Below are 60,948 nucleotides of genomic sequence, written 5' to 3'. Positions count from 1 at the left end.
CATACAAAAATCACCATTCAAATGAATTTGTGTACATCATGAAAATGTACTTATCAAGTTAATTAACAATATCCCAAAACTCAGAGACCCTATCATGTCCATGGACGTCTCATAATACAAATATCTACGACACCTGCTGGGTTGAGGTCAGCGTACTGTGTCGGTTACCCTCCAAGGTAAAAATGTGTCTCAAGTAGTCAAAAAATAATTCTGTGAAAAACAAAAAATATTCTTCCTGTGATGGGAAGAAGTGGATGGTTTGTGTGTCTCTGACCTGGAGTCACTATGCTCCTCATCAGGAGGTGGGTCCTGGGCACCACAGGACCTGTTCACCCAGTCCAAAGGGACGTCTCCCCTTACCTTTGGATCAAAAACATCACTAGTGGAAATGGAAGTTGAGCGCAGCAGAAGAGCTCCCCCATGACAAGTTCATCATTCCAGGGAGGGAACCCTTTTGTTTTCTATGGTTCTTGTATATATACTATACAAGTCTGTTTGTCCCAAACCTACATGGCTATTGTTTGGTCAATATTGCCTTTGGCACATGGTTTTTTCTCTCTCCTTCAGACCAAAAGACAATAAGGAAGACTCAGGTCATGTAGTAGATGAGTTGGATTGTTTCGGAGGGGTGAGCTAATCGCTAATCCAGAGGCTCCTGTTTGATCCTGATCGTCGGGGTGCTGCTGATAGACTGACCCCTCCTGAGCTCCCGACACAGGACGTACTCGCTGAACTGGGAGGAGTCGACCCCGCCGCCGCACGACGCCGTCACACTGAAGCCCTTCTGGAAAAGCCTCTCCAGAACCTGCAGAGAGACAAGAACAGAGGGGCACATCACACACAGGCTTCCCACACCTTCTGAAACATCAAATTCAAGCACCTTTCAATGACTTTCAAGACTCAAATTCAAGGACCCAACACGGGTAGTTTGGGTAGTTGGGTAGTTTGGGTAGTTTGAGACAGATCTAGATGAGGATTTATATAATAGGAACTATCCGCTCACAGACAACAATTGAAAAGAGAGGCTTGAATGTGTGAACACTAGATGGTCTCTCGCCTTCTCTACCACAGCACAGCAAAACAATATATTGTGAAATATGTGTGAAGTTAAGCAATACAGAGACTTATTTACTAGTTGACGAGCTAAGTAAAACATTTTTAAATATATATATTTCTTTTTTTTTAGAGAGAGAGAGGGGAATTCAAGCACTTTCAATGACCCATGTCTATTTTCAAAAAATAAAAATAAAAATAAAAAATAAAATATCTCAAATTCACAAACTTTCAAGGATTTCAAGGACCCGTGGAAACCCTGCACACACGGATCCTATCAATACATTCCCCTCATAGACAGCATTCAGCACTGAGTTGATAACTAAGACGAACTGTGTTGAGTCTGCAAAAGTAGAAGTTGAGTCTGAATTTGCTGTGTTACTTAGTTGATTCTCCTGTTTCTGCATTTAGCCTGCCATGTTGCAAAGTTTATTCTACCATGTTACTGAGCTACTGTTGACTGTAGCCTGAATTTGCTTTGTTATGAAACTGAGTCAGTCTACAACGGAAGTACCATATCACCACACATAAGTACCATATCACCATACAGAAGTACCATATCACCACACAGAAGTACCATATCACCACACAGAACCCAGTGAACAAAGAGTCCAAAAGACGTCCTCAGGGAAGCCGGAATGTGGGTTCAGATGACGTCTTTCTAGGACGTCCAGATGACGTCTTTAGGACGTCTTATAGACTACAGAAGACGATTCTGTAGTCCATAAGACGTCCTAGAAAGACGCCATCTGAACCCACATTCCGGCTTCCCTGAGGACGTCTTTTGGACCCTTTGTTTACTGGGAAGTACCATATCACCACACAGAAGTACCATATCAATCACCACATAGAAGAATCATATCACCACACAGAAGAATCATATCACCACACAGAGGTACCATCCCAGTAAACAAAGAATGTGGGTTCAGATGACGTCTTTCTAGGACGTCCAGATGACGTCTTATGGGCTACAGAATCGTCACAATCGTCTTCTGTAGTCCATAAGACGTCCTAAAGACGTCATCTGGACGTCCTAGAAAGACGTCATCTGGACGTCCTAGAAAGACGTCATCTGAACCCACATTCCGGCTTCCCTGAGGACGTCTTTTGGACTCTTTGTTTACTGGGATATCACCACACAGAAGTATCACGTATCACCACCACACCTGCACGGAGTTGAGCCTGCAGTAGCCGTTGAGGGGGAAGCGTATGACGTGCGTGGGGTCCTGGTTCCAGCCGGCGTTCACAGAGTTGCACATGACGTCTCCCGTCTCGGGGAAGATCTCCTCGATCAGCACCTTCTCCCCGCTCAGGGCGATCCTCTCCCCCAGGTCCGGGCTGACCCGCACCACCAGACACTCAATGGCCGGGCTCCTCTGGGCCTCCCGCTCCGCCTGCCAGCGCTCCAGCTCCCGCAGCATCGGCGTCAGTTGGTAGTAGCGCGCCTCTTCACACAGCTGAGGGAAGTCCTGCGACACATTTTAAATGCTTTATTTATATGTATGTTACGGTACATGTGGGAATACGGTACATGTGGGAACACGGTACATGTGGGAATACGGTACATGTGGCACCTAACCCTAACCCTAGTTTTCCCACATGTACCGTATTCCCACATGTACCGTAACATATATATAAATACAAAGTGCATTAAGGACATAAACACTATCAGTGCAATCAGTTCATTGGGAGACATTCATTTTCGTTTGTGAGTGTACAGCAACCATCGTACACATATAATATTAACACAGAGGATGTTTCAAATGTGGGTTAACAGATACAATAGCATTACTGTAAAGCAGTATCTACTCTAAGGGTACAAAAAGCAACGCCGTCCCCATATTGAGCGGCTACCGATAATAGCAGATATAGAGCAATACCTTGCTAACTGTTTAGCCTTTCTCTTGGAGATGTGGGCCATCTGAAGGCCCATAACCACTAGCTTGTGAACATGACCCATTACACAAACTGGTGTACTTGCAGGGTTTGAATTTCAAGGGCAACTGAGATGCTAGACCCGATTATAATATAATATCATTAAAAATCAACATGGACTTCCTGATTGGAAGGCAGTGAAAATATTATGATGGTGGGCCTGGGCTTCTTTTCAGAGCACACCCAAGGGCCGATCTGTAATTTCAACACGAAAAAAACAAAACATACGGTACTGGATACAGTCTTTTTATGCTATCACTCTCTTTGACACGTTGTGTGATGTGTGTGCACTGTACACCCCCATTTCTCACCCACAAGACGACGACGACTCAGTACCCCCGTAAGCTATTCTCTCCCCTGCCTAGTAGAACATCTCCCTACATGTCTTGTATTGTGACGCTTTCACAGCCTTTACAAACACACTACAGCAGACTATCTCTGCGTAATTACAGCTCATGAAAGAGAAAGGGCAGCTTTTTTCTCTCCCTCTCTGCTCCATACTGCTTCTGACAACAAGAATTCTCAGAGCTTACAGAGCGGCTTCCCCCCCCAGGCGTCACTCTGTATCAAAGCTCTCCCTCCTTAGCTCCCCCCCCCCCCCTCGTAGGCTTGCAGCGAGGGATAGATGTGTTTTATAAAAAGGGGCTCTGTCTGCAGGGCACTTGAGTCATCCTGCCTGTGCAGAATAGCAGAAGCAACACTAACTACAGGGAGGTAGATGAGAGGGATGCAATATGCACACACACACACACACATGTCCACACACACACACACACACACACACACACATACACGCTGACACTCTCTCACACGTACACACACAGCCCCTCCTCACACATACATTTAACAAAACACACAGGGCCCCCCTGCTGCAAGCCATGCATGGAATGGATCTCTACTCTACAAGAGCCAGGCCGCAGGTGTAATGGTGCACTGATTTAAGTGTCGCACAGTGAGTGAGTGTCTTGGTACTGGTGTGTTAGGCATGGTGAGCATCGCAGGGTCATTTGATGATCATTTTTCATTTCGCAAAACCAATGCTGAGTTTGCCTTAAGAAAGAAAAGGAGTTGCTATGATTAACTCTGTTGGTTAATAACACATTTAGTCACCCAAATTGTCAATCACTCTAGGGCCAAGGGGTGACTTTATTCACCAGAAATTAATAAATGATGATGCTTCATTTTGTAGCCAATCAAAGTATTGTTGCTAGGTAGATACCATATGAAACATTTGGCACCCTAGGTGGTGAGTGTTCCGGAATAAATAAAACATAGGTGATGTTCCAACAAAGGCACGAGTTAACAAGTTGGCTGAGGCAGAAAAAGACTGGCACCCAGTATGTATACAGTATGTCATTTTTAGGGGCATTTCTGCTGTTTTGAAAGAGTGTCTTCCAATACGTATAAGGTAAAAGGCTACCTTGAAGTCTTCCGGGAGCAGTAGTTTGCAGGTCCTGAGGAAACTGAGGATGAAGCGGAATATGTCTCCATCCCTATCGATGAAGTAGTGCTGCTTCAAGCTGTCCAACACAATCGGCTCTGTCCCGTTAAACAGCCGGCTGATTCTGAAAACAGACAACGGTTTGGAGCTCCTTTAAGTACAGATGAATGAAAAACATAACAAAAATATGTCCAAAGAGCCCTTAAACTGCAGTAATGGACTTCACAGTATGTGTAATATACAACTATTTCAGGCCGAAACATGTGGGAATACTGGACAGATATTACAAAGACTAGATATGTATCCATCTAGTCACTTACGTTTATGTGAAATCGCATCCACTAAAAGCGACAAGGAATTTCATCGCACACATCATCAGTCATAGTCAAGTTATCCTAGTGAGGCATGAGAACTGGCCAACTATTCGTCAACCAAGACAATCCTAGAACCTCTTCATCACATTATGTGATATAATATCGAGTTTATATAATATCCTCTGACTTTCAAGCAAACACACTAAACAATAAAGCTACCCCTCACTCTAGGCAAAATGGAATACAGGTTACATGAATCTCTACTACTACTACTACTCTCTCTCTCTCTCTCTCTCTCTCTCTCTCTCTCTCTCTCGACATCGATGCCAAATGTTCTCTAAAACCCAGTGCTCATCTTTCCTTCTCTGCCCGGGGCGCTCCTTCAGTCTTCCAGCAGGACTCTCACCTCACAGCCCAGGGCCAGCTCAGGCTTCCTCAGATCCACTCTCTTTGTCCTCCAAACAGCAATTAAAATCTACCCTTTTCTCCACTCTTCCCTGCCCTCTCTCTCTCTCTCTCTATTTACTTGCTCTCTTACAAATTGGATATGACGAATGAAAAGGAACCATGTAAAATATATGGGGGGGGACCGATGGCTTCTGTAAGCTTATACGATCGCTGATATTTTCATATTTCGTTCCGTTGTGACTCTCATGACTCAAAATCATGTACGTCATTGAATAATTGTCTACATTTCACTACAAACGTAGTGTGCTGGGTGGAAGTGTGCTATCTACTGAAAGCTCACAGGCTTATGTTAGAAGACCAGTGTATACGGTGTGGACTGACGTCGTGGTATAATGTAGAATTCAACACTAACTTCATCTGTATGAAAGTGAGTGAATAGGCTAGGTGCACGATCTCCACTACTTCCTGAAAGGCACCTTGCATGAACATATCCTGTCTCATCTATTGGTTTAATTGATTAATCAGCTGTGCAATAAACTGTTGGAACACACAGTGCACAGCTGATTAATCAATTAAACCAATAGAGTGAGACAGGATATGTTCATACCAGTTGCCTTTCAGGAAGTAGTGGAGATCGTGCACCTGGCCTATTCAGTTCAAGTTGACCCCTGGTGTCACATCATGAGTCTTCCCCCTTACCTGGACTCTGGGTATTTGGTGAGAGTTGCCAGGCTGCTAGTGTACATGTGCCCCCCTACGTCAATGTGGACCGGGGCGTTGGCTTTGGTGAGCTGGGCCGCTGCAGGGATGCCCTGCGACGCTATGGGAGAGACTGGGGACCGGCTCAGAGACATCCTGGACATGCTCCGTCCCTCCTACAAGGAACCAATGGGAAACAGGAAACAGAACACCATGAAGGACAAGTGAAGTGTGTATGTGTGTGGGCACTGTGCTGTATCTGTCTCCAGTCAGTGGCCAGATAGTGAGACTGACTTGAGATCAGTTCAATACCTGCATGCCGGATAGTGAGGGGATCTTGGTGGATGTCTTGGTGTAAATGTCTACTTTTAATCAAAGGGAGCAGTGTATTGTAATGACTGGTAGATCATGAGATATGGTTCAGACTCTAGTTGGCTATAGCCACTTAATCGAAAAAGATTAAAGAGAAACTGTCTAACAGTGTCAATAAATCCCCATCCCACCACATTTCAGAGATAAGGAGAACGAAGCTTGAATATTTCCAACTTAACATGTAATATTCATGAGCTACAGTAGTTTAGGTTGGCCACGCTGAGGAACAGAGGGCGTCCGGCACCCCAGGCCAACAGGCAAGGGCAGCTTCTGGACTAATTGAACCCTCCCCTCCCCCACCAAGTCTCTCAATTGTAAAGAAGTTCTTTGAAGCATAAAAGGTGAACAGAAGGTGAACTTCATTCAGTTGTTTGGCCGGGGGCGGGTTCCCGGGGGCGGGTGGCCCTGGGCTGAACAAGCAGAGCAGAGCAGACCTCCGAATAATTCTAGGGTGTTGTCTGTCTTCCTTACAAAAACCTAATAAATCGACTTCATATTTTCCCAAAACATATCTCTTCTTTAGATTCTAAAGCTAAGATACTTAAAAAAAAAAAAAAAAAAGAAAGATGATGCTATATGATATTCTAGGTCTACCTTCTACCCATGTATCCTTATTTGAGTAAATTATTTTTAATCAATTAACCATATTGTGAGACTCGCTATAATTGCCCTATTATTACTAACATGTGTCTAGTTACGGATACTGTAGGCTAATCTACAGTATGCACAAAGAATAACAATTTCCCCCAGAGCTTCCAGTTGTTGAAGGAATAAAGCATAGAGATCCATACAAATTCGGGTAGCCCTCCAAATATGCCTATACTGACAACGCCTAAATAAACCAGGGACACCACATTGAAACACTGTTAATAAATAGCCTAAACTACACACCAATACAATTAAATCAAATTGAACCTATACCCACCGTACCGTTTCAAACATTTTAGCAGGTCAGATGCGGTCCGGGGGACGATTCTATCAGTCACTGTTCTTGTTCCCGTTTCAGTATTATATTCGGTCAATGCGCGCAGCAACAATCCGAGTATGATTTCCAAATTCCCAATAATGCCTTTAGGAGGGAGTGCGAAGTCCAAATATTTGAAAACTTTGGGTGGGTTACAAATTCCGGGAATCTACCCCGATGCTAGGATGTTGAATGTGTTGCTGTGTCTTTAAGACTCTGTGCCAGACAGACTTACAGTCGCGCCACACACAGAAAAGCACCAAACGGAGCAAAGCGCGTCCTTACCTGGGACGACAGGGACACAGAGGACATAGGCTATATAACTGTCTTCTCCCCCTTCCAATTTTGATCTGTGAGATATGTCAGCTTTCCGTCGTTTTGCTTATATCCGTCGTTGTCCTCGTCTGATATGCCGTGGAGTCTTTCTAGGAAGAAAGCCAGTCCGTCTCCAAATAAGAGGAGGGCGCTGGAAGAATTCCTGCCCCGGGCTCTCCAAACGGCCCCCGGGCGCAGATTAGGTTACAATAGCGCAGCCTTATTCTCCCGCATCAACTCGCTTCAAGAAGACAATTGTGACTCTTATTCCAAACGTCAATCTGGTTTTACCAACAACATTTCTAAATTCTTATTTCTAACGATCGAGGTCTGTTTCGTAGGTTTTTAAAACGTGTTTAAAATCTGTTTCCGTCGCAGATTAGTGTCATACTTGGAGGAACTGGATTTAGCAATGTGATTGTGAATGAGGCATTTATGAGTAAACTTAAATCGTACTTGTTGATAAAAATGTCTATTTATGGAGTCTACTGTCTATCAATAGTATCAATAGTAGAGTCTAACTGTCCAGATGTAATAAAAACGAGTCGTTAATACAGAGAGCGCGTATAGCCTATCCTGTCTGTCCGATAGTATCCTTGTCTCTCTTCCCCAATAGCTCATATTTTAACATCAAACAAACCCTCTGGCATTGAAGCCAAATGACGTCTATCGTCATGCATTATGCCATTGCAAAAAGCGCCCTTTCAACATGCCCCGGGCCAAATGCGCCATTTCAATTATTGCGCACTGGTAGATGGAGATGTTCCCCGGCCGCAAGGGTTTGCAGGCAAATTCATTTTATTCTTCAAATACTAGCTTGGTTTGTTAAGCTACCGTCACGAGTACCAAAATATGTTTGAGTTCTCTTCCAATTGAACAAAATTGGTCACTGCATGACCATTCATACGATAACCACTTTACGTTCCAGTGCGCACAGCAGTATGCAGTAGGATTCAAAAGCTGTGGTGTCGCTTTTACACGACACCAATCGCCCATATGCTTATATTTACTGTGACAACTGGTGTTTTCATTTATGTTGCGTTCAGTTATGTGTGCTAAACAGTTAGTGAAAGCATACAGTTAGGCAAATGGACGCGAAGCATCTTTACAATAGCTTATTACTGCATTACTGCTTCAATGTATTCCCTATCTTGCGAAGAAATAGATTTGGATTAAAAAAAATACTGCTCCATAATATTCTTCCATTTATTGGACATGAAAGTAAGCATTCTTTCATCAGTTAAGTCAAGCAAAGAAATAGAGCGGTACACACGTCTGTTAGACAGCAAGACTCCAGTGTTACATTCTCATCTTCCATTTGTTTCCTGCCTCAGGGTGAGACTGTGCATGTGTAGAAAGGCTTGATCCTTTTTTCTAATTAAAGAAACCCTGCAGTTAGTTCAATTAGATGAAGTATAGGAAATATGTTGTGAATTTAAAGATTTAAATAGCTTGCAAAGTCACCCCAGGCCCTAGCAGTTCATTTTCTTTAATTTAAAAATGTTACGTGTGTGTGTGTGTGTGTGTGTGTGTGTGTGTGTGTGTGTGTGTGTGTGTGTGATGTGTGTGTGTGTGTGTGTGTGTGTGTGTGTGTGTGTGTGTGTGTGTGTGCGTGTGTGTGTGTGTGTGTGTGTGTGTGTGATGTGAAGGAGGGATGGAGGAGAAGCAGCTCTGTAGTTGTCTGTCCAAAGATGAGCAGGTGAAATAAAAAATAAAGAATATGAACTGAGTCTGCTTAAACACATTTATCTGGGCATATTGATGATTCGAAAGAGCTCAATCTTTCTTACATTTCCTAAGAGGCAGACTTCAGAAATATAGAAAACATAGTTTTCCAATGAAACCAAATCATAACCCAGAATTATTTCTCATTCTGAAAAGTTAACACTGACTGAATTGTCAGTTTTGTTGGTGTATGGAAATAGCTGAAAAATGTTACATTACAATTGAATTGATGTACCAATCAGTGGTAATGGAACAATTTATCAATAACCTTTAATACAGCATAAAACATTGTCAAGAATAATCATAAAAAATATTCAATCTTGTTAAATTGTATACAATAAATTGTAATCTCAACTGCCGCCCGCCCGCAAAATGGTGCCAACTATTGCAAGATCTTCACATTTTTGGGTGTTTCAAAACATTTGCTTTTAACTGTGTAGGACTTGATACTGCAGTCCATACGAGGGAAAACAGAGAGCAGCTCCCGTGCATCCAAGGCCCCCCCCTCCCTCCTGACATTGTGCCTGGGGGGCCACGGCCTCATGGGAGACAAAGGGGAGAGGGGGAGGGCAGAGAGTGCCCTCCAGGAAAGGGGAGTGCGACACTACAACTGTACACATGAAAAGGTGACAGACATTATAATATGTGGACTGGAAGAGTAATGAGAAATCCTGCAGTTGTAGCCTCAGAGGGAACGGTGGATAATGACCATTTTAAAGGCACAATCTGTAATTTGTTCTGTTGTCCAATGGTCACTTAAATGTGGTATACCCATTGAATCTAAAAGAATATGACTTATAAATGCCGATTGAGCTTAGTACAACTGTTGTGTATTATAAATATAAGGTTGTTTTTTTACTTAATTGTGTGTAAACGATGTCATTGTAAACAAACAGTTTTGAAATATGTTTAAAACTAGAATGTCATGGACTGTTAGCCCGTGCATACAGAGCTCTGGCTATGAATTTGACAGTGGTCACTGGTCACATTCCATATCCTCAATCTCCTAAAGGTGCATTTTGCAACTACTTTACACAGAAAAAGCATTTCCATAATCAATATGTGACACGGTCTAGTGTTTTGGTCTACATGTTGGCAACCAATCAAAATGTTCAGACTTTTATTTTGAAACACGGAAATAAATGTCAACGTTGTTGAGAATCACGACACAAACTCGCTAGTCAAGCCAAAATACTGCAACGCAATGGATTCGGTGAGTAATCACTGCTACCTAGTTAACTATAACACTACTTTACATTGTTAGCTACTACTCAATCTTTTCAGTTTGTAAAGCGTCTTTGAGTGTCTAGAAAAGCGCTATATAAGTCTAATGTATTATTATTATTATTATTATTATTATTATTATTAGCAGGTTCACAAAACAAGCTGTGTTAGTTGACTAGCGAGTGTGTCATTTATTTTCAACAACGCGGAAATGTATGAACATTTTTCTAAAGAAACTAAATCAAAAAAAAAAGAAAAGCTGAATCCGCTTAGCCTATAGGCTCCTGAAAAACATTTAATGACAGAGCAAACACGCTACATTACTAGGGATAATAATTACAATGAGCCATTCATTAAAAATAGAAAAATTATATTAGGCTATTAAATCTCACTTAATGAGAAAACTGGCATCTCCCATCGGTCACTATTTGTTGGCTATCTGGTGATATGGACGTCTTTGAGTGTCTAGAAAAGCGCTATAAGTCTAATGTATTATTATTATTTATTATTATTATGGACGTCACTTTAATCCGGCAGTTCTCAAGGTTTTTATGCACCAATCGATTCCTTTAGTCCGTCTTTATCACATTCATTGACGAAAAGGACGACTCGCATGTATAGGTGGAAGGGAACATTCATTGTGAGCACGGAAAATGCGAGTCTCTCACAACGGCTTTGCATTGATGAAACCAGGTAGGATGAACGCGTAGTTCGCTGTCCATTCCTCTTTAAAAGCCCTGTTTCCACCGTCAACTTTCCTCTTTAGACCTTTGGAGAGTGACATGATGTTTCTCTTGCTAGCTAGCAGGTTAAATGTTTAGCTAACTTCACCCGGCACCAAACAACCAATCCAATAATAATGTGACCTTGTAAGTCTGGGAGGAGGGGGGAATCATTATCAGAATGAAACTATGTTAAATAATTATTAGAATAAGTTAGGCTGCGCTACATCGTCAGTCCACACATGTATTATTCAAAACTATGGAAAAGGGTGAAACTACGTTGTTGAGAATCACAACACAAACTCGCTAGTCAAGCCAAAATACAGCAGCGAAATGGATTGGACTGCTACCTAGTTAACTAGAACACTACTTTACATTGTTAGCAGGCTCACAAAACAAGCCGTGTTAGTTGACTAGCGATGTGTCATTGATTTTCGACAACGCGGAAATGTATTCACATTTTTCGAAAGAAAAGTCAAAGCATTAGAACGTAGAACGGAAAATCGCACGCGCGCTTTGCGCACGGAAAGCCACCGGCCCCGATTTGGCCTGAATTTTTTTTTCCGTCAGGAGAATTTCTTTTTTGCTTTAATCCTTGGGCTCCCCCGCACACCGTGATTTAATTCGCACACTGTTTATTACTATTATTATTATTATTATATTATTAAAGTGTGCTATACAAATACAATTTATTATTATTATTATATTATCATTGAGACAAAGTTACTAAAGTACATGGTTACAATAGCAGATGCTAGGAGTTCTATGGTACCTTGGTTATGATTTCCACTGCAGTGGAGGTGGTGGTCGCTGCAGTGGTGGTCGCTGCAGTGGCGGTCGCTGCAGTGGCGGTCGCTGCAGTGGAAGTGGCAGTCACTGCAGCGGTGGTTGCTGCAGCCGGGTTTTTGTGCTTGCACGATTCAAGGTGGTTGATGACGTCCACCCGACGTAAAATTGTTGACTGGCAGTGGATACAGTGATAATGTAACGCTCGGTTACATTGTAACCCACATCTGTGAATGGTATACCCTATAACAGAGCATAGAATTGTAATATTATTATTGATTATAATGATCCTTTTTAAAGTGTTACCTTATTATTCTATGATCATTTGTCAATTGAATATGCTACACAACATCTAAATCATATACCTCCCACAAACATCACAGAAGGGTTAGTTTTGATTCATTGCTCAAATGGAATTGGTCTCTACTGCAACTCCATTTGCATTTCCCAGAGAATGTTGGCCAACTTTACCTTCATGGAAAACTGCCCGGTTGAAATGGCCCTCCAAGTGCCTCTTCACCTTACTTAGAATTGTTGGCTTGAAAACCATTGCATCGCAGAAAGGACAGTGAAACTGCTGGCAGCAGGTGCTGCATCTTTTCAGCTCTGGCAACGACCTTTCTCTCTGACATGTTATATGCATCTAGAAAAAGAAAGGGCCTAATTGGTCAAATTGAACGTTCTTAGATGATTCCACAGACATAACTTTGACCAGAAGACTCTGGATTACCCCCCTGACAAACCCACATATAGCTCATAGTCATACCTGCATATAGCAGAGTTCATGTACAATACTGTAAAATAGCTTATAGACATAGCCTACCTGCATAGAATATAGTCATGTATAATACTGTATAATATTGCTGTATAATACTGCTGTTCATATCCTATACACATATTTACCCTATACATATATTTATATTCACCATTCCTCTTATTTACCATCTCTACATACCTGCATATACAGTATGTTATAATAGTAATAGTTAATATAACATAATTGTTATATTTGGACTCCGGTTACATGCCAAACTTCTTTTCACTGTACTGTACATTGACAATACATTTGAATCGAATCTAATCCAATAACTAAGGCAATTGAAATATAACAGAACTTTAAACTAATGTTGGGCTAACAATTCGTTTTGCAGGGCTGCAAGTGAATACTTAAAATAATGGCACAGTAGCTCAAGTTTACATTGACTATTGGTTAGTACACAATCCCTTGTGGCTTCTATTGTTAATTTTGTTGTCAAATTCCATAAAGCCTGGGTTAGGGCTAGTCACATGTGCTGCAGTTAGCTAGCTACGTAGCTAACCTCAGCTAACAAAGGCCATTAGCACGCTAACCCAGCTAGCTAGGGATGTTAAACTATGTTTGACAAAAGCAACAACATTCCCACTGCTGAGCAGTCTGATAACACACCGCCACACAGTCCTAACCCTAGTCTCACCTGGTCTCACCTGATCTCCAATTTATATCGCTTTTTAAATGTTAAGTGTTAGTTACGCTACTTACCGTACTTTGTCTTTTCTTCCTTCGCCTTCTCAAACTGGTCTAGCTGGCAAGTGCTGACGCTACAAGCTCGTGCTAAACACGTGCAAGGCACATTCCTTTGCGTCCTCGAACTGCGGATTCCTTCGCGTCCTCGAGCTGTTCTGCGAGTCTGCAGCTGGATGAGGCTAGGTGCACGATCTCACTACTTCCTGAAAGGCAACTGGTATGAACATATCCTGTCTCACTCTATTGGTTTAATTGATTAATCAGCTGTGCGGTAAACCGTTGGAACACACAGTGCACAGCTGATTAATCAATTAAACCAATAGAGTGAGACAGGATATGTTCATACCAGTTGCCTTTCAGGAAGTAGTGAGATCGTGCACCTAGCCCATGGGTCACCAACAGGCGGCCCGCGGGCCAGATGCGGCCCACCAAAGCTTTCCATCGGGCCCGCCGAATCTTCATGTTTTTACGGGGTTTTTGAACGTTTATTTTTATTTATTTATTTTTTTCCCGAAAATGAGGGAAATGCCGTTTAGAACATATATCATAGATTCATATAGTTCTTACAATGCAGGAGGAGTCAGACCTACCTCATTCACAAAGCTGCAGCCTTGCTTCTGGTTGGGCACTAAATAGCAGTAGCGAAGCTGAAACTAATTCCCCTCTTTTATTAAATGGAATGCGGCAGACGTAGTGCTATTCTCATGCAAGAATGAGGACAAATTCATAGCTCTCATTTAACATTTCGTTGTATTTTATTTTTTCACATAGCCTACTCATAGGCCTATTTAACATTTCGTTTTATTTTATTTTTCACTCTTTGTTGCTCTTGTTTAACATTTCGTAACATTAACAGTGACTTAAATAACTAACTTCTCAGTCAGAAAAGGAAAAAGATTAACATCACTTAAATAAATAAAAAAATAGCATGGCAAATGATAGGCCTTCATTGCCAGAAATGTTGTTTTCAAGTCGGTCAGTCAAACGTTCACCGCGGCATCCTGGTATCGCCTGGCATCTGTAGCCTATATCAAATAAAACGGTAATAACCAGGTCATTAAATTACACTTTAACAATGAATAAACCATGCCATTTAACATAGCAACAATAAAATCCTATGTCTGCAATACTCACATTTTGTTAATGAGAGAACTAACATCTCCCCTCTGACGCCAACTTCTTAAAATCAGGCTGGAGGTCCTCGTGAATGGCTTCAGATTCCAGCACAAACTTGCGGAACAGGCGATGCTGCGTACTGGAAGTTCCTCTGTTGAAGTTAATTATTTTCATTGTTTTGTCCATAACCTCTTTCAGATCCCCACTTAGTTTGGCACACAGCACGCCAAAATATCTCGATTGCCCCCTGGTGGCTGGTTGGATAATAGGTGTCAGGAGTCTGTTCACACTGATAATAGGCTAATAATCATTAATAGCATTAATTTAGTAAGAAAATGAAAATATTAAACAGTAATATGCTAATAGTACTATATACAATAGTATGCCTAAATAAAATAATTATATATATATATATACGTATATATATATATATATATATATATATATATATATATATATATATATATATATATATATATATATATATATATATATATATATATATTAAAGTCCGGCCCCCACAGTGTATCCTTTGAAAAATTCTGGCACTTGGACAAATATAGTTGGTGACCCCTGACCTAGCCTAACACAAAGTTGCAAAATGCTCCTTTGTGTAAGTCTGATGGAAATTTGGCACCAAGGCAAAATTCTGTTTGAAAACAACAACTTCCTTCCTAATAATGATATAACCCTCGAAATCGACTTGTAGTCTCATTGAAGAGGAAGCAACCAGAAGAAAGACAGAAAGACAGAAAGGCGAACATCGGTGAGTCCAAACTTGTGTTGACCCTATACACTCGATTTTAGAAAGCGCTTTCAGGCAGCAATGTTCGTAATTTAAATATTTATATCAAGGGATCTCATTCCCTGATCGCTACCGATCAAACATAGTCATTAACAACCATTAGAAAGCTTGAATGGTACTTAACTTTGTACCAAAACAAGTGGCAGGCCAGCCATTTATGTTAAAACAAAGAATTGCACCTTTAAGTGGATTACATTTTGTCACATTTTGTAATTTTCCTAATACCCAACATGAAAAATAACACAACATTCTTGGAATTATTACTAAAGGCATCTTAAAACATTTATTCAGAGCAACACTGAAAACTCAAATGTACCTATACATTGGCAGTGATGAGGCCAGGGGGTGGATAATGTTTTATTTTTAACATGTTTGATCGTTTGAGATACAGTGGGGGAAATAAGTATTGAACACATCAACATTTTGTCCAGTAAATGTATTTCCAATTAGCCTAGTCGAGTGAAATTTGCAGCAGACTTTGGTATTAACAATCCAGACCAAAAAAATGGTCCATATTTAAATAAAGTTATGTGTAATAAAGTGGAATGAAACAGGAAAAAAGTATTGAACACACTAAGAAAAAGCAGTACGCCACAGCAAGGAAAGGCAAGGAACCAGCTGAAAACCATAACTAATTAGGAGGTGAACTCTACTCCAATCTGTGCTAATTAATGTCAGTTGGGTTAGAATATATTGATGGGCTATAAAATGATTTTTTGTTATCAAGGTGCCACACAACAAACATCTAATGATGGGTAAAAGCAAAGAGCTGTCTCAAGACCTTCGCAACCAGATTGTTGCAAAACATGAAAATGGAATTGGCTACAGATGTATTTCACAACTTCTGAATCTTCCAGTAAGCACCATTGGGGGCATTATCCATAAGTGGAAGCAACATCACTCCACCATCAACCGGCCACGCACAGGAGCTCCTCGCAAGATTTCTGATCAGGGAGTCAGAAGGATACTTAGAAGAGTAGCCAAAGAGCCAAGGACCACTAGGAAAGAGCTCCAGAAAGACTTGGAGGCAGCACAACTGTGACAGAAAGGACAGTAGGCAATGCACTCCACCGCCATGGCCTCTGTGCACGCTCAGCCCGCAAGACTCCACCACTGAAAAAAAGACATGTTGAAGCTCGTTTAAGGTTTGCCAAACAACATTTGGACAAGCCAGTGAACAGTGAGCATGTACTCTGGTCAGATGAGACCAAAATTGAACTTTTTGGCTGTCACACACCATGTTTGGAGGAGAAATGGCACTGCACATCACCCGAATAACACTATACCAACAGTGAAGTTTGGAGGTGGAAATATCATGGCGTGGGGCTGTTTCTCCTCTCGTGGTACTGGCAGACTTCATATCATTGAAGGAACAATGAATGGAGCCATGTACAGAGAGATTATTGAGATGAACATGCTGCCATCCACCAGGATGCTGAGGATGAGACGTGGGTGGACCTTCCAGCAGGACAACGATCCTGTCATTACAAACAAAGGTTAGGCTTCTCCTCTCCAAAAGTATTGAATTAATTTCAGTTAGTGTGTTCAATACTTTTTTCCTGTTTCATTCCACTTTATTACACACAACTTTATTTACATATGGACTTTAATGTTTAGATTTTTTTGTCTGGATTGTTTGAGTAGTAATTCCAAAGTCTGGTGCAAATTTCACTTAAATAGGCTCATTGGAAATACATTTACTGGACAAAATGTTGATGTGTTCAATACTTATTTCCCCCACTGTATGTGAAACAATGTGTATGCTGTTGGTATATCTGCTCATATAGTCTAGGCCTACCTGTTTCTTTAATTACCAATACGATCCAAAACATGAACTTGATCCACCGGAATACGTCTGCACATAATATACCATACTGCACCCTAACCCTAATTTCACAAGTTTCTCTATTTAATATATTAAATACACTTAATGTAAGACATAACACATAACACACAACTTGAAAAGGCTTGGTTTGTTTTTTGTTTGTTTTTTAAAGTCAATGAAATGTTATACAAATTGTACTTGTTGTGTTTACTTTATACATAACTATAACATACAGTGCCCTGCCTAAATAACAGTGAAGCATTTATTATTATTGTTATTATTATTAATAATAATATATATAATATATATAATATAATCATTATATTATTAAAGTAGAGATCCTTATCTTTTATTTGATGGTGTTTGTGTACACATTGGTTTCACCATTCAGAATTACACCACTTTGCTTTCAGGATACCCAAACGGGACAGATTTATCAATGTCCAAATTAAGCGCTCATATCATATTTAGTAATTGGTGGACAATCCTTTGCATGCAATTGAAGTCTGCGCCCCACTGACCAGACACTGGGTGTCTTCTCTGGTGATGCTCTGCCAGGCCTGTACTGTAACCATGGTGATGCTCTGCCAGGCCTGTACTGTAACCATGGTGATGCTCTGCCAGGCCTGTACTGTAACCACGGTGATGCTCTGCCAGGCCTGTACTGTAACCACGGTGATGTTCTGCCAGGCCTGTACTGTAACCATGGTGATGCTCTGCCAGGCCTGTACTGTAACCATGGTGATGCTCTGCCAGGCCTGTACTGTAACCACGGTGATGCTCTGCCAGGCCTGTACTGTAGCCAATCTCAGTTGTTGTTTGTTTAGTCCTAACATGACTATGCTTGTTGAGGATAACTAGTGGTCTGCACCTTGGCGGCTGGTGATATATTCTGCAGATGGTCTCTGACACATTCAAGCCTCCTGGAGAGTGTTCCTGATCTGTGGGTCTTTCTTGTAGTCTTCCATGGCAGGCCATTTGCGATTACTGAGCTCACCAGTGCTTTTCTTTTCTTTTTAATGATGTTCCAAACTGTTGATCTTGGCAAGCCTAAGGTTTTGGCTTTGCTTTGGGAGTGTAAAGTATGACGTTTTTCCTCTATTCCCTCTTTTCATGAATGTAGAATAATAGGCCACGTCTTCCCTTATCCCCTATGATGCTTTCCCTTACTCCAAATAAGACAATATTTCGATTAAGCTGTTGATACATGATCTGCAAAAAGAAATATTCCCCAAATATTTCAGTTTACATGCAAATGGTGCATACGCTGAGGACTGTGTGGAGAACAACAGTGAGACCTACAGTTTCACTTTACTTTTCATCAAGGCTATTGGAAATGCAACCACATTGCTTTTAGACACTGGTTTTGCCTTTGTGCAAATTGTGAATAACTCCGTCCTTTTTATTCACTAAATAAAAGCCATTTTATTCACTAATTACGCTTGAAAACAGATTACGAGAGGATATCAATTTCTAATTATAGTCAGCAGCGAGGTACTGTTGATGCCATGGAACACACACACCACCACATGACATCCTGTCATCTCACACATATGATGATCATCTTTTTGCATCTGCCAATGTATAGGTCCCAGTATACAGAAGACCTGGCCCCGGAGTTCCCTATAGAGGCCTAGTGAGGGAAAGGACTGGGACTGACCGGCACATCCACCGGCTGATCACCACAGATCACTTAACATTTACATTTTTGTCATTTAGCAGACGCTTTTATCCAAAGCGACTTACAATTAGTCGATTTTGACAACAGTAAGAGTACCGACCGACCGTACATTACAGTCATGGTGAGAGAACCCTTCAATAACAACTGGTGCTATTAGTAGTTACAATGCAAGAGAAAAGGGCAGATACAATACAGATTTATTTTTTTTAAAGAAGAAAAAAAAGTTCTTACTCTTTGCTACTAACTGTACCTTCTGTCTGGCATCCACACTTACACCACTACTAGGCAGTGGCGGACTCAGGCTGTTTGAAGGGCAGGGGCGAAAAGAAAAAAAGGGCACCTACTGCACAACATGGGACCCCATCAGTGCACATGATGGTCAAGTTTAGACCATTGGAAGGGCAGCCAATATTGATTGATTGATTGAGAATGTTTATTTTGGTCCCCTATGCAATTCACAATACAGATATAAAAACAAAAAGTACACAGTCACAATTCTCAATCGAAGGGCAGCCAATAGGGCACATCCTCTAATTTTGCCACTCAAAAGGGCACTTTAGTGCGACGTTTTTCAACTGTGGGGGCACATGGTCAAGTTTAGACCATTGGAGGGGCACCAATAGGGCACGTCCTCTCATTTTCGCCACTCAAAAGGGCATTTTTGCCACTCAAAAGGGCACTTAAGCGAGATGTTTTTCAACTGTGGGGGCACCAGGAGGGGCGGTCGCCCCCCCTGTGCACCCCCTGAGTCCGCCAGTGCTACTAGGCCTATATAAACGGACAGTGTGGGATAGGCCCAGGCCTACAGCTCAAACCACATCCTCAGTCATTCATTTGACTAAATGCATATAGGCTATTCATTTGTATTTGAATGGTAATTGTCCACTCAAAGTAGCCTACAGTTCCACCAAACATTTCCCCCACAATCTGCAAAAAAATACCCTCTCAGTTCTTTTTAGGTCACTGGGAAGTCATTCATCCAACACTGCTGTGTGTTCAGTGTGTTTTAAGTTGTTAGATATCCACTTGTAGACTTACTTGTACTTGCTGGGTTATGTTGTGTTACAGCATTGTCTTGTTATCCGTCATGGCGAGCCTCTCTATGCCCCTACACTCACAGCACATAATTTGACACATACCCATTGTAAAACTACAGCCTAATTCGGTTGTTAAGTCTGACGTCAAACCTGAAATTCTCCGCTCCATAGTACCAGTGTACTACAGCGGTAGAATGACAGTTCAATCGTTTTTTAGACTCGGATCTATTCATACAACAAGGGACACAGCACTATCCCGTTTTCCCCATATTGTCAGGGTCTTCGAGCCTCGGAAAAGCGCTATATAAATATAATGAATTATTATTATTACTGGGGCATTTCGAAGAGAGCGCCTCAGCCAACGTTGGACCCGGAAACACGTCACGACTTAACAACCGAATACCTCATTGCCAATTAGATTTTAGATAAATGTGTGGCCCTTTTTCCGAAAAAAAAGCTAAGGCAGTTCAGGAGAGACCTACGGGTCAGGGCGAGGGTATACGGGGAGTCCCTATCGCACGAACATAATAATAACTTTAATTTATATAGCGCCTTTCAAAAAGCCCAAGGACGCTTTACAGGGGAATGATCGGACAGACAAAACAGAAAACAAACAAAACAAAACTGAAACAATTACTAGGGGCCAAAGGCCTTGGAGAACAGATGAGTTTTGAGGGCTAGTTTGAAGGAGTCCAGGGTGGGGGCGTTGCGGATCACTGTGGGGAGGGAGTTCCAGAGGGTAGGTGCGGCCACGCTGAAGGCTCTGTCCCCAAAGGTCATCTGGATGAGAGTGCACAGCGAGGATTGTTGGGAGGGAGTGGTGAGTATTGGTGACAGAAAAATGGAGACAGAACATCTGCATCTCCCGCAGTTACTTCTCAGAACTATGATGGAGAGTCTCGCATCCTTAACCCTGCGTGTGTTTTACAATTCCCTTTTTGTTGTTACTGTAGGTTTTTGTTTCAAATTGCGATCGAAGCTAAATCGGTACTGAGTACCGGAAATACTCTCACTAAGGTGTATAAATGTTAATAAAGTGTATACACCTCCTCATAGTCCTATAATTCGACAAATAGCTTGATATTCCACATGTTCTATTCGGAGTATACTTACTCAGATTAAGTCCTTATTCTAGGTAACAAACTCAGGAGTTTACATTACTCATGCCTTATTCTGATTATTGGCATAGTCTGAGTAGGCCAATATTGAATTATTAGTGTGCATGTAAACATAGTTATAGTGTCTCTTCTGTAAATGCCACAATATGGAGATTTATATTGACCAGTGTCTTTTTGTACATAACTAGGCAGTACACAAGCAGTAGGAATGACTTCATAGAGGTCACTGTCTTATTGTTCACAGGCATAAATCATGACATACTTTCTGTTGCAGGAGATTTGGACCTATAGCTAAGCCACGCCCCAAAATAGAAATTGTCCAATCATATCACAGCAAAAGTCACTCCAGGCCGAAAAAACTCGGACAAACAACTCGCTAATATCTGATGGTGAAAAGCTTCTAGACTAAATATTCTTGTCATCTTTCAAAAACATGTCTATTACTTACTTGTAAATCAGAAATTTGAACTCCCGCCATTGTAAGTCATTGAATGTCATTCAGTCACGGTCGGTCAGTCAGTCACAGTCAGTGAAGAATTTGAGCGAGCGTTGTTTGTTTGTCGGGGGCGTGGCTTAGCGATAGGTCAATTCATTGCATTCTGCCAATCAATGAAACTCAAGAACATGGTCTGCGAGTGTATCGACATCAAAGTCCACCAGCACCAGTGTCCACTATTCCTATAAAGACGAGGAATAAAGCTGTGCACCTATGTTCAAGTAGTACAATTACATAATTCAATGACCCAAAAAAAAAGACAAAATTCTTTATCACACATTCATAACACAATAATTAATATTTCACATTAATGTGTCTGCAGTGCTTATTCAAGTTCCACAGGATGAATCTCTCCGCATTGTTTGTAATATCACCCCGGCAACCAGCTGTTCAGTACAAGTCTTTCAAAGGCTTGGGGTAATTAAACATGAGATAATCCATGTAATAAAAATCATAAGCCCTCTGCCTCTCCGTAGAGTTCAACTGTGCAAAGTAGCGCTGGGTAATATCGGAGGAAGTCCTTTCTGCGTTGGGGTTCCTGTCCTTGAAGTCAGGAAAGGTGAGGTTGCTCGGCGCCCCGATGCTCCGCAACAGGAAGTTCGCCTCCTCTTCCAGGCTCTCGAACTTCCCGACGAAGTTATAGCGGAGGAGGCAGGGGCTGCAGAGCTGGCTGACCGGCTCCCAGTGGATGTCCATCCCCACGGGCCTCCGCACGTCCAGCAGGTACTGGACGAACTCCCGGAAGGTGACCCCGGCGCCGGTCTCCAAGGCCGCCCGCGTGGCGTTGGCGCGGTACCTGGAGATGATGGGCCGCCCGAACACCGGGTGGTAGTACGAGTTGGGGCTCTCGAACTTGTCGCGGAAGGCCGACACTAACCTCTCGAAGGGCTCGCGCACGAAGAGGACTTTGGCGTAGGTGCGGAGCCTCTGGGCGACGGCCGGCTGGTCGTAGGCGTCCAGGCGCCGCAGGCGGTTGGCCTCGTGGGCCGTGTCGTGAGGGATCCCCCGGGTGGACGTGGCGCTGCCGCCCAGAACCATGAGCACCCGCTTCCAGTTGGAGCAGCCGGCCTTGGGGACCTCGCAGTAGAGGAGGCCGGACCTGTCCTCCACGTACACCCGGGACACCTGCCGGCGGGAGATGGGCTGCTCGGAAGCGCTCGGCTGGTATTTGGCGCACACCTCCGTCAGTAGACGCCGACGGGACGCCTGCGTTTGAGCTAGTAGGTCCCCCCCTCGCAGTTCCTCCTTACAAGAGGGGGCAGAACTAGGGGCCATAGAACCACTCTTTAGCAGGAGCTTCCGTTTGGTGACTGGTGGTTTGGGGCTCCTGGCCAAGGCTTCAGAGGTGGAGTCAGGCAGCCAGTGGAAGGCAGGAGGCTGTCTGGGGAGGGGGGGGTTAGAGGATAGGATGTCCGCCCCCGCTGCCCCCTCTAAACCACCACCCAGGCCAGAGTCAGAGTACAGCTCCTATGGCACAGAAAGAGCACATGTATGAACAGAAATGATAGGACAATTCCTTGGAGAAGAATTAAATAATTTAGGTAATCTAATTGACGTGTTAAAGTGTTGCTGCTGCTGCCGTCGTTGAGTTGTTGCCATCCATAATGACAAAGCCTGTCCTTATAAGGAATAACATCGCCATAACACTAAGTTTACACATGGCTATGTTGTAAAATAAAGATCACACCATTGTTTTTTTTAATGTATAATGCAATTCACCAAATAATCCTCAAGGTGGCAGCCTTGCATTACATTACATTCACTACCTTCTCTCTGATGTAGTTAAAGGGAATGTAGCGAGGTAACTGATTATCTTACTTTTCGAAATGGCCATTTACGAGCAACTTCAAGCTTTGCATCTGGAGACAGAAAAAGAGAGAGAGAGAGAGAGAGAGAGAGAGAGAGAAAAGTGGGGTTAGGGACAGACTTTGAGTCCGACTTTCCAAATTCAATAAAATAAATCCTATGATTGGACACAAAACAAAATATGTTGCAATGTTATTTTATTTAGCTTATTGATTGTCACCACTTTTGTCACCGCTGATATTTGCCTGTAAAGTGACGTCTGATTGGTGGAATATTACATGAAGAGCCTAGCTGACAGTATTATCATGAGAGATCCTGGAGGGGAGATGGTGTGCATTACAGATGGTGTCGCAAGAGATGACTCAAGATAAGGTTTTGATCAAGCGCCAGGTGTGTGCGTGTGCGTGTGCGTGTGTGTGTGTGTGTGTGTGTGTGTGTGTGTGTGTGTGTGTGTGTGTGTGAGAGAGAGAGAGAGAGAGAGAGAATTATGCAGAGTGAGACTGCTGCTCTCCAATATTGTATTTTATCAACTCTTTAAGCTAGTAGTCCATTTGCTAATGTTGCTAAGTTGCTAAGAACAAATTCTCCTTTTCCAAAGCAACTTTGACAGTGAATCTTTCGAAAAAAAAAGAACAAATTGTGACTGTATGGAAATATCTCCAAATGCCACATCAGCACAATACTGTCACATGTTTTCATTCTCACTGAACTGAAAACTCAAGGTGATTAATTGCAAAGTAACTGATTAGAAATATGACTACCGTCAAAGGGAACAAAATAACAATTTGTAGTTTTCTTTTTTGTTTTCTTTTATGTTTTATGGATCATACTGGAATTAAACCACCATGAAACTATTGGGCACACTTCAAGAAAATAGAAGACAATTGTGTCCAGTGTGAGATCTTATCATAGCTCCACGTCAACAACACATTGTATCCAACTGTCAAAGAAACGAAGATGAGGTACCAACCCAATCCAGCATGGCGACGTTTATGCCAGCTGGCAAGTGTGACAGAAGCGGAAAAAAACTACTTCCCTAATGGCCAACATGGTGGGTACAGATATGCTGCGTATTAGTACAGTAGAGGGGGGGGGGGGATTAGTACAGTAGAGGGGGGGGGGGTTCGAGAATGAATGGCATACATAGCCAGAGTACTCAACAACTAGGAAATGTATTAAAAATGTTTTAAAGAAAAGTTAGATCATTACAGATCATTACATCAGATCCTCAGAATATGAGGACCAAAGCATTAGAACGTGTCACATAGGGTATATTATACTCTCTCCACAGTACGTGTGTCTACACTGCTAAACTTGTTGGCTAGTTGAGAAAGCTCTACAAAGATGAGTGATAATCCACAGAACAATAACAACTTTGCCAGCTCCTAAATATAGAACACACACCACACTCACGCATAGATTCACACACAGATTCACGCACATTCACGCACGCACACACACACAAATGCAAACGCACATGCACACATACACACACACAGTGTGTTTATGTGCCTGGGGCAATGGGAAATCCAGATGGCTTAACAGCAGCATGTACCAATGAGAGGGGTGCAATATACACATTTGACACACGCACTCACTCTCACTCACTCACTCACTCACTCACTCACACTCACACTCACACTCACACTCACACTCACACTCACACTCACACTCACACACACACTCACACACACACACTCACACTCACACCACACTCACACACACACACACACACACACACACACTCACACACACACTCACACTCTATAGAGCTGTTACTGTAGGGTTTATACTCTCTACTCCACATAGATCTATAGAGCTGTTACTGTAAGGGTTCATTACTCTCTACTCCACATAGATCTATAGAGCTGTTACTGTAAGGGTTCATTACTCTCTACTCCACATAGATCTATAGAGCTGTTAGTGTAGGCTTTCATTACTCTCTACTCCACATAGATCTATAGAGCTGTTACTGTAGGGGTTGATTACTCTCTATTTCACATACAGATCTATAGAGCTCCACATAGATCTTTTGGCACTGCCCAAAACCGCAATCAGCGGACGTGAGCTTCCCTCCACCCAGGACACCTACAGTGTGGTGTGTCAGAAAGGCCCTCAGGATCATTAGGGACCCCAGCCACCCCAATCAGAAACTGTTGGAGCTACTGCCGTCAGGGAAACGGTACCAAAAACTCAGGGCTGAAACTCAGAGGTGGTCAAACAGCTGTTTCTCTCAAGCAGTCAGGCTCCTGGAGAAACGCACTGGAAGAAATCAAAAGATTGTCTCGTCTCCTCCAAACCATCCCCACTCACACTCCAAACCATCCCCACTCACACTCCAAACCATCCCCACTCACACTCCAAACCATCCCCACTCACACTCCAAACCATCCCCACTCACACTCCAAACCATCCCCACTCACACTCCAAACCATCCCCACTCACACTCCAAACCATCCCCACTCACACTCCAAACCATCCCCACTCACACTCCAAACCATCCCCACTAACACTCCAAACCATCCCCACTCACACTGCAAACCATCCCCACTCACACTACACACCATCCCCACTCACACTACACACCATCCCCACTCACACTACAAACCATCCCCACGCACACTACAAACCATCCCCACGCACACTACAAACCATCCCCACTCACACTACAAACCATTCCCACTCACACTACAAACCATCCCCACTCACACTACAAACCATCCCCCCTCACACTACAAACCATCCCCACTCACACTGCAAACCATCCTCACTCACACTACAAACCATCCCCACTCACACTCCAAACCATCCCCACTCACACTACAAACCATCCACACTCACACTGCAAACCATCCACACTCACACTGCAAACCATCCACACTCACACTACAAACCATCCCCACTCACACTGCAAACCATCCACACTCACACTACAAACCATCCCCACTCACACTACAAACCATCTCCACTCACACTACAAACCATCCTCACTCACACTACAAACCATCCCCACCCACACTGCAAAGTGATATATATTATATGACTACTTGCACACTACCTGATTACACGAACACTACCTGACTGACTACTTGAATACCAATATCTGTATATATATATATATATGTATCATATCGCATTTCATGTTATTGTACTTTGCACAACATTTTGCTCAAGTGATTCTACTGTCGTACGACTACCATCACTTTATCACTTTATCACTTTATTATTACCTACTTTACTTATTTTACTTCACTCTATTATTGTGATTTTGTGTTCTGGTTTGGGTCGCTGTTGCCATGGAAACCTTCTGGCGACTCGTGACTCCTCGGGGAAGCCGGAATGTGTGTTCAGATGACGTCTTTCTGTAGTCCATAAGACGTCCTAAAGATGCCATCTGGACGTCCTAGAAAGACGTCATCTGAACCCACATTCCGGCTTCCCTGAGGACGTCTTTTGGACTCTTTGTTTACTGGGTTACTGGTTATGTGCTGCACCTGTTCTGGTCTGTCTGAGGCTGTGCACCTGTGTTTTCTGTGTATTTCTGTGCCCCACTTATACTCCCTGTCGTTTAATCTCTTTCCGCACTCTATGTTGAGCGGTCCGGTTTCCCTGACTGGTCTTGTATAGGCCTACCTGTGTATCTGCACAGGTGTTTAGAAAGGTTTCTCCCTGTATGTTTCTTTCAGGTTTAGCCTGTCCTTGCTATTTGTATGTCAGCCTGTTTTGGAGACTAGCTTTCTCCTCATTTTATTTCCGAGACAAGTCTGTTATTTGTATTTTACCTGACTACCGATCTCAGTAAAGAGAACTTTATTTTGACGATCGTATCTGTCATCTACTCTCTGTCCTGCACTGCACCTGGGTCCACTACATACACCGTAACCGTACAGTTTTGTATCATGCTGCGATGCCAATGTTGAAGAACCTAAGCCAAAGAATTTTACTCTTGTGTACTTCATTACTCTTTACTCCACATAGATCTATAGAGCTGGTGTATAGCATGGTATATAGACCACCAGGACCAAGCTCCGGACCTGGGGTGATGGGGCCTTTTCAGCCGCAGCCCCGTCCCTCTGGAACGCCCTCCCCGACCACATCAGACAGGCCAACACCCTCCCAACATTTAAACAGGCCCTCAAAACCCACCTCTTCAAGCTCGCCTTCACCAGTTAACCCTCTCCCCATCCCCTTCCCATGTGTCACCAGCACTACCTTAATTAGGCCCCTATACTTTCTTTTATTTATTTTTTGTTTCTTTTTATTATTACTACTGGATCTTTTCAGTTTGTAAAGCGTCTTTACTCTTGTCTAGAAAAGCGCTCTATATGTCTAACGTATTATTATTATATATAGCATGGTGTTATTTTATCTCTGTGATCTATTACCCGCATGTCTTCAGGACGCAGGCACAAGCCCAGTGAGATTGTTTACATATCTATTTTCGGGGACTTGTAAATATTTCACCTGCTGCCATGGTTCTGACACACACACACACACAGGCACACACACACACACACACACACACACACACACGCACCTGCTGACAAACTGATCCTCTCGCAATGTAAGTTTGAAAGTCCAAAGAGGACAGGAGAGTTGTGTGTCAGTGCTGTCAAAGCCGTCTAGCGTTGACTCTATCAGCCACTTCCATAACTCTCTCTATCTCTCTCTCTCTCTCTCTCTCTCTCTCTCTCTCTCTCTCTCTCTCTCTCTCTCTCTCTCTCTATCTCTCTCTCTCTTGTAAAATAATTATTTAAGTATCTAAATATCAAATATCAAAGGGCAGCCTGCTTTCTTCAAATTGCATAGAAAATGTGTTAATTATCTTTTGCAAAAGGAGAACAATTTACAATTGTACGATTGTAAGTCGCTTTGGAATAAGGCGTCTGCTAAATGCCAAAAATGTAAATGTAAACAAGCATGATGGACAGAATCTGTCAGTGAAATCCTTCTCAGAAAAGTCCTGAACAGAGGAGACCTGACATTTTTATACACAGGTCACATTTAAATGTGTCTGTTGTCTAGCCAAAGTCGAACCCTGAGCAGAGGAAAACACTTGTCATTGTCTACTAGACTGGGTCGTCACTATGTTGATTCTGCCCAAGACAGTCTGACTCAGTGACTCTTGTGAATTCAGTCTTAAAGGTAAATGAATTGTCTTATCAATAAATAAAATGTCTTATCAGGCATATTATTCCACCACACTCTCTCTCTCTCTCTCTCTCTCTCTCTCTCTCTCTCTCTCTCTCTCTCTCTCTCTCTCTCTCTCTCTTTCACTCGACCTCTGCTCTCCATATGATTGTTTATCTCTCCAGGGGAAATGATGTTGGCCACACAGCAGCAGCAGGCATGTTGTCACAGCATCACAGGTGGTCAGGACCTGACTCAGTCTGACTCAGTCTGGGTTGTGCTGTTAGAAACATCAGTGGTGTTTACTTGGTGTAATAATTACCGTCATTCCCATTCTGTCATAATATTCATGCTTTGCTCTTTATCTTTTCCCCTTCCTTACCCCCCCCTCCTTACACAACTTAAAAATTAATGCACCTTTTAAACTCCAAAAAGTGCAACTGTAGCTAAACATCTCTGAGAAGGGGAACAAGGCAGCGTCCTGAGGAGGAGGTACAGGTGTGTTTACTGACACGTAGCCTGGGCTGATTGCGTCCGTCCCCACGGGAGACTCATTAATTACACACCGCCAGCTTTTATGCACAGCTCAGCACTGCTGCAGCCAATCCCCACGGACCCTGAGCGCCACAGTGACTTGGGAATGTGGCGTGCTAATGATAGCGCGCGCGCACACACACGCACGCACACACACACACACACACACACACACACACACATCAATACAACTCACCAACACAACACAATATTAAACACATGCTATTGATAAACGTGCTAATGATAGCGTGAGTGGGTGTCACACACACACACACACACACACACACACACACACACACACTCACACACATCAACACAACACACCATCAAACATAAACAAACATTAGGAACTGTAAATCCTATAAAAACCATGTGCAATCTTGCCGTACCATAGCAATCACAAATGCAATATTCTTTAGAGAGATTAGTGGTGGCTTATCAAAATGCCTGCATGCAATCCTTTACTACAGTGTGCTGTATAACAGTCCTTAAAAAGAGGCAAGCAATCAAACTAATTTCCGCACATAGATACGTGCATTTAGTGGATATGGTTTTCTCTGGTAAGGATGTATAAGCTACCAACAGAATGAAAACATTGAGAAATCAAAGAGAATCAACAATATATTCATGCTCTGTCTACTATTTTATTCATGCCGTCAGAATATTATTGGTCGATTGAACTCAGCTTCCTGCATAATTGCTGTCATCCCAAGTTACCCCACATAACCTGTGTTTGGCGTACAGTGAAGTTCACCTGGTCGCGCTAAACTCTATTGTGTCTGCAGCAAAGCATTTATGTAATGAGTGTGCAGTCAACAGTGAAGACAACTATGTAGGCCTAATGTGATTAGTGACAGTTCACAGTTGGTGCCACTGTATTCCATCCTTGCAATGTCAACGTACAGTACTTCAGAGTCTTAAAAACATACTACTGTACAATTAGACCTTGTGATTTGTCAACTACACGTTAGCATGTAAGTAAGTAAGTAAGTACCGGTAAGTAAAACGTTCTAAGTAAATATTTCTATAGCGCCCTTCACAGCACGGATGCACAGGGTGCTTTACATCAAAAATAAGGGATAAAATGGGTAAAAAGAAAAGCGCAATCAAACATTAAAAACTAAAACGGAGGAACACCCCAAAGGGACAACATGAACAGAACATAAACAGAACATAAACAGGAACATAAGATGGCTGTAGGTGACTACCGGCCTGCCTAAACAGGCGAGTCTTTAATTGAAATTTGAAAATGAGTTTTATTTTTATTTATTTTTCATGGATTGCATCCGTGCCAATCCATTTTTCTTTGCAGCCGGTCACGTTCGGATGAGAAGCTTACTGTAGAAATCACCCAAGCTCTTCCCCCTGCTGTCCCTCTTACAGTAACAGCCTAAAAGCAAACTTGAGATTGCTTCGTGCCAGCTCATGAAAAAGTGTGTTTGTGTCAACATCACCAGTCGGATGTAAAGCATGTTAGCGTACGGTCACAGCTTGGATGCCAAATTTGTCAGAAAGCCGACAGGAGCGGGGATACAGGGATGAATGCACTGCACCTGACTTCCAACCAACTTAAGGTGAGATCTGTAATCTTGTGAGAGTTAACGTGTCAACATAACATACATTTTATACACGCTTGCCAGAACTAGTTAAGATTGGTTGCGAGCAGGAGGACACTCATGCGCTAGCTAAAGAGAATTGCGATTTCAAACTACAGCAAACGTCACACTCACATACTTTTTAATGTGTTCAGCTTTGGCCCATTGGGTGCAATTCTGCTGAAGTCGGCCTTATCGCTCCAATGCCTTGGCATCAGCAGCTCAAAATAAAGAGGTCTTAAGTGATGTTGCGTCATACAGAAAAGATTCCTCCAGATAAGGAAAAACAAATGATCTTTTATTACATACTGTGTACTGCAGTAAGGATTTGACACGCAGGGAGTCATTTGTATATTTGTGTGTGTGTGTGTGTGTGTGTGTGTGTGTGTGTGTGTGTGTGTGTGCGTGTGTGTGCGTGTGTGTGGTGTATGTTACGGTACATGTGGGAAAACTAGGGTTAGGTGCTAGGGTGACTTGGTACATGCTGGCATGTCTAACCCTAACCCTAACCCTAGCACCCTAGCACCTAACCCTAACCCTAGTTTTCCCACATGTACCATATTCCCACATGTACCGTAACATATATACTGCATTCTTGTATGTGTATGAGTATTTGTTTGTGTAAAGAGAGTTGGCATAACTAGGCTGATCCTCTATGCTGTCCTCTCTGTGTTGACAGAGTGTCCGTTCTCTCTCTGTGTTGACATAGAGTGTCTGTCCGTTCTCTCTCTGTGTTGACATAGAGTGTCCATTCTCTCTCTGTGTTGACATAGAGTGTCCATTCTCTCTCTGTGTTGACAGAGTGTCCGTTCTCTCTCTGTGTTGACATAGAGTGTCCATTCTCTCTCTGTGTTGACATAGAGTGTCCGTTCTCTCTCTGTGTTGACATAGAGTGTCCATTCTCTCTCTGTGTTGACATAGAGTGTCCGTTCTCTCTCTGTGTTGACATAGAGTGTCCGTTCTCTCTCTGTGTTGACATAGAGTGTCCGTTCTCCGGTCTCTTCCATCTCATTGCCTCAGTTCATTACCTCTGCAGCGAGCAGGAAACATTGTGACAGCATGGCTCTTCCCACAGTGCTCTGCTCTGTGAAAGCCTTTCAAGTCCCGCTGAAATGTCTTCAAATATTCATAACCTTTCCATCAATAAAAGATAGGATCTGGTGAAGTTAGATATAGGCGTGGAGGGGTGAGGGGAGAGGTGAAGTGGAGAGGTAAGGAGATAAGACCGCTCTTTTCCACCACCCCCCTCAAAAATATATAGTTTGTTTAAATGACTCTGCAATCAGGGGGGAGGGGGGGGAGGGGGGGGGGGGAAAGCTGCACTAGGCCTGGACCAAGCAGATCAGCCTCAATGGATTTCTTTGGGGGGAGGGGGCATCTTGTGCATCCCAAGAAGAAAATAGTTGAAATTGTGGCCTGGGGTGGTCCAGTGGTCTAGCACTGCGGTCTGCAGTGTCGGCATGAGTTCGAATCCGACCCGTGCCCTGCTGACATGCCCTCTCTCCCTTCTTCTCCTTACTTTCCTGTCTGTCTTCACTGTATCTGTCCAATAAAATGAAAAATATAAGTGGGACTGCCCCACTCAAAAAATATTTTAAAAAAGAAAATAGTTGAAATTAGAATAAAGATTCGCTGGTAGTTGACTGACCTCCTATCGAGCCAACTGGGGGTTGGGAAATGGGAATGTGACCAGGGTCAGCCAAACCACCATTTCTCTTAGATAAAAAGCCTGCCGAGATGAAATGTTGATAAAAGGCGTTACTTATCTACATTTTCTCTGTAATGAGGAAATAGATTTAACTTTCTTAATTGATGAGGAGCATCTATTTCTCAGCTGTCTAAAAACCTGCCGATCAGCTACTGAGTCTGTTTTTCTAGCTTTCCCCCGGGACTGGTTTCTCAAGTAAATTAGATTGTCAACAAAATAAGTTGTGTGGAACATCAAGAATCAATTCTATTCTTAATTCTAAGGCATTTAACATTAGAACAGCCGTGCCTTTTTACCTACTAAAAGAGCCGTCAAATGACCCCCTTTTTACAATGCTCAAGCTGCTATTTACACACAACGACCGCTAGTTGGCCGCTTGTAAATTAGCCTGCTTCCTACACAGAAAAACAGAAAAACAGCTTTATACTAGCTTATCCTGATGTGATTTTGAAAATGTAAGGATACTGGGTGGTAGAACGTTCATATCTAGTAAAAGTCAATTTGATCAAGTGCAAAGATATAACTTTTTTCTCATTTCTCATTTTTCTCAACAGCTCATGGCTGTTCTAGTGTTAAAGTTGGCATGTTTGTCTTCCAGAGATGTAAATATAGATGAGAATGTTCTGGAGGGAAAGATTTGACAAATAAAGATCATGTAACAAAATCTTGCTCGCTTTTTGTAAGGAAGCATGGAGCAGATTTTTGTTATTCAATAGTACAATGTGTGGTCTGGCTCAACTTCATACACTTAATTGTAATAATAATAATGACTTAAATACAATAATAATTGTAATTGTTTGATACTGTATACTTGCATACTATGCATTCCATTGGAATGGTCACTGTAAGCTTACTGTATAAGCAGTTGCAAAAGGAGAAACAGTGCCCCCCCCTTTCACCTAGTCAGTGTCAGTCAGCCCCCATGACGTCACTCCTATGCGCCACGATCATTATCTGTCCCTAGAGGAACACCTGTGGCAAAATGTATCATACCTTTTCACTGTTTTCCCCCTTCTCTCACTTTCTCTTTCTTAAACAACTTAAGTTAGAAATGTTAGGTGTGGGTTGGGTTAGTTAGGTATATGTTAAGGTTACTTACACACACACACACACACACACACACACACACACACACACACACACGCTCTGCTGTATTATTCATTCTGTGCTTTGTGTTATTTATAAGGCTGTGGTTGCGCTCAGGTCTGTTCGAGCCGGCGACAAGCGTCATGATATCAAGCAAGGCCCAGGCTCTCAGAGGAAGACCCGATGAATAAAACAGCAGGGAGGAATTAATCTGTTCAGGTAAACTAGTGGATGAGTATTGTACGAAATAAATAGCATACTGCAGCTCTGCATGCTGTAAGAAGGCATGAACACACAGCATGCAGAGCCTGAGAGAGAGCAGTGCATGAGTAAAGGTCAAGTCAAATTGAACCCACTCTCCTATCTATGAAAGGCTTTATAAAGAAAACTGCAATGTTAGGGAGAGAGCTGGCATTGCAGATACGTTTGTTGACAATGATTTGTTGACAATCTAATTTGTTGACAATGCAATATGGATGATGGTGAAGAGCAGCCTCTGTGGACTATGTGGAAACAAAAGCAGTTAATGGACAAAACAGAGGCATTTCTGTAGCGATCCACTAGCCAGCACTAGAACCAGAACCCTGCTATTAGCATGACAACGGTGGCCATCACCTCTTATTTCATCCATAACAGAGTCGTGAAATTATAGTGGATTAACACAGTTTGAGAAACATCTTGATGGTATAAGATGTGACAGGATTTGTGAAAAGACACTTCACAATGTGAATATTGGATTATGGTGCAAACAAATATAACTAGCTATTACATCAGAAAGACATGTCATCCCTACCAGTTTTCTATTGAACCTAGGGACCTTTTCACATTGTAACAAAGCTGAACGCCAAATAAAAGTTAGTCACTCCGGTCTGATTTAGACTGACTCTGTAATGACTAAATCGAAGTCTTCACCCCTCGACTTCTCCTCTCATGTTGGGAAAACGCCTATAAATGTAATTTAAGCCCGGTGTCGGAAAGGTGAAAAAGACAATTAAGGCCGCCAGGAAGTCTTTTTTATTGAGATAGGCTAAGAGCATGAGATAATGTGCTGTGGCCCAGCTAAAAGCAAGACTAATGGATTTCACCCAATTAATCACTGTATGAGCGTGGATGAGGTTATGAAGATTTCTGACTGCGCTCATCAATTTGTAAATAGAGTGCCTGGACTCAACCCAGAGGTTATAGGCCTATACTCTCCTAAAAACAAACGATTTATCGTACATGCCATATACCATGCAATCACAGATTAGAACAAAAGCCATAATACTAATAACAACAACAACAACAACAACAACAACAACAACAACAACCACAACAACAACAACAGACAAACAGCAAACTCTGTCCCGGACCCTGGCATTCCGCCCTGGCTAATCTTCTTCAATAAAAAAATCATCACCTAAGAGACACCATCCAATAAAAGCGGCTCCATCGTGCTTCAAAGGGCGGGTGGATGATGGAAGAAAGGCCAGATCACACTGGAGATTTGTCCTCTTATGTAAGGCCCTTAGTTGATTGCCGAAGGCTCCGATGTGTTTCAAAAAGAGAGAAGAAGGAAGGTTGAGTCCCGTTCATGGCATTGGGTGGCATTAAAAAGCCTCCCAGATGACAGATTGTCTCTGGGATCGAGAGAGATTTGTTTTTGTTTATCTTTTTGGGTCAAAACCAAAAACAAATGTTGGGAACCGCTCCTAGAAAAGATCAACAGAAGGATTAAGCGTGACGGTAGACTTCTGGCACTGTGAGGCCTGCCAAGAAGAAGAGAGGAAGAAAGAGTGCCAGAGTCACTATCCCTTTCTGTCTATCTCTCCCTCTCTCTCTCTCTCTCTCTCTCTCTCTCTCTTTCTGCGTCTCACACACACACACACACACACACACGTACACACACTCACCAACCATTTCTCCCTGTATCAGAGCTTTGAGGACTGTCATCAGGATTCTCGCGACACACACAACTCCAGGGAGGTATGCAGTATCTGTCTGGGAGAACAGACCGTGATAATGATGTCTTCCTGAGACAGAGACGACTGCACTGCAGTGCAGGGTCTCTTTCCATAGTATGGTACCTTGTCTAAGTCTTTCACAGAAATGCCCTAAAATTGTTATCGAAAAAATGATCATCGTCATGCGGGTTGCCGTGTGTAGGTCTGCTTTTAGTAATGCAGTGTCATGCTCAGTAGAATGCGACGTCTTATTTTCAGGTTGTCGTGTAGTCTTCAAAAGTAGCGTTCGATAGGTTTTGCTGAAATGTGAACTCCCTCGATGACAGTGATGCTTGTTCGCAAAATGTACGTCAACGTCGGACATATGATCTACACTCTCTGCTGGCATGCCAAACCACAATAGTGTTGGCATCCATTATAGCAATGTCTGAGCCATGCATTCAATGGCAGCCAAATCTTACAAACATTTTGGATTCACTGCAGTGAACTGTGCGGCTGTGGGGCGGCTGTGGCGCAGGAGGTAGAGCCGCCATCTAATGATCGCAAGGTTGGCAAATAGGCGGTTCGAGTCCCGGCTGGCCACATGTTGAAGTGTCCTTGGGCAAGACACTGAACCCCAAAATTGCTCCCAGTGAGCAGGCACGCGTCTTGCATGGCAGCTTGCCGCCATTGGTGACCGTGAATGGGTGAATGAGAGGGCGTTGTAAAGCGCTTTGGATAAAGCACACATGGCACACATGTCGAAGTGTCACAAGACACTGAACCCCAAATTGCTCCCAGTGAGCGGATCGACGCCTTGCATGCTAGCTTGTCATGAATGTGTGTGTGAATGGGTGAATGAGAAACCGTTGTAAGGCGCTTTGGATAAAGGCGCTATACACACACACACTCAAGACCACCAGGACCAAGCTCCGGACCTGGGGTGATAGGGACTTTTCAGCCGCAGCCCCGTCCCTCTGGAACGCCCTCCCCAACCACATCAGACAGGCCAACACCCTCCCAACATTTAAACAGGCCCTCAAAACCCACCTCTTCAAGCTCGCCTTCACCAGTTAACCCTCTCCCCCTCCCCTTCCCATGTGTCCCCAGCACTACCTTAATTAGGCCCCTATACTTCAATTTACCTTTTGTTTCTTTTTATTATTACTACTCGATCTTTTCAGTTTGTAAAGCGTCTTTGAATGTCTAGAAAAGCTCTATGTAAGTCTAATGTATTATAATTATCCAGTCAGCCTATCTCTGTGTGTGCTGGCAGGCCCACACTCTCTTGGTCTGTATGTGTATACTGGCAACATGAATTAGGTCGACGCTGCCTTCATATGAGTGATAGGGAGCTTTACAAAACATCTGTGCCCCGATCTGCTTGTGCTGTTCACTGTGCCTATGTTTAGTGGGACATTTGAACAGATGAGTGTGTGTTTATTTTGTGTCAGTCTCACTGTGTGTATTCAGACATATTAAATAGATCTGGTTAGTTTCTTTTTTTATTGCTGTAGATAAGTGATATGGAAACAAATCTGTTTGTTGAATACAACATGCAAATGAGTGTCTCATAAAATCCCACAAACCTTCAGATGTATCCGTCCATACCTATCAACTGAAGCAGCCTTGCTGTATATGCACGCAATGATTTTGTCCCATCTGTCATACTGAGTTATACAACACTTAGTTCCGACTAAGTAATTTGATTGGACAAGAGGCATTCCATGAGTGCCGATATACAGTATAACATCACTGGGACTTTTAACTATGTGTATCACTCCGCCGCACAGGTGTTCTACTAAATGACCGTTAATTAGACTACATGTTTGTGTTCGGGTTACTAGGCAACAGTCCAGTTGAAGTTCAGTTGCGGAACTATTTTTTGTTGGCGGAGTCAAAATAAATGATTAAATAAACAAACAAATCATAACCTGTTGTCGCTTATTACTGTTAACTATTAAATGGCGCTGTAGAACTGTTGTCTAAAAGCAATATCACACTCGAGGTCGTGCTGTTGTACTGGCCTGCGGCCTCGTACCTTCGACCGAATCACAGCCGTGCTGATATTCAGTATAACAGCACTCCCTCTCGTGTGCTATTGCTTAATTACAAGCTGGTCCCAAGCAGGATCAACCACTTTTCATCAGCTTGACTCCCTCTATAAACATTAAAGCATTAAAGACCCTAGATAAAAAAGCCTCAGGTATCACCCCTGTCACATCACTCAAAAGTAGAACTGACTCACCCTGGACAGTCTTAGACTGTATAGCGATGTCTGCCTTGTTTTTAAAACCCTTCACGGCCTTGCCCCCCCCCCCACCAATGACTCAGAGAGAACAGCAAGGTCCAGAGGGGAACGTGGGGTTGCATTTAGAAGGAGCACTTTCAGACTTTCTCCTCCTCCTCGAGCTTCTATAGCATGTACACAGACACATCGAACTAACACTGTGACCTCGTATGGAAACTACAGTTCATAAAAAAAACATTAGTCCATGAGTACCGATGAGCTATTTTTAGTAGGACATGTATGTACGGGCCCAGCCCTGGGGAATTAACTCGCCTCTCATGTAGACCAAATCCTGTAGAGGCCTTGACCTTGAGTTAGTGCTGACTCAACCCTCAGTAGTGTGAATGTGTGTAGGTCTCCTGTCAGCATACTCCATCCAACAGAGGTGTAGGTGTGTGAAGCTGTATGTGTGTACTGTGTACGTATGTGTGTGTATGTGTATGTGTATGTGTGTACGTGAGCTGAGATTAAAAAAATAGAATAAAGAAGAGGTAACGGTTTCCCCTCAGCCATGTTTATTTTAGTAGTGGGAGTTATCTATCTGACTCCACGTGAAGAATTTCCCTTCACAGTTTTGATACTATTTAGACTTTTTAAATTGAAGCCATATGTTGCATTAATTCATATGAGCTTCTATGAGGACTATTGGGTTCCGAGGATTTTAAAATGCATCTCCTCTTTCCACTTTTAAGTTTGACAACTCAATCCAATTAAAATGTGTGCTGACTGATCTTTCTTCTATACATAGTTTTCATACTATTTAGACTTTTAAACATTAAGCACATGTATCTCTCTCTCTCTCTCTCTCCCTCCCTCCCTCTCTCTCTACCCTTGCTACCCTGAGGCGATGATCCTATTCGATACAAAATGTTGACTCTCAATGTCTGACCAACCACTTCCATTAATATCAATAAATCACCCTGCAGAAGCAGAAACAACACAGTGTATACACACAAACTCTCCTCCACAAGTGAGGGATTGATTGACACAACATTATAAGGACTTTACACTTTACACTTTTTTTCCTCTAGTGATTCTAGACACAAAAACACTGTTGAAAACATGAAAGGATGCTGCCAGGCAGTTGTTAGCTGTTAGTCAGTCTTGAACTGTTGGCTCCTACCTTTGTGTAGGCATACTCAATACTCAGTACTCTGCGTTTTCATACACACAAACAAACAGACAGACAGACAGACAGACAGAGAGATGCATTTAGAGACACATCAATGTTGTGAGAAGATTCACCCAAAAGACGGCCACAGTTGATACCTTTAACTTAAACCAACATCTTATCCAGAGAACTGCGTTGTGAAAAAACAAAATAATGGGAATGTCCCTTCAGATATTCATACACACCAAAGTCAACACACATTTCAAATGATACGTCAGGTGACCCAGCCACCCCAATCAGAAACTGTTCGAGCTACTGCTGTCAGGAAAACATTATCCTAGCCTTGGAGCTAAAACTCAGAGGATGTCAAACTGCTATTTTCCTCAAGCAATCAGGCTCCTGGGGGAATTCCCCGGAAGAAAACAAATTCTTGTGGTTTTTTATTTTTATTTTTATTTTTCAAGTTTTTTTTCCCTTTCCTAACACCAGGGGAGCCACCCCTCCTAAATTTCGTTGTTTGGTACCTGTACTGTAGCAATGACAATAAAGTCCATTCATTCATTCATTTATTCATTCATTCAAAAGACTGTCTCCCCAAAACCATCCTTACATCATATTGTAACCTGCACAGCATTTTGCGCGACTGTTTCTACTGCAGTACGACTGGTCCCACTGTAGTACAACTACCACTATACCACTATAACTACTTTATCACTTAATTATTTTATTCTACAACCCCAACCCAACCGCTGGACAGGCCCTGCTGGGGTTGGGCCACCTTGGTGGACATTAATTAAATCTCACAATCTCAAAGTTTTTGTTTTAACTGAAATTGGACACCATTCATAAATCTCCCCTCCATAGTGAAACTTTTAAATTGCATTATATCACGTAAGGGAGACAATTTAATCTACTACACATTGCTCTTGAGAGAGAGAGAGAGAGAGAGAGAGAGAGAGAGAGAGAGAGAGAGAGAGAGAGAGAGAGAGAGAGAGAGAGAGAGAGAGAGAGAGAGAGAGAGAGAGAGAGAGAGAGAGAGAGAGAGAGAGAGAGGCAGCCACATTAATACCACAGCTTTTGATGTGATGTAAAGTGCTTTTCGTTCTCTGGCTCAGCTCAGCTGAAAGCAGTCATGCTGATTGTTTACATTGTGTTATGAAAAGCAATTGGCTTTCAACAAAGGCGGTTACTTTTTTTCTTAAAAAGGATTATTGACAATTTACCAACCTGCATAACACCAGGCAATGAAAAATCATTTAAAAATCATTTAAAACAAACATTAATTTAACTTGAATCCCAATGTGGCTTGTGTTCAAAGCAAAGCATTTGCATAATGATCTGGAGGATAGCCGTTGATTAAAATGCTTTCAATGTCAAATGAAGTCATTATTTGGAAATGTACATTGTACTGTAGCCTTCATGTAGTTTATTGTTCTGAAAAATGTGTATGCTGGGAGTTACAAAACAGTTAAACGGCTGTGAGAATAGGCCTGGTACTGAAAGAGGAACCAGAGTGGCACTTCAAATGCTGTTGAATTGGACAAAACCACAGTGGAGAGGCTATCTGGTTTCATAGCTCTGGAAGTGAGTTATGCATTGATTCAATTAAAGAGGGACAATCATTTGAAATGGCATGTGAGTTATTATCACTCTTTGTAATGTTATTGTGCACTTACTTCACTCCCTCAGAGTGGAGAAATCTATGGTTTTCTAATCAATGAGAGTTTGGGCTGGAGGATTATCCAATGAGAACCCGTTGCAGTAGCATTTGCTGCTACGCTGAATCGATGAGGCTCTAATATGGATTAGCAATTCCTGGCTAGACAATGAGCGGCAACATCATCGGTTAGATAATCAATGTGATGTGCATAATATGGTGGAGTTTTCTACAACCAATCCATTGTTAAGAGATAATTACAATTTCAGAAAGACATACTGATTACTACACACCGATGTTTCCGAAATGGTATAGTAGTGAGTCTATGACTGTAACAAGAAATATAGCTTACATTTACGTATTTGGCATTTAGCAGACGCTTTAATCCAAAGCGACTTACAACAAATACATTTCTCTAAGTAAGTGAATCATCTATCCATCAGCCATCGTAAGAGAAAATAATCTATGCTAGGTCCAGGGGCCAGTGGCCGTCATAATGCTGGAAGAAATATTTTTTAAATTATTATTTAGGGTTAGGTAGAGGGGATGAAGAGGTCTTAGGAGGGACAGTTAAGGTATAGCCTGAAGAGATGGAGGTCTTCAGTCTACAGCGGAAGATATGTAGTGACTCTGCATTCCTGACAGCAGTGTGAAGCTTGTTTCACCAGCGGGGATCCAGGACAGTAAAAGGCCGTGGCCAAGTAGCATGACTGCTGCATCCATGTAGAGGCGGCGGTGCCGTGGGAACAGAATAGATAGAACAGAATAGATAGAACAGAATAGATAGAACAGAATAGATAGAACAGAACAGAAACTGGCCTCGACAACAAATTCTACCAGCTCGCGGCTGCCAACAACACAGAGAATTTAAACAAGATAAATGTTAGAGGTAGACAGCTTCACTTCACTCCAGTCCAAATGTTTGTTCATCTGGAGGATCACAAGGAAACTCAAGAGGCTTTAGATGAGTCATGGCACAGAAACTATTGTTCTACAATACACTGTAATAGCTGTGCAACTCCAGGAAGGCCGGGATGAAGGCAGAGGGAGGCAGAGGGAGGCTGTGTCAACTTGCTGTCACTCCCTCCCCTCTCCACACGGGAGCAAAACAGATGCTCATATATTTAGATGAGATGTGTTTTCGGATGATACTTTGGATGGCCCACATTCCGACTCAGCAGTGAGGCCATTCTGCCAATGTGTTTGATTAATGGCCGGGATATCAGGGGGGAGGGGGGAGGAGGGAGGGGGGGGGGAGGGAGGGGGGAAGGGGGAAGGGGGAGGGGGGAGGGGGGATGGTTCTTAGAGTGCAATCTGGGTCTAGATTCTCTCACGAAGGGCACAAGTGAGAGTATAGTATTTAATGCTAAGCTAAATCAGTCAATGATGTGCTAATCAACAAATGGGTTAGGTCCCAAACACGTGTTTAGCCTTTCCAAAAGCTTGTTTCTGTCTGTGTCATTTGTGTACGTCATTTGATTTGACTATGTCTCAGTCATTTGATTTGACTATGTGTCAGTCATTTGATTTGACTATGCCTCAGTCATTTGATTTTACTATGTCTCATCATTTCATTTGTTTATGTCAGTCATTTCATTTGTTGACATCTTTAGTGTTTCAATAAAGTGGCAACAAATGACTGTGCTGCCATTCATATTGGACACATCCTGTAACTCTCGCCTGACAATTACACCCTTCACGTCAAATTCCTTAACATGGGGGATGTAGAATTATTGAACATCTTTGTTTAATCTATAGTGTCTGTGAATGACTCAAAAGGGAAACCATAGCAATTTCCAAAGACATCACAAAACCAATTTCAAGGTATTGTGCTTTCCCTGCTGATGGAACTCAAGGAGATGAAATTCAAACATAGGCTCTGGTGTGCTTGTTCCTTTATACCATTATATTGATCTTTAAAATGTAATTTATGAACTCAACCATTTCCAATTTTCTTCACAGTTTTTTTTTCTTCCGGTTCCTCCACGCATTATTCTTCTATTCCTCAAATGAGGTGTGACATTCCAACAGCATCAGCAACAAAACATTAAGTGTTCCACTACAACTGCAAGAATGTCTTCTTTCAAGCGTACTGTCTTCAACATGCGAACACGGCATGGAGAATTGGGACAGAGCAGAGAAATGTGTCTAGCTAGCACAAACCCATGACTGAAACTGTGTGGCTTTGATGTTACCCATGTGTATGAGACAATAAGTGGGATACCGTTATCCTGCCGTTATATCCTAACAGCCCAGTAAATATCCACTCTCAGTTAGCGGCTGTTAGAGACACAGACACTGAGAGACGCTGACACTGAGATCATAGCATCCACTTATTATTACACACCAGGGGCGACACGTTGTCCTCCTAACCTGACTCACAAATGGACTTTTAGAGGACCGGTTTTATTACGTGTCTCAAAGGTCCTCTCAAAACTGACGGCTTATCATAGATTCAGTTGATACATCCGGGTACTTTGTGGAACCATCGCGAACACGCCCCTGAGGGGACAACAACCCTGAACTCCTATCAACTTGCATTAAAACTGACCAGGTTTGAATGTGTGATTACTAACCCATTTTTAACCCATCATTGTTATAATGCCAAAAAGTTGCTGTATTGGCACTTTGTACTGCCAGCAAGTGAAAATTCCCAGACCTACGATTTGAAGGAGGCTTTGAGGAAGGCAAGCTGAAGGGACAGGTTTTGAGGCTAACTTTGTTAAACGTGTCTATATAGGCATATTCCACAGGACCCAACCCTAACCTAGTGAACAAATTTGTGAAAAATAGGAGTTTTTAGTTCTTAAAATCTGTTCTGTTTTCATGAGCTCCTCTGACAGATGGGTACTTCTGTACCCCTTGGGGGGTGTGGTCTTTTGGAAGGGGCGTGGTCTTTTGGAAGGGGCGTGGTCTTCTGGGAGTGACGCTGCGCTGACTGTCTCAGTCAATATTCCTATAAGTTGGTGCTTCTATATATATATAATCATATTATATACATCTTTATGACCCTGAGCATGCTTCACAACGTTGTCCTTTCTGCGATTCTGTGTTTGGATGTACCCATAGAGTACCTGTCCTTCACCAATTCCTAATGATCAAGAGACGTCTAAAAGAGACAATCTTTGTCTATCAGTCCAGTGGGAGTAATACAAAACAGTAACTCTCGATTTAAAGCAACAGTACAGTGCAGTACAGTGAGTGCATACACCGTTTGTATATATTGTCCTAGCATTGCAAGCTCCACGCTTTACTCACTGAATCACACAGCGACGAGGAGATAACAACACACAGAAGGTCGCTGGCCGGACGTGACACTTACCTGAGGCCTCCTGCTGGACCGTCTCTGAGAGGTCCTGGAGGTGGACGATGAGCAGCAGGGACCCTGTGCCCAGCAGGATGAGGAACCAGAGGGAACAATAGAAGGAGCAGGGGATCTTCATGACCAGCAGCCTCCTCCTCCTGCAGAGAGCGTCCGCCAGCCTACACCCCTGCACCCACAGCATCCCACCTCAGCCCTGGTAGGGGACCCTGGGGAGGAGAGAGAGCACAGGCTGAGTATGGCTACTGAGTATGGAAGGTCTAGGGTAGGTAGAACAATCTAGAAGGTCTAGGGTAGGTAGAACGATCTAGAATGTCTAGGTTAGAACAATCTAGAATGTCTAGGGTAGAACAATCTAGGCACCAGTGAAATAGAGCAGAGTTAACCATGGCAGCAGAATGGGGGGGCGGTATGTCTTTGTTAGAAAGACGAGGTGAAATCAGACCAAGGGAAGTCTATGGAAATGATGGAATACAATAGACCGGAGATGTGAAATGAACTGGCGAAATGATTTATGACATGCAGAGCCAAAGGAGAGGGGGGGTGAAGCGTCACCTGCTGTGAGAGTATTCTCTGATTGGTGGGGGATGCCGAGAGGGTTGAGTTTCTGTTGAAGATAGAGTACTGTAGAGATACCGTACAGTACGGAGCTGTATTGAATTAAAATGATTGGTGCCAGGGTCTGAAAATTATAGTGTATGAGGTGGTGTGTGTGTGTGTGTGTGTGTGTGTGTGCGTAAGAGCATCCTGCAGGGTTCCTGTTCCCTAGGCTAGACAGCACACCTCTCTCTGGAGCATGCTCAAAAATGGCTCTCACAGGTGTGACTAGCTTCACAAATCAGATGTCAGATGTCTAGACACACACACACACACATACTCTTCCTTTTAGCTGCATGTTATACACATATTTTTTTGCGATTGGGAGACAAAGCTAGCCAAAGAAAAGACATCCACTGCATCTTCTAACCCAGCGGTTCCCAAACTGTGGGTCGCGACCCCCTAGTGGGGCGCGGGGGTACTGCAGGGGGGGCGCAGAAATAATGGGAGGGGAAAAAAATGCACACACAAGAGCTGTAAACAAACACTGCTTGCTTAAGGTTACCATCAGGGGTGTTGTGGGCGTTGGATGATAAAAATGAGAACCTGAATGGAGCGCAGGCCATAAACTGTAACAAAGAGGCAGCGAGGGGGCTCCATTCACGTCATTGACGCGCGCTCCATTCACGTCATTGACGCGCGCACTCCCTCCTCCAGCTATCTAGCAGCAACAACAACAATGGATAAGTTTATGAAAGAGCCAGAAGCTAAACGAAAAGCGAAGGAGCCCATGACAAACGTCCCAAAGCCAAAGTCAAGAAAGTATGACGATACATACCTCTCCCTGGGCTTCACGTCTAATGTGGTCGGTGCGGAGGAACGACCACTGTGTGTCCTCTGTCTCAAAACTTTAGCGGCAGAAAGCATGAAGCCTAGCAAGTTGAAACGTCACTTGGAGACCACACACCCGACTGATGTGAAGAAGCCCCTCGATTTCTTCAAGAGAAAACTCCAAGAATACCGTGGTCAGCAGAGCCGTTTCGTTAAAACAGCATCTGTTACGTCTAATGCTCAACTTGCCTCCTACAAAGTGGCATATCGTATCGCCCAGTCTAAAAAAACACACACCATCGCTGAGGAGTTAATACTCCCTGCTGCAATAGATATGGTTTCACATATGATAGACGAGGCAACAGCCCAAAAACTCAAAGCTATCCCCCTGTCAAACAACACTATTGCGAGACGCATCAATGACATCTCAGAAGACATGAAAGAGCAGCTTGTTGAGAAAATAAAAGACCAACGCTTTGCGCTCCAGGTAGACGAGGCCACAGATAGTAACAAGGACTGTCTGTTAATAGCGTATGTCAGATACATTGATGCGGAGGGTTTGAGCGAGGATTTGCTATTTTGCAACTATGTCCCAAACAGAGCAACAGCTGATGAACTGTTCAAAATCATAGACAAATACCTGAGTGAAGCCGATCTGAAATGGGAGGACTGTGTGGGGATATGCACCGACGGTGCCCAGGCCATGGCAGGAAAACGGGGAGGGCTCCAGACGCTCATCAAGCGCGTTGCACCGAAAGCAGTGTGGACTCACTGCATAATACACAGGGAGGCACTCGCGTCAAAGCAGCTGAGTCCAGAGTTGAATGACGTTTTGTCTCATGTTATCACCACCGTCAATTACATAAAAACAAGACCACTGAAAGCTCGCATTTTTTCCGCTTTGTGCGAGGAGATGGGCTCCGAGCACACAGCCGTGCTATTTCACAGCGAGTCGCGTTGGCTCTCTCGCGGAAAGGTGCTGTCCAGGGTGCTATCGCTGAAAGATGAGATCCGAATCTACTTGGAGGAGGAAGGGAACGAACTTGCCAGCAAGTTTAATGATGAAGACTTCCTCATGAAATTGGCCTACCTAAGCGACATGTTTGAGAAGCTCAATGAATTGAATCTACAGTTGCAGGGCAACAACACACACCTTCCACATCTGGCAGACAGGATACAATCTTTCACACGGAAACTGGACATGTGGGGCAGGAGACTTGAACAGGGGGACATCGACTCATTTGGGAATCTGAAGGCATTCATCGAGACCAATGAGCTGCAGAGCACAGTGGTTCCATGTATGAGAGAGCACATCTCAGCCCTGAAACAAAGCTTCCAGAAATACTTCTCTGTGGATGACAGTGCCAAATACGACTGGATTAGAGATCCATTTGTTGCACCACCACCTGCCATGTTCAGCACTGCGGAAGAGGAACAGTACATCGACATGACTTCAGAGTCAACCATGAGGCTGCAGTTCACATCCACGACTTTGGCTGGGTTTTGGATTGGAGTGGAGAAGGACTACCCTCTCATTGGACAGAAAGCTGTGGGAATACTGCTGCCTTTTGCAACATCGTACCTGTGTGAGATAGGCTTTTCTGCTGTTGCTGCTATCAAAAGCAAATACAGGTCGAAGTTGAACATTGAGAATGAACTGAGAGTGGCAGTCTCAAAACAACAACCCCGCTTTGAGAAGATTTGCAAGGCAAAGCAAGCACACACAAGTCATTGATCGTAATTGTGATAGAAATGTGAGGAGTAAGAATAGTGATGCAGTAGAAATTAGTTAATGTTGATATGTTGAATATTTCAGTGGCACAGGATCATTTGCCAAGCACTTATGTTCCTTTTCAAACCATAATAAAATATAAAACTATAGTTGGATATACTGTATGTGTCTTGTTATTATTAGAAGAGAAAATGTAATGTTTTTACAACTTTATACAATTAATTATATCAATCTAGGTGGGAACCGGGTTAGGGGGGGCTCGAAAATATTTCCAATTACCCAAGGGGGGCCTGATTGAAAAAGTTTGGGAACCACTGTTCTAACCCCATGTGGTCTTCATCAGTTATTTTGATATTGAGTGCTGATTGCTTTTCCCTGGAGTCCAAAACCCCTCTCGGTTGATTGCCTGTCCCTCTAACCAAGTCCATATAATCAGAGTTGAAATCAAAGGTGGATCAAGTATCGGTAGACCTATTTGGTTTGGATTTCTGAGCGACAATATGCTGTGAATGTCCATCAGCATAAACCGCAGACTGTCAACATCATCATTTAGGAGATATATGTCAAGATAGCTGGCGAGTGAGTTGGGTAAATGAGTGGACTGTTTTACCCCCAAAAAGCTATCGTACTGTAATAAACCTTGAAACCACCGACAGGTGTTGGTGTTGTATTCAGGGTTCCCACACCTTCTGAAACATCAAATTCAAGCACCTTTCAAGGACTTTCAAGACTCAATTCCCTCAAATTCAAGGACCCAACACGGCATAGTTTGAGACAGATCTAGATGAGAATTTATATAATAGGAACTATCCTCTCACAGACAACAATTAAAAAGAGATGCTTGAATGTGTGAACACTAGATTGTCTCTTGCCTTCTCTACCACAGCAAAACAATATATTGTGAAATATGTGTAAAGTTAAACAATACAGAGACTTATTTACTAGTTGACGAGCTAAGTAAAACATTTTATTTTTATTGTTTTATTTTTGGACCGAGAGAGAGGGGAATTCAAGCACTTTCAATGACCCATGTCTATTTTCAAAACCTTTTAAGACCTTGATTTCTTTTTCTCAAATTCACAAACTTTCAAGGATTTCAAGGACCCGTGGGAACCCTGTGTATTGAACAGTGGTGTTCTGCTGCCACCACCTTCAGTACGCCAGTATGGTCCAGTGTCAGAGGTCCTAACACACCACTGCAAAGACACAGGGTTTAGAAAACATTGAAAAAACTTTATTCAGTACAGTTCATAGGACAGAGGAGAAACAGGTTGACATCTACTGGGCCTGCTGGACCGATAGCTGCGTGTCGTCGGGTATAGGGACAAACAATACATGCAATATTGAAGTGAGTGTCACACAGTGACTAAGGCACGGTGCACATGAAATTGAGACTCGGAGGCAAACATGACAGCCTGATAACTATACTGCACACTTAAGCACACTGCAACTAAGGGCTCTAGCCCTGTGACACAGTCTAAGGACCCACACAATGGTGATAAGGCGACCGTCCGGTCTCCTCCTGAAACCCACACGGTATTTTAAAACGTAATAAACAAAACACATTTAACAGGACACAGGCAATTAAGTAAGTAAGTAAAGTTTATTTATATAGCACCTATCACAGACCAGCGGTCACAAAGTGCTTTACATATATAAAAACATAATTAAAGAGCAAAAGTAATAGCAGGTTAAAAGAAATAGGTAAACAAGTGAAAATAAAAACAAGAAACAAATAACAAGTGTACAACAAATAATAACAAGACACAAAAAGACAGGCTTTTGGGGTTAGCCAAGGTTAGAACCCTCTCCAAGGCCAGTCTGTAGTGAGAGAAACCTTCAGGGGAAACGTGGCCATGGTGCAGAAACAGCAAGCACTCAGCAGCTTGCCAACCACAAGCTGAGTAGCAGCCTCTTCCTTTGTATCCCCTGCACTGTCTTCTTCACCGGTTGCCTGCTCACTGACCTGGAATGACAACCACCCCCCAGATTGAGTGCGATAGATCAAGCTGGCAGCAGAACCCATGCATTAGCCAGCTCCAGGTCCCCAGACACAGCTGTTCGGCTCCGTGCTCTGCTTTTGGTTCCCCAGAGTCTCTGACAGGATCCTACAGCAGGCGCAGGTGGGAGCAATGGACCTATCACTAAGCCATGCTTATTGCTAAGCCACGCCCCCTTTGAAAACTCAGACAAACAAACAACGCTTCACTGACAGTGACTGACTGTCCGACCGTAACTGAATGACATCCAATGACTTACAATGTTGGGAGTTCAAATTTCTGATTTATCACAGCAAGTAATAGATGTTTTTTTAAAGATGACAAGAATATTTATAGTCTAGAAGCTTTTCACCATCAGATATTAGCGAGTTGTTTGTCTGAGTTTTCTGCCTGTAGTGACTTTTGCTGTGATATGATTGGACAGTTTCTATTTTGGGGTGTGGCTTTAGCGATAGGTCTATTGGTCTCCAGGTGACGTTAATTCCGCAAACAAGTTCACCACAGTACCACTGTCTTCCGTCTTCACAAAATGATTCACCACACTATCCTCCCTCCTGAGTGGAAAAGCCTCATCCTTGGAGGGCCAACTGGTAATCTTGGTGGGACCCAGTCAGTGGTCTTCTGTCACGGGCCAGACGCACTGAAAGCCATCCCTCATCCTTGGAGGTTGCAACTGGTTGTCATCGCTGAGGGGCGTAGCGGCATGGGAAGCAGTGGACAGTGCTGGCTCCGCCTGGTGGCCCTCTGCAGTGGCGAGGGTGCTGGGGGAGCGCCTCTCCCTCTCTCAACTGGTGATGGACCCATCTGGTGCCAAAGGAGACCTCTAGGGGGTCCTGTACCCTGGAGCCTGGTCTTGTTCTCTGGAGTCTGTTCCTGTACCCTGGAGCCTGGTCCTTTTCTCTGGAGTCTTGTCCTGTACCTTGGAGCCTAGTTCTGGACACTGGGGCCATGTCCTGTACCTTGGAGCCTAGTTCTGGACACTGGAGCCATGTCCAGGATCCTGGTTTGCTGAAGCTCCTCAGCCCCCACCTGGGAGCACTGGGCTCTCTGCAATTGAACAGGGGACAAAAGGTTTAAGTTGGTTCAAAGACACCACACTCTCATGCCCCCCTCTGCCAGTGTTAGACAATACAACAGGTCTGAAACTAGGGCCTTTGTATCACCTCTGCAACTTAGGACATAAACCCCCCCCCCCCCCCCCCCCCCACTTTGTATTTGGTTTACAATCCTTTGCATGCAATAATTGCCTGAAGTCTGTGACCCACTGACTCCACCAGATGCTGGGTACCTTCTCTGGTGATGCTTTGCCAGACCTGCACTGCAGCTATCTTCAGTTTGTTTGTTTTGTGGTCTTTTTATCTTCAGGAAATTAAATGGTCCTGAAAAGCCCCTGATTGCTATGGCAGTATGTTCTGGAGTCACTGTCTGACTGTATGATGAATTTGCTTGTACTCTTTTTCAGAATACATTCTACTGCTGCCGTCAGCAGTTACATCATCAATTAAGACCAGTCATCCAGTTCTAGTGGCAGCTATACATGCCCAAACCATTGATTGATTGATTGAAAACTTTATTAGAAGATTTGCAGAAGTAGGTACATGAAAGTACATATTACATACAAGGTCAACTAACAGGATAAAAACCCAAGAAAGCCACTGGCTTATTTCAATTGGGGTCCTTGATACTCAATTAATCGTTACATGTAAGACAGACAAAAAACTAGTACTATCTACAAGATAATACAGACAAATAACTAGTACTATCTACAAGATAAACATACATCCAACATGGGAAGAACAATACAACAAAACATAAGGTATGTACAGCGGGTAGGACAGGTGGGGACATACACCACAGGTGGGTGCGGGGGACAAAACACAAAGTATGTACAGTGGGTAGTTCGGGCAGGGGGACTGACATATAATATGTACTATGGGTAGTTCGGGCGGGGGGGACAAAACAACAAGTATGTACAGTGTGTGGTCATGGTGGGGGGGGGGGTACAAAAACACCAGTAGATTTAGGCGGGGGGGAGGGGGGGGGCGACATAATAACATTGCGTTTGCTCAGAGTGTAGACCAGGTAGGGGGGTGAGGATTGGGGGATGGGGGGGGTTGTCCATTGTTCCACGGTTTCGGTAGAGAGTCTCCGGGTAATGGGGGAGGGGGGGTCGTCGCCGGGTGGGGGAGGGAGGGGGGAGGGGGGGTCGTCGCCGACTGAAGCCTTTGGTCGTGTAAGCCTGTCTAACCTCGCTGCAGCTCCGGGCTTTCATCTCCCCTCCATAACACCCCATTCACAGATGAGGTGGTATGCTGTACATTCTGGGCAGATCATTTTTCTTTCAAACGTTCTCTTGCAATCACTTTCATCGTATCTGATGAAATGACCTTTTTTCAGACCTCTGCAGGCTTTTTAGGAAACTGATAATAATACTTATTTTTTGGGAATGCTCGATCACCCTTGCTTTTTAATCTGGCACGGGGGACAACCAACCACCTGGTCAGAGGACCTGAGAGACCTACTGGTGCTGTAAGGACGGCGTAGATCACAGATGTATATGCAGGTGCCTGACCATGAAGGGCTCTGTAAGTGATGATCAGAACCTTGAAATTAATTCTATATTTGATGGGTAGTGTAGGGACGCTAAGATGGGAGTAACATGACATGACTTTCTGATCCTAGTCAGCAGCTGGTGTGCTCTGTCTGCACACAGGCTGTCAATAAAAACTATTAAATAAGAGTGTCAGACAGGAAAGCCCTTTTGTTCAAGAGGGCTTCTCCGATTAGCAATTGCCAAGTTCCAAGAGCAAGAACACTCACGCACACACACACACACACACACACACACACACACACACACACACACACACACACACACACACAGTGAGGCTCTACTTAAACTAGCAGGATTAAACACACACACTCTGAGAATGAAACTAGCAGGATTAAACACACACACTCTGAGAATGAAACTAGCAGGATTAAACACACACACACTCTGAGAATGAAACTAGCAGGATTAAACACACACACACTCTGAGAATGAAACTAGCAGGATTAAAAACACACACTCTGAGAATGAAACTAGCAGGATTAAACACACACACACACACACACACACTCACCAAACAGCAGAAAACAGCAAGGAAAGTTGTAGACATTGTGTTTGGGTCTGTTCGATTTCTGGGCCACCAGGGACCACCATTAGAGGCCAGGAAGACCCTGATGGAGTTCTGTGGCAGCTGATGTCGAAGATTGGGATATGTAGTTCTGACTCTCTGGGATATGTAGTTCTGACTAAGCTGTTCATCTGGTGGCCTCCAAACTAAGCTGTTCACTTTTTCCTTTTGTGGCACCAGCACATGATTAGATAGTCATCTTAAAAATGAACTGAGCTTGTCAAATGCTGCCAAAGACAGGAAATTCAAAATGAGCACCACCACCCTAACTCCACCTATGCACTAAAAAGGTTTTCCAGCACACATGTTGGTCTACTCTGTCTCTTCAAACAACATGTTCACCACTGCACAGGTTGCTTAGGATTACAACAATTCTCTAAACAGCCTAATGTATACTTCAGAGTGCTAGTACAAACCCAAACCCGGCCGGCCACATGTCGAGGTGTCCTCGGGCAAGACACTGAACCCCAAAATTGCTCCCAGTGAGCGGGGCCGGCGCCTTGCATGGCAGCTTGCCGCCATTGGTGTGTGAATGTGTTTGTGAATGGGTGAATGAGAGGCCGTTGTAAAGCGCTTTGGAGCAGCAAAAAAGGCGCTATATAAGTGCAGTCCATTTACCATAGAGGTTAGGCTGCATACTGCAGAATATGCATTCCATTGAATAGGTCTTTGGTGCCCGACCTAAAACCTAAAAGTCAATCATGGATGCTGATTTGGGGGCTCCTGCGCCCCTGCTTAAGCCATATTCATGGAACGGAACTCTCACTTAAATAAGACTGGATTTTCCTTTAGCGACGTTGATGGAATACCCCCCTATTCTGTCTTCCGTATTTACCTGCTAGATAACACATTCACACAGAACATATTCTTTGGTCTGCAGAAACGATCCTCCCGAACATAATAATTCACTTTCATAGCATATTAACATAAACGTAAATTATGCATCATATTGCACTGTCTGCCATATTGGATATACCATTCAACAAGCTGTGGTCTGAGGGTCTCTGTATGCCATATCAATTGTAGTTTAATGGTCCAAAACACAAATTGTATAACTACCGTATCAACTTGAAATGTGCAGGATTAGCAAACTAGTCAACCTTTCTCCAAAGATGAAAATGATTGGCATGACTAAGGCGTTATCTGGACAGTTTATTATTCAGGTTGTGTTACACATATTTTAATTACTGAAATTAAACAACTGAAAATGCCAATGCATCCCCATTGAAATGAAGAGGAAAGCTTCGCCGGGGAAATAGTACTGTTTCTAATCCTTCTAATTAAACCGGCTCTCGAGCCTGACTCTTTTTTTTTTTCCTCCCAGTGGATTACGATGTTAATTTTCAATAATCAGTGCACCAAGTATATTCATGGTAATTGTATTGTCAGTTGAGTTGTGGTGTCCTTGCATTTTAATCATGTCCATCTGGAAACGCATAATAATAGACTACACTTTGAAATCACACCATACAAACAAATATGATTGGTTTACCATGGCATTAATTATATCCTTTTGATTAAGTCAACAATAGTGTCTGAAGTCCAATAACATACTGCTGAACAGCTATTATATCTTTATAATAATCTTATAAATATCTTTATAATTTATAGGTAAGACATCTAACGTGAAGAACTCCTGCCACAGAAACACCATCCAGCCTCAGCTCCCCCACCGTCACAAAGGAAACTGTATTGCCTGGCAACCTTTGACCTATTTCATTGAGTCTTAACTCAGATGCAAGAGAATTTGATCAGATCTGTCAGGAAGACTGTAGATACAGCTCAACAGTCCCATGGCGCACAGATTAAAATGACAGCCGAGGAAACTGGCTGAGATCAATAGCTGTCTGCACACTCCACTGTATGGGCTGTATGATAACCTACAGACAATCATGATGTACTGGAGCTCTCTCAGCAGGGGACATCATCCGTCTCACACTGCTGCAGTCATACACAATACATCCCTGAGGTAGATCATCAATCAGCACACCGACAGAGGAAATAAGGTGGTAATATGGTAATATTGACCACTCAAAAAAGTGTTTGCAGTATCAATATTGTGATTGTAGTTCTATGATGTCAAGACAAAGCGAGTCGGGGAAGAGCAACTTGCTGAAATAGAATCCGAATATAGCAGTTGTCATGGACTCACGTACAGTGTGTTCTTTGAAGGACCCAACATTTTTTTTTAAAGCTAATGGGTTTTTCAATATATCACCATTGGAAGATCCATACATGTCAGAAATAAAAGGCCTGTCTTTCTGTAATTCATGCAAGTTATTTTCCACAAAAGAACCACTCAATGGGGGGAAAAGGGAGGGGTTGTTGTGACTTTTGTTATACTATAACTATGACCTAAAGTATGAATTACACCAACACATCTTTAGGTAAAGAACAATATCACACAATGTTTTCTTTTTTTGGTTGACGTTCCCTTTAATGAGAAAACAATGTGATGCAATTGCAGAGATGTTTATCTTAACTTAATTTGTTCTCCGGCAAAAAACTTGGTTCTCCGGCCAATTTCACATTGTTTGCATCACACCACAAATGGAGGTTGCAGAAATGTATTTACTTAAGTTTTCAGGAGTTCTCTGTTTCATCAGACAATGTCAGGGATTAGCCTCCTGAGCTGACATTGAGGGGGCGATGGGCCCTTTATAATGTGGAGGAGGTGACTGCGAGGAAAATGAAAACATTGGACTGGATGAAACCACAACCACCTACACTGGCACAATGGATACAGAAATGAAGGGAGGTATACGGGATGGAGGCTCTGACTGCCCAACTAAATTTAAGGACAGACCTCTTTCAACAACGGTGGTCACCCCTAACAATATATTATTCTACCTGAGAAGCGCCCCAAACCCTGTGTTGTACTAGTGATATTGCTTTTGATACTCAATTTCTTATTGGTTTTTCCCCCTTTCCTTGTTTTGATTTCCAACTGGATGTATACGGTCCAATACTTTGTGATGCATGTGGGTATATATAGATGTTGATGTGTTGCCAAGTGATGTAATGTGTTTGTGTTGTTTTTTTGTTCAATAAAAACAAAGTAAAAAATAAATGTGGAGGAGGAAGAGTCATGGGATTTATCAACCGGTAAAGTCTGCCTCGATTCTCTTCATATTTTTCCACATTTTCCTTCATATTGAAGATGGGGAGAGTCCTGATTTAAAAGAAATCGCACTGTACAAAGCTTTGTAAAAATGAATATAATTTGAATTAATGAATGTGTCTTATCTCACACAAACCACAACGATCTTGAACCAGTAGCCTGCAGTAGCATAATTGGGATGGTAAATGGACTGACTTATATAGCACCTTTATCCAAAGCGCTTTACTTCACCCATACGCCTCTCATTCACCCATACACACACACATTCACACACCAATGGCAGCAAGCTACCATGCAAGGCTGCCGGCCCACTCACTGGGAGCAATTTGGGGTTCAGTGTCTTGCCCAAGGACACTTCCACATGTGGCCAGCCGGGGCTCGAACCGCCGATCTTCCAACCTTGCGATCATTAGACGGCGGGTGGCTCTACCTCCTGCCCCACAGCTGCCCCCCTGGCAAGTGGCATCACTGGCAAGTGCTATCATTAATTACTGACCACACAAATTTGACAAATATCCTAGAGTACACAGGGATTGAAAACAAATATGGTAGCTCTATATCAAGGTAGGTATTATTATATTAAATAATTGACACAGAGTGGTATATTAGGAATATTTATAGCCTTATATTCTTTATACCCTTCTGCACTGACCCATTTGAGGCATTAATCAATTCCATTTAGCAAAACCTGATGCTACAGAAGGAGAGACTGACATTTAAAGCCCCACAGTTATCACATCGCACTGGTAAAGTCTGCCTCCATTCTCTTCCAACAACACATTTTCCTTCATAAGATGGAGAAAGACTCTGAGGAATTAATCATTTCAACACAGCCATTTTCTTTTGTGAGATATACGGTACAGTGTGTCTGTGTATTGCAGCGAGAGACAATATGACCCAGTGTTTCCTGTAGTTTGGTCTTTATTACTTTGTTGCCATCATATTAAAAAGTCCTTTCGGCAGAAAGGAGAAGAGTAAGACAGAATTTCCTTTGTCTCTATCTTCTGATCACTGTAAATGAAAGACATAGTCTTACCTTTCACCCTTTAAAGGGCTTTGACATGTCCTATCAAACTGAGTAAGCATTTAGACGTCAGACTTCAGATTCAGAAAATAGATAAATAAAATAGTACATACGTATTGTATGAGAAAGAGAAAGTGCAGCTTGTATTCTAATGGTTAAAAACATTTCTCTTTGGGTTAAAACTCACCATTATAGGCCTCTCTGTTATCTTGGTCAGATATCCTCTCAGATGGCAATCCCTCAATAATTCATTTTTTTAACTCATATTTTTCATTTTATTGACAGATACAGTAGAGATTTAGACAGGAAGGATGGGTGAGAGAGAGAGGAGGGATGACATGCAGGATATGTCCCCGGCCGGAATCGAAACGGGGACCCTGCGGTTACGTGGTCAACACTTAGTCCGCTACGCCACATAAGCGCCCCAACAGCTTGTATTCTAATGCTTAAAAACATTTCTCTTTGCATTAAAACTCACCATTACAGCCCTCTCTGATATCTTGGTCAGATATCCTCTCAGATGGCAATCAATCAATAGTTCTAATCAATAAAACATTTCCATGACTGAAATGGAGCCCATCTTAGGTGGCCTCCAAGATCTCCAGAGACCCATCCCACCCTGGGTACGAACACTTTGCTCGGCTGCCCTCGAACAGGCGGTTCAGGACCAAATTCGCAAGGACAAACAGACTGAAGCTCAGCTTCTACCCCAGGGCCATTCAGGCCCTGAACACAGCAAAGACCTAGGTTCTAGGCCCTGGACAATCTAGACAAATTGATGGCAGCTACTAGATTGAAATCAAGTGTTTCGTTGTTTCGTTGTTTGGTACCTGTACTATATCAATGACAATAAAGACCATTCATTCATTCATTCATTCATTCATTCATTCATTCATTCATTCATTCAACTGATAACACAATACAGCCTCATTCAGATTTGCTAATTGATATACTAACTGAGAAAACACATAACTACAAATAAGTCACATACTCTGTACCGCTTCTACAAAAATAGCAGTTGGGTTTTCAAGTTGAGAAAAACCAGAAGTAACCACGTTAAAGCGCTATGTGACTTGTTTCAAAGCATCACTGTTCTGTGTGGACGCTTGGCAACTATTAGCAGCATAACGCTAAAAGACACATAGCTTAACCGTGGAATCTTTTGTCTTCAACATGGAAGGAATCCATTCAACATATCCACACCACCATATCTTCTGTCCGTCTCTGGAGAATAAGTAAACACAAGCCAGTGACAGCAAAGGTCACTGTTATGATGGTTCTCATAAGGGGGGAAAAAAAGCAAATTAAATTTCTGAAATTAAGGAATTGCCGTCATGGATGTTTATGGATCTCACCCTTAAAATAACTGCTCTTTGAGGATTGTTAGACATCCTAGATCAATACTGAGGGGTGTGTGGTGTTCCTTATTAGTGGGGATGGAAGGATAGGCTTTCCTCTGTGAGAGAGGGCTTATGGCAAGTTTAAAAGTATTTATGGTAATTGAATCCTCATACAGATACTGCACAGCATACTTCAGAGAGATTGAGTTTCAAATAAAGCATCACATTTCAGCTCATGCTGTGGTGCTTAAGTGAAGTTAATGCAATTTCCATAGCACTATTCAACCGCCAAGCTACTTACCACCCAGCAGTAGATTTGATAAGGAAGAAAGTTAAGGAATCATAACGTATGCCGTTATCAACTAATGACTTGACATGTGAGATGTCTCTTGACAGCTGACAGTGCTCATACCTGCAGTGTGTGTGTGTGTGTGTGTGTGTGTGTGTGTGTGTGTGTGTGTGTGTGTGTGTGTGTGTGTGTGTGTGCGTGTGTGTGTGTGTGTGTGTGTGTGCGTGTGTGTGTGTGTGTGTGTGTGTGTGTGTGTGTGTGTGTGTGTCTGTGTGAACGCACGTGTGAAGAGCACAAGCTCTGGGAACGGAGTGCACAGATTCCCAGCCCAGGAGCTGTGAGATCCACAGGAGGACTATACAGGGGGACTATTTATAGCCAGCAGGAGAGAAATAATTCAGTGTGATCAGAGACCAGGTCGTTCAACTCCTCTTTGACAGAGCAAATGAGAATGAGGAATTAAAAGATGAATCCTTTCCTCTTCTTCCCTCCCTCTCCCCCACTCTCCATGCATGACAGTGGAGACATGATGGTGGTTTGAAGCTTTATGGCTCAATCATCGCGGGTCCCTCTTGTGGGATGTCAAAAGGAAACACTCATGCAAACAGACATGGATTTTCATCTCTGAATTGTGCCCCGCAGCCAAAGACCATCAGTTATGATATCTGAATCTTACCTACAGCATATTCACCGGCTTGCATGTACACACATCAACAAAGTGTTTAGCTACGGTTTTAAGACTACCTATGGTTTTAAGAGGACTGATCAGAGCTTTGTCAAATGAATATAACTTGAATTTATACATCACACCAACCACAAAGTAACTGATAATGAACCAAGAGATGGTTTAAACAATTAAGAACACTACATAGTTACAAGCACCACAAGGAGAGCTTAATTTAAGAACAGTCAATAGCTATAGGCACGATAGTATCATAGTATCACCATTGTACAATAGCAAGAGCCTACAAGATGTCGATCAGGTAGGCTAGTTGTAGAACTATAGCCTGCAGTAGCATTGGGATCAGGCTACTGTTAAGTGCTATCATTAATTACTGACCATACAAATTCGAAAAAAAAGCCTAGAGCACACAGGGATTGGAAACAAATATGGTAGCTCTATATCAGGGCAGGTATTATTAAATAATTGACACAGAGTGGTATTAGGAATATTTATAGCCTACAGGTATACACAATACTACTCTGCAGCCATGTGTGGGCCTGGCAATAACATCAATTCAATTTCAATTCAGTAGCCTAATTGATGGGAATTAATTCAAGGGCAACCTACCTTTCTTAAAGTCCATGAAGAATGTCTGTTGTTACTGTAACTTGTAAGGATGGAAAAACGGGATTTCGATCCTATGAAATTGAAGAGACCCAACCCTGCTCACTGATAGCCTGATCTCGGGGGGAAAAACGTTAAACAATTCTAAAACTATGCGATTGTGAATTAACTCAATTAGTTAAGAAAATGTTATCGGCATAAGCATATCACCCACACATGACTAAAGTCGTAGTTATGACATTGTCTGAGATAGTAATAACTTATTAATAGCTCACCTTGGTGAAGATATAATCATTTGGCTTTGATTGCTGCTGTGAGTTTCGCCCGATCGCCCGAAAAAGTGAATTATGATTTATTCCTCCTCGGCATCACGACTGAACACTCGTAGCCTATTTCCAATGCATTTGACATTACGTGAGCTTAGAATGAGGTTCTATCTCCGTTTAGAATGATAAGGTTCTATCTCCGTTTAGAATTATAAGGTTCTATCTCCGTTTAGAATGATAAGGTTCTATCTCCGTTTATGGCAGTTCAGAGATATTGAGCGTCAAAGTTTTTACATTCCATTATGTTTTGTGAGATGGAACCTTTGTATTTTATGAATTACTAACTCAAAAATGTCAACATTTTAAAAAGAACACCACACAGGCGTTAATAAACACCGAATGGATCAGATTATGTAAAAAACTCAATTTTGACAAAAATGGAGATAGAACCTTATAATTCTAACGTCACGATGTAGTTGACAAGTGATCCAAGTTACCTCATTTGGTCCATCGGCTCACTAACCCAGTCCCGTTACTCCGTGCATGCCTGCCTGGTGAAAGAACTTGAGAGGAGTAGGGCGTTTGGACAAATGTGGCTCGACTCTGCCTTCTCCCCCCCTCCGTTCCTGGGGGTCCCCTGGGTAAAGCCATGCCGCTGATAGAGCCCTACTGCCAGGCAACCGCTACAATAATAGACCAGCTTCAAAGGTCTGGAAAACTGCAGCCTTTCAGGCACAACTGAAGCATCAGGGAATGCATTGCATAGATAGGTGCAAAATGTCCAAACATGTCATAACAGACATGATATCATAGACCAACACGACCATCTCATCTATCCTCACTTACAAATGAATTGCACTTTATTTTTCTTTATTTCTTTGTTTACTTACCTGTACTGTCTTCATTACCTATCACCACTGTTATTATTATTATTATTATTATTATTATTATTATTATTATTATTATTATTATTATTTATTGTTATTTATTTATATCCTTCGTCCTGGGATGCACCACTTGGGATTTTGTGTGTGTGTGTGTGTGTGTGTGGGGGGGGGGGGGGGGGGGGGGGGTTGGGACATGTTCGGGTTTTGTGAAAAAACAAACCAAAACTGGTATTATTTTTGTATATCTGTAACATCTCAATAAAAAGAAAGTTTAAAAAAAAAATAATAATAATAATAATAATAATAATAATAATAATAATAAAAATAATCTCAAGTAACAGTTCACATTGTCAATGCTCACATTTTCACATTGAATCAATGTCATAATGTAGCCTATCGCAGTGTCACACGGAATAGAAATGCCTGATACAAAAGTTTGGCCTTTGAAAACATGTGGATGACAAAAAATAAATAAAAAAGGTCTTCTGCATAGCCGATTTATGTAGCAAATACGCGAACACATCTGTAAGTCGTTTGTTATGCAACACCTGGGTGAATAGCACATACTCCTTGCATTTGGTGTCAATTAATCGATCAATCATTGAATCAATCAATCAGTCTAATCAATCAAAACCTGTAAGCCGACATGTCAGGCCCTCTACTGGCGAGAACGACACATTGTCCACGGAGGAAAACACACCAGATATACTCAGTTGTCCTGTGAATTCATTAGATTCAAAACAATGGACTGTG

The 60,948-nt window shown here is 42.7% G+C and overlaps 2 protein-coding genes across 3 annotated transcripts; both read right to left on the bottom strand.

The window, feature by feature from the left end:
* Positions 1-640: 640 nt before the first annotated feature.
* LOC308170534 (BTB/POZ domain-containing protein kctd15-like) lies at positions 641-7,498 on the bottom strand (the record flags this gene model as incomplete). Of its 2 annotated transcripts, none has more annotated exons than XM_080545328.1 (5): positions 641-805; positions 2,220-2,522; positions 4,409-4,553; positions 5,851-6,026; positions 7,472-7,498. In XM_080545328.1, the coding sequence occupies 5 exons, from the start codon at positions 7,496-7,498 to the stop codon at positions 641-643; spliced, it is 816 nt and encodes a 271-aa protein (XP_080401454.1). The 2 variants fall into 2 exon arrangements, with proteins under 2 accessions (XP_080401454.1, XP_080401455.1); XM_080545329.1 differs by lacking the exon at positions 7,472-7,498 and adding an exon at positions 7,153-7,164.
* A 14,432-nt stretch (positions 7,499-21,930) lies between these two features.
* On the bottom strand, positions 21,931-43,885 carry LOC308170011 (carbohydrate sulfotransferase 8-like; the record flags this gene model as incomplete). The annotated part of the gene is made up of 3 exons (XM_080544742.1): positions 21,931-23,007; positions 25,352-25,434; positions 43,702-43,885. 3 exons carry the CDS (start codon positions 43,883-43,885, stop codon positions 21,931-21,933), a joined length of 1,344 nt encoding a protein of 447 aa, XP_080400868.1.
* Positions 43,886-60,948: the final 17,063 nt, after the last annotated feature.

Source organism: Nansenia antarctica (genome assembly GCF_963989245.1).
Source record: "Nansenia antarctica genome assembly, chromosome: 14".
NCBI classification, from domain to species: Eukaryota; Metazoa; Chordata; class Actinopteri; order Argentiniformes; family Microstomatidae; genus Nansenia; species Nansenia antarctica.
The sequence above is the reverse complement of the archived record's forward strand: the minus strand, read 5'-3'. Positions and strand labels throughout refer to the sequence as shown.